Raw genomic sequence first — 70,935 nt, forward strand, 5'->3', positions numbered from 1 at the left:
TAGTATTTTTGTGGTGGTTGATCGTTTTTCTAAGATGGCACATTTTATTCCTTGTCATAAGAGCGACGATGCTGTTCATATTGCTGACCTTTTCTTTCAAGAAATCGTTCGCTTGCATGGTATGCCTTCTACTATTGTTTCAGATCGCGATGCAAAATTCTTGAGTCATTTTTGGCGCACGTTGTGGAATAAATTGGGGACCAAGCTGCTGTTTTCTACAACATGTCATCCCCAAACTGATGGGCAAACTGAGGTTGTGAATTGAACATTGTCCACCATGTTGAGAGCCATTTTGAAGCGCAATTTGAAGATGTGGGAAGAGTGTTTGCCGCATGTGGAGTTTGCATATAACAGGGCAAAACATTCCACCACCAAGGTAAGTCCTTTTCAGGTAGTGTATGGTTTTAACCCCCGTGCTCCTATTGATCTTTTGCCTTTACCTACCACTGAGAGAATACATAGTGATGCTAGAGAGCGTGCTGATTTTATTCGTAAGTTGCATGAAACAACTAAAGCAAATATTAAAAGCATGAATGAAAAGTATAGAATTGCTGGTAGTAAAGGTAGAAAAGAGATTAAACTTGAACCAGGTGATTTGGTTTGGTTACATTTAAGAAAAGATAGATTTCCTGAGCTATGTAAGTCTAAATTAATGCCAAGAGTAGCAGGTCCTTATAAGATCATTGAGAAAATAAATGATAATGCCTACAAACTTGAATTGCCACCCGAGTTCGGGGTTAGTCCCACTTTTAACATTGCAGATTTGAAACCTTATTTGGGAGAAGAAGATGAGCTTGAGTTGAGGATGACTCCAATTCAAGAGGGGGAGGATGATGAGGACATCACTTCTTCAGAGGTACCCGCTGATCCTCCAACCGTCATGCAAGGTCTAATGACCCGGGCTCGAAAGCGACAACTCAATTTAGAGGTGAGCTTGTTCTTAAGCAATACTTTTCATATTTTTGAGAATAGACTACTACCTAATGATGTTATCTTGCTTAGGAACATTGGAGAGGGTCATGAAGGACTTATATGAAGTGGTGGAGGTGATGATGACCAGCAAGGACGTCCAACACAAGCCGGAGGCCCAGTCCAACAAGAATTCGAGTTTGCCTCGACCTCTAGGACCAGTTTGCCTTAAACTGGTCACCCAGGATGCATCCAGACTCCGTTTTCGATGATCCACATATGGATGGAAAGCCAATTTGATAAGGAAGCCAATACGAGTGGTTTTACGTCAAAATCTGTTCGGAATCAACGGGAATCATCAAAACAAGTCAGCGTCCAGAATCTGCCAGGGTGCTGCGACACCGTTTTTTGGTCCATTAGACCATGTATCGAGTTTGGGCCCATTAGGGGCGCGTCCAGGGGTCTTGCACGACCCTAGAGTCTTCATAAACAGCCGTCACCCCTCCAATAGGGTTTGAGTTTTGCTTAGATTATTCTGTCAAGAAACAGTTTCACCGTTCTTCGGTTTGTGAGACCCCAACTCGTGAGATTAATCTTTCATCTGCAATTTGGTTGCGTTCTTTCTTGTTCTTGCTTGTGTTCTTCATTGCGCAGGCAGGGATTAGCCTTCTTGGGCGAGGTCAACCTGGTCCGTGACTTGGTTGATAACCAGAGGAGCTATGGTGCTAAGATTATAGGGTTCGATCTTTCGATCTGAAGCCGGATCGGTGTGTCATTCTCCGCCACAACAATAGTTACCATCACCTGACGGAAGATTGGGATCCCCATCTCCATTAAGGTGTGTAGAGGATGATGATGGTGGTGGCGGTGAAGATGATGAAGAGTCAATGACAATGGCGGCCACCTTCTTGTTGTCACTATCATCATCGGATGAGCCACTAGATGAATCAATGTCCGTGAGCCAATCAATGATGATGTATGCCTTTCCACTTTTCTTCTTCTTGTGAAAGTCCTTCTTCTTGCCATCTCTCTTCTTGTATGGCTTATTTTTCTTCTTCTCATCTTCTTCTTTATTGCTTGAGTCATCTTTCTTGCCCTTATACTTGTTCTTGAACTTGTCTTTCTTGGGCTTGGTGCATTGGTGTGCTAGATGACCAAGTTCTCCACAATTGTAGCAATCCATCTCGAAGATTGGCTTCCTTCTAGAGCCAGTGAAGAACTTCTTCTTCTTTCCATCAAACTTGATGCCACTCTTGTTGAGCTTCTTTAGCATTTTGGTGGTTCTTCTCACCATGAGAGCAAGGCTTGCATCATCAATTTTATCATCACTTGAGCTCTCATACTCAAGCCTTGCTTTGCCCTTCTCTTGGCTAGCTTTGAATGCTAAGTCTTTTTCTTTCTTCTTAGTAGAGGATGAGCCATCTTGTGGTGTGATGTGCATGTACATCTCATGAGCATTGATGTTTCCCAAGATTTGTGTTGGTGTAGCGGTGGAAAGATCACCTTGATGAAGCACGGTCACAATATGCCATATTTATCAATGGGGAGTACACTCAAGATTTTTCTTACAACATCGGATGGTTGCATTTGAGTGAGTCCAAGCCCATTGACTTCCTCTACAAGAACACTCAAACGTGAGTACATCTCATTAGCACATTCTTTAGGAAGCATCTCAAAAGAGTTAAGCTTTTTCATGATAAGATGATAGCATTCCTCACGCTCACTCTTTGTTCCCTCATGGAGTGCACAAACATCCGACCATAGTGCATGGGCGTCCTTGTGGTTCCTCACCCGATTAAACACATCTTTGCAAAGGCCTCTAAAGATGGTGTTTCAAGCCTTTGCATTCCATTTCTCGTAATTCACCTCATCGCCTTGTAGGTGTGTAGCATCCCGAGGTTTTGGGAAGCCTTGTGAGGCGGCTCTAAGTATTCTAACGTCTAGAACTTCTAAATACGCCTCCATGCAGATTTTCCAATAAGGAAAATCATCTCTCTCAAAGATAGGAGGAGGTCCATCCCCATGAGACATCTTTCTCTAGGCAGTTAAGCCTAAATACGTGAGCACGAGGCTTCGATACCAATTAAAAGGATCAAGATGCCTAAGAGGGAGGTGAATTGGGCTAATTCTAAATTTCTTTGTAATAATTAAGTACTACGGTTAGCCCAATTAATCCCTTGTGCCTAGAAAGTGTTTCTATTGATCTACCACACAAAAGTTTAGTAACCTATGTTTTAATCCTACTCTAGCATGGCAATTCTATGAATGTAAATAACAAGAATTGAATTGCTCAAAGTAAATGCTCAAAATAAAGAGAGGAGGAGGAACGCGGAGATGTTATGCCGAGGTATCGGAGAGTCACCACTCCCCACTAGTCCTCATTGGAGCACCCACGCAAGGGTGTAGCTCCCCCTTGATCCGTGCAAGGATCAAGTGCTCTCTACGGGTTGATTCTTTGACACTCCGTCACGGTGAATGACCCACAACCGCTCACAACTTGAGTTGGGTCATCCACAAGCTCCGCCAGATGATCACCAAGCTCCCAATTACCACCAAGCCATCTAGGTGATGGTGATCACCAAGGGTAATACGCACGAACTCTCACTTGACCACGACAAGCCTAATGAGAAGGGTGGATGCACACTTTGCTACTCTTGCTTTCACTAATGAGGGCTCTCTTTGGGATTCTCAAATCTCAATAACCTCACTAGGACCTTGCTCTTCTTGGCACTCTCAAAGGTGTTTCTCATCTATTGGAATGAGCAAAAGTACCTCCACACACAAATGGAGGAAGTCTTTATAACCATGGCTGAAAAATGAACCGTTATGTGCCTCTACGGGGTGATCGGACGCTCCGATCATGTTGACCGGACGCTCCGGTCAGTACTCCCCGATCTCTAGTGTTTAAGTTGTGACCAGACGCTGGACAGCGTCCGATCAGCACTGACTAGATGCGTCCGGTCACGATTTTCCCTCTCTAGAACCTTACTGGAGTCGACCGGATGCTAGGACCCAGCGTCCTGTCACTTCACCTCTCAGCGTCCGGTCGCACCAGACGATTTCACCTTGATCAAATGAACTGACCGGACTCTGCGCCAGCGTTCGGTCACTCCAGAACCAGCATCCAGTCAGTATTTGACCCTCCATTCACTTCCAACTCTCGATCATACGTGAATGAAGTTTGCTCCAATGGATCTAAGGGCTTTTTAGGAGCTACCTAGTGCTAGATTTAGCAAGTGTGCACTACACCTAACTCACTAGACTCACCTAGGTCAAGCTACCCATCCATACCCCCTTAATAGTACGGCTAAAGGAAAAACAAAGTCCTAAACTACTTTAAGTGTCTCCTCAACACCAAATGACACTTAGAACTAGTCCATCTTTAACCTTGTCGTCCATCCTTTGAAAACCAAAACGATTTCCATCGTAGGGGCATGACCACCATGATAACCCAATCGATCTCCATTACCGTGACCAAACTTAATTGCCTCTACAAAACACACGTTAGTCACAGTAATCATGTATTGTCATTAATCACCAAAACCCAACTAGGGGCCTAGATGCTTTCAACCGTACCCTTGCTCGTACTCCTGGCGGTGGCGTACTTCGTCTTCATGGCGACCAAAGCGGTGTTCATCGATACGTCGTCGTGCATCTCGGAGATTGTTGAGGTGCACCCGGACGTCCTAGTCGACCTCTTGGTCGTGTTGGAGATGATGTTCGGCGCGGTTGCCCCTAGCTCTGCCCTAGAGAGGTTGCCTATCATCGCGGTGCTGGTCGGTGAAGCGACTTTGTGAAGGGTCGAGATGGCGGACTAGAGGGGGGGTGAATAGTCTTTTCTAAAATTAATCGCGTCGGCTAACCGATATAAATGCGGAATAAAAACTATCGGTCTAGCCAAGACTACACCCCTCTATATATGTTTCCTAGCACCTTGCAAAGATACTAATTATGCCACTAAGGTGCCGGGCTAGCTAGAGCTCTCCTAAACAATTCTAGGAGCAAGGTCACACAAACCTATGCCACTAGTACTTTAAGCAACAAGGGAGCTCCTACACATGCTAGTAAGCAAAAGCACAAAGCCAACTAAGCTCACTAGCAAAGCTCAATAACAAGGCAACCAATGCCTAATTAGAGAGCACAAATACTTAGCTACACAAACTAAGCAATGTGACTAACAAGGTTACTAAAACCAAATTAGCCACTCAAGGGAGCTACTTCTATGCTACACAAGCTAGAAGGTAACTAGTGAGCTACACAAGCTAACTAATTACAAGAGCAACTACACAAGCACAATGTATGTGAAAGTAATTACAAGCTTGTGTAAGGGGGTTGCAAACCAACGGGAAGAACAAAGTTGACACGATGATTTTTCTCCCGAGGTTCACGTGTTTGCCAACACGCTAGTCCCCGTTGAGACAAGCTTCAAGGTTGCCGCCAGTCCTCTTGCTAGTGGTGACTCGCAAGTCACACTCTCCCACGTGGAGTGCTTACCACAAGCTCTAGCACTTGACCCGGCCGGACCACTTGTCGCCCTTCGCGTCTTGCTTTACTAGAGTTGCTCTTCGCGGCTCCCGCGGGGCGAGCACAATGCCCCTCACAAGCACTTCTCCGGAGCGCCGCACAAGCTTCTTGCGCGCTTCGACGGAGACCACCACCAAGCCGTCTAGGAGGTGGCAACCTCCAAGAGTAACAAGCACCACCGGCTTGCAACTCGATCACCTAGTGCCACTCGATGCAACCTCACGATGCAATCACACTAGAATCGCTCACTCACACAGTCGAAAGATCACTATCAAGTATATGTGTGATGGAGGGCTCCCAAGCACTCACAAGCATGGACACTAAGTCCCTTGAGGTGCTCTTCACCAGCCATGGCCGAAGGCCACTTCTATTTATAGCCCCAAGGGCTAAACTAGTCGTTACCCCTTCACTGGGCAACGGTCGGGCCGACCGGACGCTCCGGTCCGATCGACCGGACGCTGGACCTCAGCGTCCGATCACGCGATACTCGCCACGTGTCCCCTGCGTTCAACGGTCATCTTCCGATCCCAACGGTCATCTGCCAACCGGACGCAGCACTTCAACTGACCGGACGCTGGACCCTCAGCGTCCGGTCGTTTCCAGTAAGCTCCCGAGCATGACCGGACGCGTCCGGTCAACTCGACCGGACACAGCCCAGCGTCTGGTGCTTAACCCTAAGCACTGTGCTGACCGACAGCCTGACCGGACGCACCACTTCAGCGTCCGGTCGTTTCGGACTCAGCGTCCGGTCACTGTTAAACCGTGAGACCGAATTCCTTTCTCCTCTATCTTCTTCACCCTTGGTCCAAGTGTGCTAACCACAAGAATTTGCATCCGGCGCAATAGAAAATAGGCATTCCATTTTCCCGAAAGCGCCGAATTCCTTTCTCCTCTATCTTCTTAAACCGTGAGACCGAATTCCTTTCTCCTCTATCTTCTTCACCCTTGGTCCAAGTGTGCTAACCACAAGAATTTGCATCCGGCGCAATAGAGAGGGACCCAAACCCATCTCAGCCCTGCAAACACCACCGCCTTTGTAAATGTGCCAACACCACCAAGTGTACACCACCATGTGTATGTGTGTTAGCATTTTTACAATCATTTCCCAAAGGATGTTATCCACTCAACTTGCCACGCCACTCGATCCTAGCGACAATGCAAAGTTAGATCACTCGAGTGGCACTAGATGACCGATATGCAAACAAGTTTGCCCCTCTTGATAGTACGGCCATCTATCCTAAACCCGGTCATAAACTTCTCTACACACCTATGACCGATGAAATGAAATGCCCTAGGTTATACCTTTGCCTTGCGCATTCCATTCCATCTCCATCAATGTCGATGCAACACATGCACCAACACGATCAACAATGATATGATCCACTTCATATCATCACATGATCATATTGGTTCATCGATCTTGACTCTACTTACTCTTCACCGTTGCCATCGTCCATCGGCGCCAAGTCTTGCTCAAGCTTCACTGCCACGCGGTCCATCACTCCAAAGCCTTCGACTTGCCCTTCACGCTTGCAACCGGTCCATCAAGCCAAGTCTTGTCTTGATCTTCTCCATCTTGATCACATGACTCAATGTCATGTCTCATGTGCAATAAGCTCCTTCATCATCACATGTGTGAGCTTTGCAACATCTCCAAGCCATTTTCACCTTCATGGCATATGTTGCTCACACACATGTACCTGTGGACTAATCACCTGTGTATCTCACATAAACACAATTAGTCCACCTAGGTTGTCACTCAATTACCAAAACCAACAAGGACCTTTCACTTTGGCGGCGATCGGTTCTTTTGGCGACTGATCGGTGAATCGAAGTGGTGGAGTATGAAGGTCTCTGATCCTGGCGGATCTCATTGACCTGGCAGTGCGCCGCTTTAAGCATGGCGGCGACCTTGGCAAGCTCGGGCGTCTGCGGGAGGTAGGCGAGCTCGTTGGTAGCCACTGCTAGATTGGCGCTTGGAGTCTTGAAGATGTCGTGGCCGTCAACACGGAGAAACTCTTCATCGAGGTTGCGTTGGAGTGGTACTCCTTGTGAGTCGAGCTGTTGCTCGGCCCTCGCAAGGACATTCTCTTTTGCTCGGCGTTGTGCGCAGTTGACATTCCAGTTCTCACGAGCGGCGTGTTCCTCCTCGGTCTCGCCGTTCCAAGGGAGGCTGTCGACGCTAACGTTGAAGATCGTGCCACCCCAGAAAGGAGGGAGAGGAAGTTGCTTAGTGAAGGTTTCGGCGAGGGTCTCCGTAGAGCCTTAGGACTCAGAGTCTAGATTCTCCTCCGGGATGGTCTAGAGGGACACTCCAGAGCATCGGCTGACGTGGAGCATGTTGACGGCTGGCGGAGGCTGGTCGGTGATATGGTCAGCAAGAGGATAGATGTCTCCCACCTGGTCGACGAATTTGCCCCTTAGGGCGTCTTGGAAGGTGGCGACGACGTTGGCGAGCCTGAAGGGCAGAGCCGCAACTCCTGGAGTCTTCCGAGCAGCCTTCGGTAGATCTGGATCGGTGGGTGGTCGGCGTTGGACCAGAGTGTCCAGAGCCAATTCGGCAATGGAGAGGCAATCAGCGAGCTTCAAACCAACACGGTCGATAGATGCGATCAGATCGTCATTGTTAATCTGCCTCCTCTGGTAGCAAGGAAGCGAGCGGCGAGTCATCGATGAAGGCGACCTTGGAGGCGGTTCCGAGATCGGATCTGCTATCGCAGGTGTGGGGGTGATCAGCGTAGAATCGATCTAAGCCGGCTCAAGGAGCTCTCCGACTCCGTCGGCGTTGATGATCCACGAGATCGATCCAACTATGAAGATCTGGCCGAGCTGCGGAAGGGACGAAGAGCCTGTGGGAAAAGCCATCTTGTTCGATAGGAAAATAGCATGCAAGGCCCTACCTGTCGCGCTAACCGTCGACAGAATATCATCGGCAGTCCTCCGAGGGGTATCCCATGAAGATAGATTGATCGGCAGAGGAGCATGAGATCAAGAACAAGAAGGTAATAGAGACACACGAGTTACACATGTTCAGGCCGTCAGTATGACGTAATACCCTACTTATGTGGTCTGTTGGTTTGTATTAGCTATTGTATGATATTGCGTGAGTTTGGAGGGGGGTCCCTGCCCGCCTTATATAGTCCGGGGAGCAGAGTTACAAGTCGGTTAGATCTGAGAGATAACCGGAAAGTAATAACTAATTATAGGAATCTTGGAATCATACATATCCTAACAGATCTTGTAGTATCTTTAGGATATCTTCTAGATGTCTTACGGGAGGCGCTGAGCAGAGTCGTGCCCCGCAAGGTGTAACACCTCGGGTGTTTAAATATTAAAATCTGACATGTCATCATATGCATTGCAAAGCATTTGGCATTTGGTGGAAACTTTGAGATGCATACACTAATACAAGTTTATATTTATGTGGTGTGTGTTGCATTGTATTGTTTGACTCAAGTTCAAAGTTTGTTTGGGTTTTGAATTTTTCGAGAAAACCCCACTTTTCAGTATTTAAACCCTACCCTAAAAATCCATTTCAAAATCTAAGCATATTTTGGGGTTGGGCCCAAAAGCAAAAGTGTAGAGCTTAACAAGTTATACAAAGTTTATTTTTGGAGTTTTTCGAGTTGTTTAGAAAAATTTAGAGTAATTCAAAAAGGCGTAATTCGTTAAATATCCCCTATTTGAATTTAAAAGATCATTTCAAAATCTAGACCGAATTAGGAGATGGTTATAAAAGCAAAGTTGTAGAACTTTTGATTTTGAACAACTTTTGTTTTTGGATATTTTTGAGTTGTTATGAAAATTTGAGAGTAATTTGTGAATTTTGGCGAATGGCAAACTTGTAAATACTGTGAACAGTGTTCACCGCCGAAGCTACATGGCCGGCGACCTTCTTTGGCGTTCCAGGCGCGCCGTGGCCGTCCTTGGCATCGCGCTAGCACGGAAATGGCTCCGTCGTGGCTTCCTTGAGCTTCTGAGTCGCGCTATAAGTACCAAAACGCCGTCGTCGTCGTTTTTCTTCTTCCTCTGTTCTCACCGCCGCCGTCGTTGTCATCGCTCTGGCGAGCTCGCATCACCTCCCTAGCGCCGTTGTCATCTCAGTAAAGGTTGTTCCAGTTCTGTCTTTCTCTTGCACATCCACCTAGCCAACTGTGGTCGACTGATTTCGCCGAGAATCCGCTGTCCGCGTCCTTCTTCCTCGCGGCCGGCAACTTCACCACCGCGGGCGTGTCATCGTGGCCAGGGCTCTCCGGTGAGCCGTTGCCCGTGATTAGTGTACCTATGGCTTTGTCTCGATGCTGTAGTGCTTAATCCTGTGTTGCTTGCTCGTTTTGATCACTGCAGTCGCCGGTTCTTCCTCACCGACGATCTCTGCTCCGCCGTGATCACCGTGATCGTCGTCACGCCTCTCCGTTGTTTCTCCGACCTCGCTCCTTGCTCCAACGCGTTCGGGGTGAGCCACTGGTGCTTCCTGGATCCCTTGTTTGAGCTTTACCGGTCTGTAGTCGCCGGCGTAGTACCGCCGAGGCACCGTGTCTGCCATGGCCGACGTTGAGCTAGAATTGAGTCATAATCGGTACATCTAAGTACGTCTATAGGTGCGCCTAGTAGTGTAGAACATGTTAGTACCCTTGCTGTCGCCGGTGATCTCACCGTCGGCGAGGAATCGCTGGTCAGAGCCGTCGCTGCCATGGTCAACGTCGGAGGTTAGGGATGACAGGTGGGGTCGGGTTGTCAGTGACTCAGCGTTCAAATGGATTTTTCTATTTTCATATTTGAATGAATAGTGTCTATTTTTGTTATTTTTGTGTAGATTTATTTAGAGGTCCAAAAATTATGAAAATTTTTGTGTGACTTCTCTGTGATGTAAAGTATTTAAGAAAAATATGAAATAATGTTTTTTAGTACTTTTTGAATGTGATAAAAATTGCTCAATTTATTAATAAATGGATTTCCATGATTTTTCTAGGCTTATTTAATTGTCCAAAAATTATGAAATTTGTTTTGTCACTTACTTATCATGTAATGAACATGTACTAAAATTTTGAGTTCAATTAGAATAAGTTGATTTATTTCATAATTTTGAATTAAATAATTAATTCATAAAAGCAAATAGTAACCTTTAATGATTTATGTTTTGTTTGAAATTTTGGATTGAGTGATGACCTTGGGTCATTAGTTGATAATGATCCTTGGCAATTGATGTATGTGTTACAAAAAAGATTTAGTTGTTTGACTTGCAACTGTACCGCGAAGGAAAGTTGTATTCAAATTGTTAATTTTTGCATCCATCATCGAACATCATATTTCGTATTCCGCATCATGTTAAACATGGCATTGTTATTACGTGTAGTGAACGAAGGTGAAAACGTGGTAGTTAATCAAGCTGTTGAGGAGGTTAATCCGTCTGTTGAGGTCGGATCGAATACTTGTGTAACGTCGTAGAAACCGGACTTTTCCGTCAACGAAGGCAAGCCCCGGATGCATACAACCCTACCTTGTGTTTTACAAATTAATTTCGCTTTTGCTTTCCGTTATTGCATTAAGTGATTAGGAGTTAAGTAAAATCTTAATTGGTGCATTTCCACCCTTGTTATTCCATATTTACCATATTACCAGTTTTAAACTCGTATATGCCTAGTTTTGCTTAGCTATGCGTAGAACGATGAAGGTCGGGTGACTACCTGCCACCTGCGAGTTTTAAATGGAACATTGGTTAATTATGATAGCATATGATATGGGAATGTGGAGTAATAAATCTAGACCGGGCGGACTCGGTGTGTCGATTAAGGCATGGAGGTCTTGTGAGCGAGGTCTTTCCGCCTGTGTCGATTAAGGCACGTCCGTTGTTGAATTGCATGAGGTGAGAATTTGTAGTACTAACCACATACTCTGGTAAGCCTGAACTTGGCAATTCCATTACGAGAATGGCTACTCGCGCACTGGGAGTGGAGAGATGGTGGGAATAGCGTGTACCCACGTGGCCATGGGCTGGAATGATGGAGTACTGTATTCTTGGGTGGCGCAGACCCGTTCTTGTTTTAGAGGATCCGAGGGTAGGTTGGTATATGTAGGTCGGGGACCTGCATATGTCGTGTGGTCTAGAATCCCCAGATGGGTTGTTTAATCGGTTCGAATCGTCGTTGCTCCTCGGTTATGGAGACTCAACTCACTGTTCATCATCGTAGAATTAATAACTAGAACTTGAATAAGGCTTGTGAAGGTGTTGGATATGAAGTTTCATGATCTCAGTACGGATCGTGTCAGCTTCATATATAATTCTTAAGAAGTTTTCTTTATAAAGAATGTTGTTAAAAGAGCTTTTATGCAAAAAAACTTTGATCATTGTTAAAGCTATACCTTGAATCCCTGAGCCTGCATTCCTAAGTTATCAGTTAATATTTCGGTTAAGTCTTGTTGAGTACTTTTGTACTTAGGGTTCGTTGACCCTTGTTGCAGGTGAGCCTCATGAGCAGATCTGTTTTGGATCGTGCTGCATGACTATCGTTCGTTCTAACGATGAGAAGTAAATGTGTGATCCTTGGGTAGGATGTTTATTTTGTGTGTTATGTATATGTTAATGATGCCACTCCACTACTACTTTGGTTTGTAATAATTATCAAACTTAGTTTGTAAGGTTTGAAACAACTGGTTTGTAAACTATGTTATCGTAAGACTTCCGCTGTTTTTACTCTGGTGTCGATAATTGAATAAATGTTGTAATACTGCAATGACTCTGTAACGTGATCCTGCTCGAAAATCGTGGATGATTTGGGGTTCCCCGAGGACACCCAACAGACTTCTTAAGTTACCAGGAACATATGCATTGTTGTCAAAGGTCGTTGGACAGTGACAAGTGCATGTGGGTCCTATCATTTAGGAGGTTCTGCCACAGAATGGTATCAGAGCAATCATTACAAGGTTTTTGTTGTATTGTTTTACAAAAACTTCAAAATGATTTGGAATGACTAAATTTAACTTGCTAATTTAGTCCAAATTGCTTCTAACTTATCTTATTTCTTTCTCACCATTCCTTATTTGATTAAAAAGGTTTTGTGTGGTGGAGTAGTAATATTACTATGCCCTATATAAAAATAAATGTTATTTATGTGTATTATTAGCTTTGATGTTTTTGTTCATAAGAACGATTCATGCATCATGAATAATTCACTCGTTACTTCCTTCACCTCTTAGTCTGGAGTTGAGTAGTGAGTCTGGTTTGAGGAATGTAATCCATCTTAGCTACTTTTTGGATTTTGATCAAATGGTCTTATTTGGATTAAATTGGCTTCCTACAGTATGGCTCGTGCCAAGATGACGCCCCGTAAGTCCACTGGACCCAAAGGAGTTCCTCATCACCAACTTGCCCCTAGAAATGATGGTGCTAGCAGTAGCAGTACTAGGCCTGATCCCCAGGCAGAGATACTGAGGGTTTCTATAGAGTTAGCACAATCTACTAGAGATAGGGCTTTGGATGTTATACAAATAGGAGAATTACAGGGTCAATTGAGGCATCTCACCACCGCGCATAGGAACTACGAACGTATGTTGGTTCGTACGGTGGAGGGAAGAAATGAAGCTTGGCAGAGGGAAAATGTAGCTAGAGCTAGAACTCATGAGCTAGAATTTTATGTAGAAGATTTAGAAGAACATAATACTTATCTACATGAGGAAGTTCATAGGCTTAGCAATCTACTAAATCCGAATCATGAGCCTCAAGCTGATGCCATGGACCCTGGTGTCATCCTTGCCGATGATGATGAATCGGGAGAGGAAGGTGAAGAAGATCCTGAAGAATTAGTAATGATCGATGAAAGTGATGATGAAGGCGGTAATAATTCCGGAATGGATACCGAGCCTGAAGTTTGAAGAAATTGAGGAAAAGAGTAGAGTTGTATAATAGTAGCTCTAGTTAAGTTACGTAGTTTTGTTGTCGTACTCGTGGGTTTGTTTGTACATTAGTAAACTCTATGTAATGTGTCTAGAGTAAGCTTTGGTACAATTCAATAAAGACGTGTGAATAAAGTTTGGTTTGTTATGAGCAGATGCGTCGTACGCGGGGTTCGTATATTCCTGGAACTTCGCAAGATGAGGATGGTATTCCAGATCCACCACCAGTTCCAACAAATTTAGCTGATGCTATAACCGCACTTGTCAATGTGACGGCTGAAAATTCTCGTTTGCTTCATGAGATGGCTCAGAGTAATCAGAATCAGATGTACGGAAACCATGGACGCCACCATAACAGATAGGAGGCCACATATGTTGATTTCACAGACACAAGACCCCTGGTGTTCACCAAGGCAGATGAACCATTGGAGGCCGATGACTGGCTTCGAACCATGGAATAGAAATTTGACCTTATTCCATGCACGGAGTATCAGAAACCTGTGTTTGCCACCCAGCAACTTAGAGGAGCAGCAAGTGCTTGGTGGGCAAACTTAGTGGCTATGCAACCAGCTGGCATTCCAATAACTTGGGTTGAGTTCCGTACTGCCTTCAGAGCCCATTATATCCCTGAAGGAGTGATGGCTATGAAGCTAGATGAATTCCTTGCTTTAAAACAAGGAGATCAAACCGTGATGCAATATGTGGGAAGATTTAATCATCTGTCCCAATATGCATCCAAACATGTCAATACTGATGCCAAGAAGAAGAGGTGGTTTATGAGAGGCCTGAATACCAAGTTACAGACTATGATGACCACTTGCACCAATGTCACTTACCATGAGGCCGTAAATATTGCAATTGCTTCAGAGTCAAAGTATCGGCAGCATAAGGAGCTCAAAAAGAAAAAGAGTGTGCCGTCTAGATCTTTTGGGGGAAATCAGAAGAGGCAGAGGGTGATTTATCATCCAGTACATCATAATCGTCCTCCTTATCGTCCGCCGCAGTTCCAAGCTGGGCAACAGTCAAATGTCCGTCCTACTATAACCTATCTGAATTCACAGTCAACCAATGCTTCTGGTGGCAATGCTTCAACGTCCTAGGGTCACAACTATCTGTGCTACAATTGTGGAAGGACTGGTCATTTCTCCAGGGAATGTTCATATCCTAGGCAGGCTAATCAAAATTATCAGAAGACCCATGCCAATCAACAACAGGGTCAGGCACCAAACAAGAACCCCAATCAAAATGCTTAGAAGGGCAAAGATGAGAGGAAGATAGGACGGGTGTTCTATATTCAAGCTAGAGAAATTTCGGAAGGGGAGCCAGTGATGATGGGTATGTTTCCTGTTGCCAATCACCCTGCAGTTATACTTTTTGATTCTGGCGCATCGCATTCATTCATCAATAGAACATTTGTCGTGAAGCATGAAATTTCAATTGGGGCAACAAAGGAAAGTTTCTTTATACAGTCGCCCGAGGGACGTCTGTGTACTAAGGAAATGGTATACCAGGTACTCATAAACCTGGGTGGGCATATTTTTCCCACTACCATGATTATCCTTAAGGATCAGGATATAGATTTAATTTTGGGAATGAATTGGATGTATCAGCATAAGGCTGTTATAGATGCTTTGAATAGGACTTTAAGAGTGAGTTTGCCTGATAGTAATTCTCAACTTCTCATCCAACTTCCAACCTTAAGAAGATCAATGGACAAGATTTGTGCAACTGATGTCAAAGAGATTAAAGATATTCCGGTAGTGTGTGAATTTCCGGATGTGTTTCCTGAAGATTTACCTGGTCTACCACCTGATAGGGATGTACAGTTCAATATAGAGTTACAACCTGGAATAGCTCCGATTTCTCAGAGAGCTTATAGAATGCCACCTAAGAAATTGGCCGAATTGAAGACTCAGTTACAAGAATTGATTGAGAAAGGGTTTATTCAACCTAGTTCCTCACCTTGGGGATGTCCGGCAATTTTTGTGAAAAAGAAAGATGAGACCCTGAGGTTATGTGTTGACTATCGTCCATTGAATGAAGTGACCATCAAGAATAAGTATCCATTACCTCGGATAGATTTGCTTTTTGATCAATTGGCCGGAGCCAAAGTTTTCTCCAAGATAGATTTGAGATCAGGATATCACCAAATCAAGATAAAGCCTGAAGATATTCCCAAAATGGCATTTACCACAAGATATGGATTATATGAATACCTGGTAATGTCTTTTGGTTTGACAAATGCTCCAGCTCATTTCATGTATCTAATGAACTCAGTATTCATGCCTGAGCTAGACAAGTTTGTAGTGTTGTTTATTGATGACATTTTAGTATATTCCAAGACTAAGAAAGAACATGCGGAATATCTCAGAATTGTTCTGACCCGTTTGAGAGAACATCAACTATATGCCAAGTTCAGCAAGTGTGATTTTTGGCTTAAGGAGGTGCAATTTCTTGGACATGTCTTGTCAGCCAAAGGAGTTACAGTTGATCCTAGCAAAGTGAAGGATGTGCTTGATTGGAAACCGCCAGCCACAGTTCATCAAGTTCGGAGTTTTCTGGGATTGGCGGGGTATTACCGTCGGTTTATTCTAGATTTCTCAAAAATATCAAAGTCCATAACTGAATTGTTGAAGAACCATGTTAAGTTTGTCTGGTCATCAGATTGTGAGGAGGCTTTCCAGACTTTGAAGAGACTATTAACCACTGCACCAGTATTAGCCCAACCTGATATCGAGAAGCCGTTTGACGTCTACTGTGATGCTTCCGGTATTGGTATTGGATGTGTGTTGGTGCAAGAAGGCCGAGTCATTGCCTATGCGTCCAGGCAACTTAAGCAACATGAAGAACACTATCCAACTCATGACTTGGAGTTAGCAGCTGTGGTTCATGCTCTGAAGATTTGGCGGCATTACCTGCTTGGTAATACATGCCATATGTATACAGACCAGAAGAGCTTAAAGTGTATCTTTACTCAGTCAGAGTTGAACATGCGACAAAGAAGATGGTTAGAACTAATTAAGGATTATGATTTGGAAGTACATTATCACCCTGGTAAAGCAAATGTAGTTGCAGATGCCCTCAGTCGCAAAAGCTATTGCAATTGTCTGACAGTGAGAACAATGGGTTTGAATTTATGTCAAGAAATGGAAAAGTTGAATGTAGAAGTAATTCAACAAGGAAGTTTGACCAACATAATTGTAGAAGCAACTATTTGAGATCAAGTTATTGCTGCTCAGAAGGAAAACAAGGGTATAGCCCATATCAAGGAAAGAGTCAAGAATGGGAAAGCAGAATGCTTCAGCATAGATGATGAAGATGTGTTGTGGTTCAAGGATCGCCTGGTGGTACCAAAAGTTCCTGAGTTGCGGCAATCAATTCTAGATGAGGCACATGCTACTAGGTTATCTATCCATCCGGGAAGTAACAAGATGTACCATGACTTGAAGCAAAGATTCTGGTGGACTAAAATGAAAATAGATATTGCTAGATATATAGCAAAGTGTGATACTTATCAAAAGGTGAAAGCTATACATTTGAGGTCTGTTGGTGAATTACAACCATTACCTATTCCATCTTGGAAGTGCGAGGACATAAGTATGGATTTTATTGTTGGTCTACCCAAGACATCAAAGGGATTTGACTCAGTATGGGTTATTGTAGATCGACTCACTAAGTCAGCACATTTTCTTTCAGTCAAGACAATATATCCTACGATCCAATATGCCAAAATGTACTTAGCAAGAATCATGAGTTTGCATGGTGTACCAAAGACCATAGTGTCAGATAGGGGTACATAGTTTGTCTCCAATTTTTGGAAACAATTGCATTCTTCATTGGGTACTAAACTTCTGTACAGTACAGCTTATCATCCGCAGACTGATGGACAGACTGAAAGAGTTAATCAAGTACTTGAAGATATGTTAAGGAGTTGTGTCCTTAACTATTCCACTAAGTGGGATGAATGCTTACCTTTGGCCGAGTTCTCATACAACAATAGTTATCAGGAAAGCATTAGAATGGCTCCATTTGAAGCACTCTATGGTCGTAGATGCAGAACATCATTGAGTTGGTCTGAGCCTGGAGAAAGAAGATTCTTTGGAGTTGACCTTGTGAAAGAAACAGAAGACAAGGTTAGGCAAATACAGAATAATTTGAAGATAGCTCAGTCCCACCAAAAGAGTTATGTAGATAGAAGACGGAGGCCATTGGTATTTAACAAAGGAGATTTTGTATATCTGAAAGTATCACCAATGAAGGGAGTTACCCGTTTTGGTGTTAAAGGAAAGTTGGCACCTCGATATATTGGACTATATCAAATTTTGGAGAGATATGGAAAAGTGGCATATCGCTTGAAGTTACCTGAACATCTCGCAGCTGTGCATGATGTGTTCCATGTTTCTCAATTGAAGAAGTGTCTCCGAGTGCCTGAACAGAATGTTGAAGTTGAAGGAGTGGAACTAGAACCGGATTTAACTTATTCCGAATATCCTATCCGAGTGTTAGATCAGAAAGATCGTGTTACTCGAAGATGGACAATCAAGTTCTATAAAATACAATGGAATCAACATTCAGAAGAGGAAGCTACTTGGGAATCAGAAGATTACTTGTTAGAAAAGTTTCCAAAGTTTCTAGCGTCAATATAGAATAGAGTAGTATTAGTTGTGCTCGGTTGCTACAAGTTGTGTTTTGTAAAGGAACCTCAGATGTTTTATAGGCAAGTTTTGGATGTTTTTGGACTGACACATTTCCTTTTCCATTACTTACTCTATGGCTTTGAATCTCGGGGCGAGATTTCTTTTAGGGGGAAGGATTGTAACACCTCGGGTGTTTAAATATTAAAATCTGACATGTCATCATATGCATTGCAAAGCATTTGGCATTTGGTGGAAACTTTGAGATGCATACACTAATACAAGTTTATATTTATGTGGTGTGTGTTGCATTGTATTGTTTGACTCAAGTTCAAAGTTTGTTTGGGTTTTGAATTTTTCGAGAAAACCCCGCTTTTTAGTATTTAAACCCTACCCTAAAAATCCATTTCAAAATCTAAGCATATTTTGGGGTTGGGCCCAAAAGCAAAAGTGTAGAGCTTAACAAGTTATACAAAGTTTATTTTTGGAGTTTTTCAAGTTGTTTAGAAAAATTTGGAGTAATTCAAAAAGGCGTAATTCGTTAAATATCCTCTATTTGAATTTAAAAGATCATTTCAAAATCTAGACCGAATTAGGAGATGGTTATAAAAGCAAAGTTGTAGAACTTTTGATTTTGAACAACTTTTGTTTTTGGAGATTTTTGAGTTGTTATGAAAACTTGAGAGTAATTTGTGAATTTTGGCGAATGGCAAACTTGTAAATACTGTGAACAGTGTTCACCGCCAAAGCTACATGGCCGGCGACCTTCTTCGGCGTTCCAGGCGCGTCGTGGCCGTCCTTGGCGTCGCGCTGGCGCAGAAACAGCTCCGTTGTGGCTTCCTTGAGCTTCTGAGCCACGCTATAAGTATCAAAACGCCGTCGTCGTCGTTTTTCTTCTTCCTCTGTTTTCACCGCCGCCGTCATTGTCATCGCTCCGGCGAGCTCGCATCACCTCCCTAGCGCCATTGCCATCTCCGTAAAGGCTGTTCCAGTTCCGTCTTTCTCTTGCACATCCACCTAGCCAACTGTGGTCGACTGATTTCACCGAGAATCCGCTGTCCGCGTCCTTCCTCGCGGCCGGCAACTTCACCACCGTGGGCGTGTCATCGTGGCCAGGGCTCTCCGGTGAGCCGTTGCCCGTGATTAGTGTACCTACGGCTTCGTCTCGATGCTGTAGTGCTTAATCCTGTATTGCTTGCTCGTTTTGATCACTGCAGTCGCCGGTTCTTCCTCACCGACGATCTCTACTCCGCCGTGATCACCGTGATCGTCGTCACGCCTCTCCGTTGTTTCTCCGACCTCGCTCCTTGCTCCAACGCGTTCGGGGTGAGCCACTGGTGCTTCCTGGATCCCTTGTTTGAGCTTTACCGGTCTGTAGTCGCCGGCGTAGTACCGCCGAGGCGCCGTGTCTGCCATGGCCGACGTTGAGCTAGAATTGAGTCATAATCGGTACATCTAAGTACGTCTATAGGTGCGCCTAGTAGTGTAGAACATGTTAGTACCCTTGCTGTTGCCAGTGATCTCACCGTCGGCGAGGAATCGCTGGTCAGAGCCGTCGCTGCCATGGTCGACGTCGGAGGTTAGGGATGACAGGTGGGGTCGGGTTGTCAGTGACTCAGCGTTCAAATGGATTTTTCTATTTTCAGATTTGAATGAATAGTGTCTGTTTTTGTTATTTTTGTGTAGATTTATTTAGAGGTCCAAAAATTATGAAAATTTTTGTGTGACTTCTATGTGATGTAAAGTATTTAAGAAAAATATGAAATAATGTTTTTCAGTACTTTTTAAATGTGATAAAAATTGCTCAATTTATTAATAAATGGATTTCCATGATTTTTCTAGGCTTATTTAATTGTCCAAAAATTATGAAATTTGTTTTTTCACTTACTTATCATGTAATGAACATGTACTAAAATTTTGAGTTCAATTAGAATAAGTTGATTTATTTCATAATTTTGAATTAAATAATTAATTCATAAAAGCAAATAGTAACCTTTAATGATTTAGGTTTTGTTTGAAATTTTGGATTGAGTGATGACCTTGGGTCATTAGTTGATAATGATCCTTGGCAATTGATGTATGTGTTACGAAAAAGATTTAGTTGTTTGACTTGCAACTGTACCGCGAAGGAAAGTTGTATTCAAATTGTTAATTTTTGCATCCATCATCGAACATCATATTTCGTATTCCGCATCATGTTAAACATGGCATTGTTATTATGTGTAGTGAACGAAGGTGAAAACGTGGTAGTTAATCAAGCTGTTGAGGAGGTTAATCCGTCTGTTGAGGTCGGATCGAATATTTATGTAACGTCGCAGGAACCGGACTTTTCCGTCAACGAAGGCAAGCCCCGGATGCATACAACCCTACCTTGTGTTTTACAAATTAATTTCGCTTTTGCTTTCCGTTATTGCATTAAGTGATTAGGAGTTAAGTAAAATCCTAATTGGTGCATTACCACCCTTGTTATTCCATATTTACCATATTACCAGTTTTAAACTCGTATATGCCTAGTTTTACTTAGCTATGCGTAGAACGATGAAGGTCGGGTGACTACCTGCCACCTGCAAATTTTAAATGGAACATTGGTTAATTATGATAGCATGTGATATGGGAATGTGGAGTAATAAATCTAGACCGGGCGGACTCGGTGTGTGTGAGCCACAAGACATAGAGGTCTTGTGAGCGGGGTCTTTCCGCCTGTGTCGATTAAGGCACGTCCGTTGTTGAATTACATGAGGTGAGAATTTGTAGTACTAACCACATACTCCGGTAAGCCTGAACTTGGCAATTCCATTACGAGAATGGCTACTCGCGCACTGGGAGTGGAGAGATGGTGGGAATAGCGTGTACCCACGTGGCCATGGGCTGGAATGGTGAAGTACTGTATTCTCGGGTGGCGCGGACCCGTTCTTGTTTTAGAGGATCCGAGGGTAGGTTGGTATATGTAGGTCGGGGACCTGCATATGTCGTGTGGTCTGGAATCCCCAGCTGGGTTGTTTAATCGGTTCGAATCGTCATTGCTCCTCGGTTATGGAGACTCAACTCACTGTTCATCATCGTAGAATTAATAACTAGAACTTGAATAAGGCTTGTGAAGGTGTTGGATATGAAGTTTCATGATCTCAGTACGGATCGTGTCAGCTTCGTATATAATTCTTAAGAAGTTTTCTTTATAAAGAATGTTGTTAAAAGAGCTTTTATGCAAAAGAGCTTTGATCATTGTTAAAGCTATACCTTGAATCCCTGAGCCTGCATTCCTAAGTTATCAGTTAATATTTCGGTTAAGTCTTGTTGAGTACTTTTGTACTCAGGGTTCGTTGACCCTTGTTGCAGGTGAGCCTCATGAGCAGATCTGTTTTAGATCGTGCTGCATGACTATCGTTCGTTCTGATGATGAGAAGTAAATGTGTGATCCTTGGGCAGGATGTTTATTTTGTGTGTTATGTATATGTTAATGATGCCACTCCACTACTACTTTGGTTTGTAATAATTATCAAACTTAGTTTGTAAGGTTTGAAACAACTGGTTTGTAAACTATGTTATCGTAAGACTTCCGCTGTTTTTACTCTGGTGTCGATAATTGAATAAATGTTGTAATACTGCAATGACTCTGTAACGTGATCCTGCTCGGAAATCGTGGATGATTCGGGGTTCCCCGAGGACACCCGACAGACTTCTTAAGTTACCAGTAACATATGCATTGTTGTCAAAGGTCGTTGGACAGTGACAAGTGCATGTGGGTCCTATAATTTAGGATGTTCTGCCACACAAGGCTTCGTCCTGTGGGCTGGGCTGCCCCTGGGGGCGCAGCCCATGTGGTCTGCCGTGGGTATTCGGGGTCATACCCCCCACAATCCCGCTGGTTCTCATGCCTGGGATGGGACAACGCAAAGGTAACTGCAGAAACTACAATTGCCTTCCATACTGCAGCCTCTCCTGCAAGGTGAAAACCCTAAGCCATCTTCGAGCCATGAATCTCTATCTCTACAACTAAAACATACGGATTGTCAACGTTACCCGGCAGCACCAAAACCACCAACTTGGAAGACTCAAACCATATGAGTAAATTCCACCGTGTCAAATCTAGACATATGCTACCTTGTTGTTAGCGTTCATTTGTGTAAATTTAGTTCTAAGTCATACCAGGGCAATTCATACCTTTCTCGGCCTTTTGGTTAAGATCAAGTGTAGTATCAGTTTAATATCATATATGTGGGTGAGGGTCCACCACAGTGGCTTGCCACTGGGGCCCTCAAGCGTCTCACGACCGTTGCACTGCTGGCTGGGCCTGGCCCACCCCAACTAACATTAAAGCTAATTTGTTTCGTTTGCTCCAGTCTGATTCTGAACCATTTCGACCTGAGTTTGGATTGGGCTGTCCTTAATCTCAACTGAAAAGCTTCGGCTTGAGTTTACTGGGCTGCCTTGCCAAATCTGGGCTTGTGGAATTTGGGCTGATAATTGGTGTTCTAAATTGTTTCCTTAGTTAGGATGCATTTATGTTCTAGTCCAATTCTGGGCGAAATTTGGGCTGTCTTCAGACCAGTTTGATTGTCTTTGCCATGTTTAGCAAATTTCACTGTAGTTTCAAAAAGAAAAAAAAATTCACTGCTAGTTTGATTGACTTGCCTTGGTTAGCAAATTTAACTGCTATATAGTTAGGTGTTGCCAGCCTCTAACCACCCGACAGCCAGGATATGATAGTGTTGCTGAATTATGTCCACATGTTACTTTGTAAGTAGAGCCCTGCCAAAAGGGGTCTAAATTGATATACTTTTTGCAGGGTAAACCTTCTGTTGACATAATATAGATATAGTTTTTGCTTCTCATAAGCCAATTTCAAAAGTTGTCTTCCACCATAATCGAAATGAAAAATCTAAAACAAACAAGACCGTATTAGGATTCTCGATGAGATCGATCTTGCTAGCCATGGCCGCATACTCTATTATACGTACGTGATGAAGTATAATTTCATTTCGGAATGAGTAAATTCAGTAGCATTCTTTAAACTTTTCTAGAATTCTCACCTAACATCGACACTCTCAAATTGCAGTTTCGGCACCCTAAATTCGGTTTAGTCTGGCAATCTAGCTCTAACTCCACCTGTGTCTAGATGCTAATGTGGCATGCTAGCGTGGAATGTTTCATCACGTGAGTGGCACATGGCGTTGGAGGTTTTAGTCAAGGAGAGGATGGAGTATGCAAAGAATCCCCTTGAGGTTTTGTCCCCCTCGCTCCTCATTAGTCAATAATAAGAAAGGATATGCATTTTGAAAACAGACATAAAAAACTAAGAAATTTACTAATTCCATGTTTGTATTTAGAGAATAAGGAAATATAAATTGGTGGCATGATCAACGAAATAATCCCCTGCATACCAATACCAATGGCCACAAAAACTAAAAAGACAGGAAATCAACTGTATAAATAAATAAATAAACTATTCCAACAAAGACAAAAGAAAAACAGGGAGAAGTGGTGGGCAGTTCGTCCAATCCCAAGGCGATGCCGGACGGGTCTCTCCCTCCCCGCACACTCTTCTAATCCCCCACAGACAGTTGGGTCCCACTCCTCCGTGGACCCCACGCTCCATGTCTGAAGCGTGAACGGGTCCAGGTGCGGGTAGCGTCGCGCGTTGTTTTTCCGCCCGCAACGGCTACTAAAGCCTGGAGTGACCTAAAAGCTGGTTTGGGTCGGCGGCTCACTGAGACACTACCCGTTGGGCTCGGCTCGCGCGGCGCCGTCCTTCCCCACTCTCCCCTCTCACACGCACGCACGAACACAGCACGCGCCGCACCCCCGCGTTCTCCTGCGACCAAATCTGCGGCGGGGAATCAGCACACTGAGGGCGGTCTACTCCTCCACCTCCCCGTTCGCGAGCGGTTCGTGTCCCGAGCGATCCGGCAGCCATGAACATCTTCAAGAAGAAGGTCGATCCCAAAGGTGCGGTTACGGATTTCCTTTGTCGCCGGCGTTCGGGGATCCGCGAGAAATTTGGGGAATTTTCGCCGCCGTTCTCTTTGGTGCTCACTGCTGCTTAGCTTCCGATTATACGGGGTGTGGAAGTGCCGTTTCCGCCGCCCGGACTCCGGAGGCGAGGTTCTCCATGGATTTCTGCATCCGCGGACCGGGAGGGAGGGAGCCCTGCCTGGTTGGGGTTAGGGTTTTAGGGCAACTTGTGTGCGTTTTTGTGGGAGAAGGGGAGGAGTCAAGCCTTCCGTTACGCGTTGCGGGTTCTCCGCGGATTCGTTGGGGGCAAATGCGGATCACAAGCTTGGTGTGCTGAACCCACTGCTGATGAATTGCTGTTTGTTTGCCACTTGCAGAGGCTCTCAGGACCAGCAAACGTGAAATGGCGGTCGCCACGCGGGGTGAGCAACTGAGCACTGCTGATCAGTTTTTTTCCACTGCTGATGATTTACTGGTAGCAGCATATTAGTTCGCATTGCTACCCAGGCATTTCAGGAATTGCTGACACATTTGCTAGTCGAGCTGTGTTATATCGAATCAGACTAGCACATGTTCATGAATCTGGGATATAGGTGGATATTCCATAACTTCAATTGTTACAGATTTGGCATATCAACTTACAGTAGCTCTTCAATTTAAAGAATGGAGCATATGTAGCAGCCCTTTTAGCCTCTATTTCATATTGCTCTGTGGTGATGCTAAAAAATCCAGCAATTGCTACCACACTTGCTACTGGATCTTTGTTATATTGAATCAGATCAGCAAAATATCATACATTTGGTAAATCAGTGGGCATTTGATAGTTTCTCTTGTTATAAAGTTCAGAAATTAGATTACAGCAGCCCTTCAGTTTCAAATGAGGTTACATAATTTGCAACCGTGTGCTAATTTTCTGATATCAACTCTCTATTTTATATATTTTAGGAGTTGAGCGAGAGATTGGTTCCCTGCAAATGGAGGTATGCAGTATGCTGTCTGAAACATTTAACTAGAATTTGAGTGGAGGCATGAAGTGGTTGTATTAAATCCACCATTCTCTGTTATTTCAAGATGCAGTTTTTACTACAGTATCCTGTGTTCTTGCTGGTATTTGTGGTTTGAAATAAGGGTTAATTCGAACGCTGCCATTGTAACTCTTCGAGTTTAGAAATATACCATTGCAATTCGTGATATTGTAAATATGCCATTGTAATTCCCGTGAAACGTGATTCATGCCATTAAGTAGGCTTTCAGGCGTTCGTATACGGCAACATGTTTAGTATGGCCCGTATTGCCCCTGTCCAGTCGCCGCAGCACCTCCGCCGCACGTCACATTGCCTGCAGCATCCGCTCCTTGGGCGGTACCGTGCCCAGCTGTCCAGCTGACCTGTATGTTGCATTGGATTGCCCAGCTGACCCGTCTGAACAAAGCATATGCCATAAAAAGGTCACAGATAACTTGATAACAAGTTGAAAACTTCTGATAATTTGATAACAAGTTGAACACACTGAACAAAGCATATGCAATAAAAGGTCACAGATAAGTTGATAACAAGTTCACAGACTAGTGCCTGGACTTTAACTGACTACAAGTTCACAAGACTTTAACTGAATACAAAGTTCACATGACTTTAAATGGATACAAGTTCACAGGACTTTAACTGAACAAAGCACGGCCTGATTAATAAAATTCAAAAGCACGACCTGATTTCTAGTTCAAAAGCACGACCTGATTACAGGTTCACAATCACAACCTGATTACACACAGCAACCATCAAAAGCACTCGATATTAAGATTCAGGAATCAGTGACTTGAGCAGTGAGTTGGGTATTAAGGAACTGTGACAAGCTCGTGACAACTCTAGGCTGTGGTGCGGCGGTAGCCTTCTGTTGCTTTTTCTTCACTGGAGTCTTCTTCTTCTTGGGCGTCTTCTTCCTTTTGGGACTCTTTTTCTTCTTTTGTGCTGCCTTCTTCACCTCTGACGGCCCAGCAGTGTCATCATCTTGTTGCCGTTTCCTGCATAGTATAGTGGTTAGCACTAGGTTCAGTACAGAATGCACAAGAAATGCTTTGAGAATGAGTCACTAACCTCTTGTTCTGTGATCTGCCCCCAATTTCTCCATCGGAGTCAACCTCAGCAAATTTGCAAGCCTTGTGAACCCTGAGAAAGTATTCAGTTTCTACAATGAACTCCACTCGTATCTTGCATCTGCTGGGATCGATGGGGTCAAGGTAGATGTGCAGAACATCCTTGAGACGCTGGGTGCTGGCCATGGGGGAAGGGTACTGCTAGCTAGAAAGTACCAGCAGGCTCTAGAAGCTTCCGTCGCTAGGAACTTCCCTGACAATGGCATCATATATGCATGAGCCACAACACTGACAACCTATACAGGTAAATAGCTTATGCTGAAATATCTTGAAAGCTTTTTTTAGCAAAATATCTTGAAAGCTTTCTTTGGTAAATCAAAGATGTTTATAAAAATCATGTCAAACAAAAAGCAATGAGTCATAAAAGATGTTTATTGCAGAAAGATTATAAACACAATATCTCTTCAAGTCTACAACTAACATTTTTAAGGGACAGCGACGTGAGCCGACCGGCCCTGCAGCCGGCGCCTGGGAACTTGCAGGCGTCGTCGCTAGTGCTCCACCCGCTGAGGCCCGCGACGGCCTGGCTCGGCACGGCCTCCTTGAACTGCTCCAGCAGCTGAGCATCGTCGGCGGCGGAGGCGGCCGCGGCCGCCGCCACGATGACGAAGAGTGCCACTACAGCGACCAGCCCCGGAGATTCCATAAACTAGCTAGCGCGCTACCTTAAAACATCAGCTACTAGCTGCCTCTCTCATCTCGCAAAGCGTAGATGCTGCCCAATAGCCCAGCAGCGGTACCTCGCACGGCCCTCGTCTTCTTCGTATGTTCATGTACTTGCAAATACAGAGATTGGTAGATCCGCCCCTGATCCCCAACTACTCTAGTCATACCGAGGGAAGATTTTGCAAGAGTTAAGAGATTACCTGGCCTTGTTGCCAGCCATGGCCGACGAACTGCTCCCACACGGCTCGCCGGTCGCGGGGAAGTCTATCATCTTGCTCAAATCGATGTGCAGACTTGGGGAATCAAATCTCCTTCACCACCACCACCTGCTCCAGGCACGAATCGCCGCTTGCACAGGTTGCACAGCCTCCGTCGAGCCTGCACAGCCTGCGCCGCCGCCGCCGTCGAGCCGACTCGCCTGCGCCGCCGCCGACTCTGGTTGCTGGGTTAGGGTTCGGGGACGGGAAGAGAAGAGACGAGAGAAAGACCGAGAAAGAAAGCAAAGCGAGCCGCGAGCGACCTTGACTCCTCATGTAAGTCGGATGAGGCAAGGGCAATACGGCCATACGAAAAATGTTTCCGTATACGTACGCCTGCAAGGTGGGCCACAGGTCGTTGCAAACGTACTTAATGGCATGAATCACATTTCACGGGAATTACAATGGCATATTTACAATATCACGAATTGCAATGGTATATTTCTAAACTCGAAGAGTTACAATGGCAGCATTCGAATTAACCCCTGAAATAATACAATGGTTACCAAGCTCTAGCCACAATCTAGAAGCATTGTGCCTCTAGCTAGCCTCCTCATGTGGCGTGAGGTGTGAGTGCAAAACAAATCTCTCTGGTCTAGAGGAGTGTGATACATGTAGCTGTCTTGGGCAACTGTTATTAGTTTATTTGTTAACTTCCTCTACTCTAGCAAATTTGTTTATATGTTTAGAGGGTACATGGAGCTGCCTTTGATATTTGTCTATTGTTAATTCACTTCTATGACTTCCCTTACTAGAACTAGAGGCCACAGCGTGGCATGGCAGCTTATGGGCCCGGCAGGTGGCCATGCGACCTATCTATGTGCAAACTGTATTTTGGTAATTTCATAGTTGTAATTATGCAGGAGAAAAAGCTGGTCGCAGAGATAAAGAAGACTGCCAAGACTGGAAATGAGGTGAGTTTATTAGGAAGTTGAGGGAGATCCGTAGTCCCGAATTCTCTTCGTCCTATGTTCTGATAGATGATCTGTATTTCTCAAGGCCGCAACCAAAATATTAGCTCGGCAACTTGTCAGGCTGAGGCAACAAATCCTCAATTTGCAAGGCACACGGGCACAGATTCGTGGAGTAGCTACTCACACACAGGCATGGCCACCTTCCTGTTTGATTTTTTTCGGATTTTTGTTCTGATCGTGGAATAGACTAACTTGTGATTAATGCATCCATTCTTTATTCAGGCAATGTATGCCGGCACTTCAATCTCTGCTGGAATGAAAGGTGCAAGCAAAGCTATGGCAGCAATGAATAAGGTAAGATGGAAGACAACCATTTTAGCTGTTATTCGGTATCAACACATCCTCTTAAGAAATTTTTGCTTGTGAACACTTTTTGGACTATCTTCTAACTGTCTTCTATATTTCACTGCACATTTCAGCAAATGGAACCGGCGAAACAGATAAAGGTCATGAAAGAATTCCAGAAACAATCAACACAGTTGGACATGACGGTAATAACATTGACACTGTGCTGGCTTGTTTATTTTACTTCAAAGTTCGAAGCTGGTACTTTTCGTATAATTCATGCATTGCCCACTTAGTTACTAGCTTAGTTGCTGTAGAAATGAATCAATTAGAGCACTGTAAATGCATTATAAGACGTATTGAAGTCGAACACTGTGTATTGGGTTTCGATCCTGAGTCTTGACTGATGTCTCACACATTTCAATTTTTGAAGATTGTATCCCTGACGTAGAACAGTTACCATCCACAAGCTTGCAGAACCTCTTAGCATCCTAAAAATAGTCTTCTTCATGTAATTTACAATATTTGCAGCTTGCTAGTGTGCTAAACTATGAAATGTGATAGCAAGTTGTTAATCTTTTCTGAGGGATCAGAGTTCAATATCAGTCTAGGACTGTTGTATCAAAAGAATGTTGTTGTAGGCTTCTAAGCTGTCTCACATTGGAATGGCCGTTTCCATGCAGCTTGAGATGATGTCAGATGCCATTGATGAAACACTTGACAAAGATGAGGCGGAGGAGGAAACAGAAGAGCTTACAAACCAGGTAACCCAAAGTTCTCAGAATACCACCTTGTAAAGAATTCTGCTTTGATTTCTACCAGATCACGAAAAATTCATCCATGGTAAACTGGTTAACTGGCTATGTCGGGTATGCAGGTCCTTGACGAGATTGGTGTCGATGTGGCTTCTCAGGTATGCTTTCAACATGGCAGTTGTCTGTTGTGCAGTTTTTTTTTTGAATGAATCTTAATTCTGACTTACCGTTTGCTTTCGGCAAATGTAGCTTTCTTCGGCTCCTAAAGGGCGCATCGGAGCAACTAACAAGAAAGTCGATAACAGCCACGCTCGGTATGCAAATGATTTTTCAAATTTCAACTGACAACACCATGCCATTTAAATTTAGGTCTGGCGCACTGTCTCTGCATGTTGCCTTTGCTATCTGAGCAAATTGTGGTTTCTGCAGTAATACTGCGGCTCCTGCAAGGAACGTGGCGGCACCACCCGAATCCTCTGCTGAAGTTGACGATCTGGAGAGGCGACTGGCATCTCTGCGCCGTATCTGAGTCTGAGCCGCTAAAGAAAGAACTTGTTTGTAATGTACTAGTAGTTATTCATCTATATATGTAAAGTTGTTTATATGTGTAACGAAACAGCGAACTGCACATGATACGGTTTAATAACCTACCTAATGTTTTATTTATTTTGAGAAGTATAACTCCACAGTCAACCTAATCGCAAAAGCCAGGGCGGAATCATACGAAGGTCCGCAATTGCGTCACAGGCCGCCATAGCTGGCCGAGCCCACCCTTTGGGTTGGCCCAAGCAGCTCTGGCCAGCTCTCATTCAAACGCGCTCGTAATGCTAAAACGGTATTGCTGGGTATAGGCGTCCGTCCGGGCGGACGGTGCCGTTGGTGGGCCATGATATAGTCCAACGATCGCTCTCCACTCGCACTCGCCCTAGACCGTTCTTAAAAAAAAAAAAAAAGAACCTTTTTATCCCTTCCGCTCCATCATCTCTACCACAGCGTCTTGCGGCTGCCACTCTGTCTGACCCGTCCCGAACGCGGATGCTATTCTGCCTCACTGCTATCGCGTGCCCCATCCAGCGCCGCTCGCTGGCCCCTCTCGTCACGCGCGTTGGTGCTGGTGGTGCTCACTCCACTCGTTGCCCCCCCCCCCCGCCCCCCGGGGGGCCGAGCCAAGACTAGTGCTGGTGGCGCCGGTGCGCCCGCCCGGCCGAGCCAAGCCTAGTGCTGGTGGCGGTGGTGTCCGTGCGCCGCCGCTCGTTGTCCGCTCCGACCCCAGCGGCTGGAATCGACCGGCCCCGGCCTTTCCCTCCCCTATGTTGCATATGTACGACATTTTAGGTGTATGCTGCAATTGTTCCATTTTAATGTTACAAAAGTAGATCACGGATGTTGCACATGCTGCATATGTTGCAAATGTTGCAGATGCAAGTTGCAAGCGTTTGTTCAAAATGTTTCATCTATTTCTAAACGTATGATGCAATCGTTTTTTATTTGGATGTTGCATATGTTTCACACATGTTGCAATAATATGTTCCAAAATGTTTTGGTTGTTTCAGTCTTATGTCGCAGCAAGTGGTTTCATGTTGCAAGTGCTATATTTTGGATGTTTCATGTGTTCCACACACATGTTGCAAGTGCATTTTCCAAATGTTTCATCTGTTTTCAGACGTTTGTTGCATTCAAATGTTTTTTTATGTTGTAAGTGTTTTGGCCGAGGGCGAGCCGGAGGCGGACGGTGCGCGCGGCGTGCCAGGGTAGGCTGTAGACGGGGGCGATGGGGGCAGGCGGATGGGTGCTCCGGTCAGAGACGCGTCGGGTCCCGGCTCTCGAGTGCCGACATGCGGGGAGAGAGAGAGAGAGAGAGAGAGAGAGCCTGGAGAATAACCGACGACCTCAAATACAAGGGCGGAGTGTGCGGAGTGGGAAGAAGCCGAACGAGGGTGGGGTGATGGCGGACTGCACGGGCGTCTAGACACATGTCCGTCTGAACGTCTGGGCGCTAGCCACGCCGATGCTAAAAACTGGCAGTTGGAGATCCATTCATGCATCATGCATGCACATCAGCAGCACACCCAACAGAAAGTTCGACGACCCAGGTTACCTGCGGGCCCAGTCTGCTGGTAGATAACGGGCTAACGGCCTTACAAACTCCACTCGTTTAAACTTGGGATTAGCATGGAGCAGGTGCCCCGCATGCTCGTCGACGGCTTTTAAAAAAAAGGTTGATAAGGCAAGCATTTGTACCTGATATTTTCCTTTGTTGGAGAGGAATTTACAGCTCATTGTAATATTACAAATCTGCCCTCCACAGATCTCACAGTACCATTATCAAGTCAGGCTAACACCAAACTTAAATTTCACAACTCGCCCCGAAATTGTTGAACAGTTGACAGATGTGCAGATAAAGCTTAGCTTCATTAACTGGAAATATCAGTTCCTTGGTTATTACACTAAATACCCACGCAAATTAACGCCCTGTTCGTTTGGGCTTGTTTAGCTGATAATCCATGACTGAAAGTACCGTTGGCTGATTTGGTGTGAGAGAAAAATACTGTTCGTTGGCTGAAAAGGTACGGCTTATAAGCCAAACAAGCCCAAGCGAACAGGGCGTAAATCATTCTCAGTGGTGGCACGCCTACAACACACCAGTCAAACTCCCCTCCAACAGCGCCCACACGACTGCATATTGGTTGATTACCTCTGATCTTTCCTGTTCTCTCTAAGACAAGCCCAGAATTGTGGTGCTTGACGGCTTCACAAGTGTTCATCTTTGGAACCTCGTGTGCCATTATTGCTCATCATACACCTGTTCATCTTCAGTTGATGATGACTGCCCGAAAGCTAGCAAGCTCATATGTCTGGATCCTTCTGGTATCATAGCGCGAACCACCTGCATGTTCATCAAGCATATCTAAGGAACAGGATATGTAGAAAGACACTAGTGCCCACAAGTATAGAAAGAAAACCAACGGTTCATCAGATGATTGATCTCTATAAATAATGTTTCATATATGTAATTATATTTATATCAAGGAAACAAGTGAGCATGGCTCTAGTGTTGAATCCAAGAAGTCCTGATAAAAATCTATGGCATGCTTGGCACATAACAGATCATGACATCAATTTATAACATATTTTCATGACAAGCCGGTAAAAGACAAATATGTGCTTGAAAGAGATTGTTTCATCAGATCACATAAAAAACATATACATGTAAGCCTTTAGTTTGAAGCTTTAAAGCAGCGAAAAATGGATTCGAATCTTGTCAACTGTAGCAGGTTCGTGCAGAAAGCCCAGGCAGAATCCAGCAAACCTTTTCTATCTCATCGCAGATGGTTGGGCTCTCTCGGAGATACTGCAGTGCCTTTTCTCTGCCTTGGCCCAATCTGAGCAATTGTTCAAGCAAAAAAAGGCACATATCAAGGGTACGTCAATACATGGAGATAATCTTTTGACCAAAACATGAAGATAATTGCACTGTAACACCGATCTCCTACCAACCTAAGTACCTAACCAAGGAGGGCAAAAAGTAAAGCAGAATGATACTGACAAGGACAAAGTTACTCCCCAGTTTGAATCGAAGTAATATAATAATTTGTTGTTTAAATAATGGTATCAATTTCTAAATATTTGGATTTGATTCTGATATAGTATGATCAGAACGACTGTTAATGATGAACTAGAAGCTCTTCATCTAATTATCAGGACAGATTGACAACAGAAGGTCACTACTTTTGTCCTGCAAAGGATGAAAAAAAAACTCACATATGCATTTAATTTTTAAACTTGATTTCCTTTAATTGGAAAACTACATATCAAGAAGGCTCAGATCTTAGAGTTATCTTATTATTAAGCACAAAAAAACAGAACAGTATTTAAAAGACAAGGACCCATATTGAGGCCTTTCCAAGGGACTCGTATAATTAACCCAAATATGTGAAAAAACACATGAAATGAAACTAAGAAAGATTTGTCAAAGTAATATTGCTTTCAAAACCAAATAACATGTAAAGATAGCGCCCATAAGAAATATATTTTTAAATCTCAATTATTCACCGAAGATTAAACTCTTCTAAAGCTCCCGGCATACCTTATATCTTTGTAGCTGTACCATGAACCCTTCTTTGCAACTACATCCATCAGCTCAGCACAATCAAGAACGCACCCCTGTCCAATATTTTGTTTAGTGTATGATACAATGACAAAAGGCTAAAAAATTATAAACTTACCAATTTACTAACACCCTCCCCAAAAATGATTTCAAATTCAGCTTGCTTGTAGGGCCTAGATACCTTGTAAAGAAGGGGGAAAATGATATCAAGCCTACTGTAGAAGTGTCAATCATACAGAGCAAGAACTGCACAAAATTTGGACATACTTTACTCTTTTGCACTCTGACACGAACCTTCACACCAACATCTTCATCTCCTTTGGGCTTAGAAAAAGAAAAACAAGCATAACAATCATTCCCACCTCAACTTTCAGGATAGATGAAATTTACTTTATTGATCTCACAGATTTTATCTTCCCAATGGACCGTATCTCGAGGCGGACAGATGCAAAGAATTTCAAGGCTATCCCTCCACTAGTGACTTCAGGATTTCCATAGAATACTCCAATCTGTTGAATACCAATTCCATCAAATGAATTAATAAAATGAAAATAAGCAATTAGCTGGGAGTCAATGTAACTGTTTCAGTATTACACCTTGTATCTTATTTGATTCAAGAACATAAGAGTACAGCCAGCCTTTGAGGCATTCCCTGACATCTTTCTCAATGCTTGACTCATCAGACGAGCTTGTAGACCCATCTGTTGCATCCCTATCTCACCCTGAAAAACAGATAAATTACATGGCCAATGCAGCATTTCATACAGAATTAGCGCAAAAGAAAAATGGGAGAGGGAAGCATACTTCAATTTCTGCACGTGGAGTGAGTGCTGACACCGAATCGATACAGATAAGATCTATTGCTCCAGATCTGCACATGCGGTCCGCAACTGATACACAGTAAGAATATATAAGCAATTTTTCATGTAAACAAAGATCTAAATATATAGTGATATTCAAGGTTAACAAATAAAGGAAGAAAATTGTACTGACATACAAGCCCACAAACAAAATAAAACAACACAGCCATGTAGAGGCTTATACTTCTCAAAATCCAGCATGTGGTATCATTTTATTCGAGAAGAAATACCTATTGCTGGCTAAATTTCAACACTACAAGTAGGTTTGTAAATGAGTACAAAATGGTAAATTAATTGTGAAAATACAAAAGCATGTCCAGATCACTGGACATATCCCAGCCTAGAAAATAAATATTAATATGTATGCATATCGCCAAAGGGCCTCTAGTCCAACTGGTTAGAGCGTCCCGGCGACACTCCTCAGGTCCTGGGTTCGACTCCCTGTGGGAGCGAATTTCAGGCTGGGGTTAAAAAAATCCCCTCGTCTGTCCCACGCCAAAGCACAGATCTAAGGACCGGCCCGTTCTCACATGGCGACGGTGCCGCTGTGTAAGGGTGAGGCAGGGGTTCGGGGGTTTTCTGGGCCTGCGTGAGAAGGTCTTCTTCTTAATGCAATGCCTGGGGATGGTCATACCGTCGCAGGTCCAGTTTTTTTTTTTTTTTTTTTTTTTTTTTGCATATCAGATTATACTCACTAAATTTGTAGTTTTTTTTTTAAATCTACGCCCTCCATCCCAAAAAAGAGTTCAATTCTAGCTTTTCCCTAAGTCAATCAATCTCAAGTTTGACTAAATCTATACAAAAAATACTAATATGTATGGTACCGAATAAGTATCATTAGATTAACCATGGAATATATTTTCATAATAAACCTATTTGGAAAATAAATGTTCATACTACTTTCTATAAACTTAGTTGAACTTAAATTTTTTTGACTTAGTCCAAACCTAGAATTGCAATATTTTTTTAGGGCAGAGGCTGCAAGTAACAGTTCTGTACCATCTCAAAATGACAAAGTAAACTTCCATGATAGACATCTGAAGTTTATACAAAACTCAATCGAAAGAGACTTATTTAGAAAAAAAAACAAATTATTGCGCTATCAAACCATCTCTGCAGGATTTTCATATGTTAAATTTAGATATAGGATCCTAGAGGATGAATATCAAACCCGAGTGGAACAATATATGAATTGAGACAAAAACTAAAAAGGATGAATATGACTATATGAGTCCTTTACTAGATAAAAGCTGTAGAGGAATACTAAAGTAGAGGGAGGATCAATATTATGTAAAGAAGCATTGAGCCCTATATGTGTGAAATGGATTACTTTCTAGTGCCATCTCTCCGTTGTCAGGCTGGCAGACAATCAGATTTTCAATATCTACCCCAAGAGCTTTTGAATAAGATGGATCAAAAGCATGCTCTGCATCGACAAGCATGGCATTTCCTCCAAGCTTCTGCACATTGGACATTGAACAACTTTTATTGCCATAATAACTGTTTAATGCTAGATCATAAAAAGTAGTCATTACTATAATATCACAAACCTGTACTTCAGCAATTGCATGCAAAGCTAGGGTAGTCTTTCCACTGCTTTCAGGACCATATACCTGCAAGGTTTTACAAATGAAATCATTTAAAGATAGGAGATCAAAATCCAAAATACAGGTAAGACCACTAAAGTGTTTTGTAAAATCATGGTTTGACTTGAATGTTCTTAGATCAAAGAAAGAATGAACTACACTAGCTGTATTAGTGCAGAAAGCATAAAATAAGAAATTACCTCCACTACTCTTCCTTTTGGAAGGCCACCACCCAGAGCAAAATCTAGTGTTAGACAACCACTTGGGAATGTCTCACTGGGTTGGAGAGTAATAATCAGTATAATAGAAATACAGAACAATGTGATTGCTAATGAACTTTTCAGTGAAGGAATCAAGAAACTACAAACATACACAAAAGCACCACCAGCACTGCCTAATCTTGTAACACTTCCTTTTCCAAAAGAGCTGTTTATGTCATTCATAGCTGCATCAAGAGCTTTTTGCTGCAGATGAAATTGTGAATAAATATCTCTTAATGACAAACCAAAGCAACAAGCCAACAATGTAATACATCAGTGTTCAAAAGGTACAATACTATTTCACAAAGATAAGTCATCCATTAAAAAAAAGGTGAAGATTTCCAATTCAAGATAGCAGTGCTCAAGAAAAGCAGGAACAAATATCAAAACAAAATTAAACCAAATGACACCAACGCAAGTATAGACTGCAGTATTGTCAACTTTTCAACTTAAGTGAATCGAGGTAAAGAGTTGCCTTATTTACGACAAAGACTACTAATGTTCCTGATCAGATCAAAACCTATGGGTTGCATCATCTCACTTGATTCACATTATGTCATCACAGCTCCAGTAGGTCTGTGACTAGCAATAGTACAGCAATTGATTTTGTCCACTTTTGAGTACATAGCAGTTAAACAGACTCGACCAAAAAAATGGGGGTCACGATGTTGATACGGATTTAATTTAGCTTCTCCTACTCCAATGTGGGACTCATCTCATAATGAAAATCCAAAACCCCTCCCTCCTTTGTATCTGCACAGTGCTCTATCACCTCTCCTTCCTCTTACATGTCAGATAAGATCAAAGATGTGCGTTGTATTAATATGCAAGGTAGGTAGTAGGTATCATGGCTTTTTGTTTCACCTGGACTGCTGCAGTTCACAGAAGTCCTTGCATCGACTTGAGATATTAAATTCCTCTGTAGTAGTTTATTAAATGAATGGCGTGTGGTATAACGGAATGCTTCTCCCAATCACACTGAGGACGTTCTTACATGTTTGTATCTATTTGAAACTTTTGAAGTTCATATCTCATAAAATTGTTAGTTCAATTGGTCAATGGCATAACAACAGAACCAACTAATCCGATAGATTACTAGGATAGATTAAATGCCTAACAGCTTATGCAAACTTTGAAGCACGTGCAGTAGGGGTCAAGCTAATTAATTTTCCAACAAACGCGCTTCATTTGATATACAAGCACAGCGCTATAAAGCGTAGCACTGTGATGCCTTTCGTTCCTATTGACAAGCGTAGCAACAGAAGTTCACTGTAGCTGTAGCAATGCCACTTCGCACACCATGTGCTAGATGCAATGCAGTGACAAGACAACTCAAGGGATAAGAACACTAACAATACTCCACCGCAGCAAACACCGTGCCCTTACTGTTCCACATCGCCGCGCCGCACTCTGAGTTCTGGACCTCATGCGTCGGCATGAAGACGATACAGAGCTGTTCCCGCGGACTGCGCCTCACTCGTTCGACGAAATGGCACCAACAGAAAACAAGAAGAAAGGGAGGACAAGCCGACGAGGGGAGCAATAGAGAAGAGGAGATATTCTTACGCGGTCGACGAGGCGAGGATCGTCCTCTCCGGAGAGCGCCCCGTTCCCACCGCCGGCGACGAACTCGCAGCGCAGCCGCCGCGCGCGCGCCGTTAGGCCGCCTGCGGCAGCGCGGGGCGCGGCGCGTCTCCGGCGACTACGGGATGGAAAAGAGGGAGCGAGATGGGTGGCGGTAACAGTGGCGACGGCCATTGGCAGGCGTGGCTCCGCTCCGAGCTCGAAGGCGGCGGCGAGCGCGCGGTGTCCCCGCGGTGAGTGGAAAGGGAGAAGAAGAGCCGAGCGAAGAAGCAAGAGAACGTGAGATAGTGGTGGCCGAACACCTCGCCTCGAGATTCGTGAGACGGTCGGATTCCGCGATTCGCGTCGGATGGGAGCATTGCGCGATCGTGATCCTTGAATCCGTGACCGATTCCTCTTTGGTTTGAATATACCTAAATAATTCCTCTTTTGTATTTTTTTTGACAGAATTCCTCTTTTGTATTGAAAATCCCCAGGCATAATCACTCTGTTCGCTTGTTGGTTTTAGCCAGCCTAAACTAGCTAGTCAACAGTATTTTTCTCTCACAACAAACCAACACCAGCCAACCCAAACCAGCCCAGAAACCAACCAGCCCATAACTTATACTAGATGAGACACGAGTTGAACGCCTAGCATGTTTAGAAACTTTATGTGTTTTAAATTATATAGCTCACTTTAGTTTCGTTTCAAATTAAATTTAACTAGCTTTAACCATATTTTTAGAATATATTGTTATCTACCCGTTCAATATCATATGAAAGAATCTAATGAAACAAATTTAGTCCATTTGAATGTGAGAATTAGTTCCGTTTCTCTACAGAATCACTAGAAACTCTACCAATCAGTCAAAGACAATATTGATTCTAGGTATAAATGTTTCTAGTGATTCTTTTTTATACTAGAGATCAAAATCACCTCCTAAATTGTTTCTCCTTATTTTGATTCTGATTCTTCCTTTTCCTACTTCCTCTCTAATTTCGAAAAATTTGTACTGGCGCTCTTCAAAGAGATACCAATTAAGTTGCTTTTTTGAATAGTTCTTTGCCATAAAAAAATACCATTTTTTGTTGTAAAATTTATATATTTTTAGGATTTTTTATGCAAGACAATGGTTTTCACCACCCTTTATAAATCAGATGCGCCAGCCAACTAGCCAAATGATTTGAGAAAGCAATTTTGATTCACAAAAAACGTTTCTAAGAAAAAACCGAATCTAAAGTGTTTTTGAGAGAATTTAGATCTTTACCAAACGTGTCCTTAATGTCAAATGTTATTGGATTTTTCTCAAACTTGATTTAAAAAAGTTTGATTATGATACTTGTGGATTTGGATATTTGGTATTCTCAATAAGATGATCCGTAGAAAATAGTTCAAAATTGAACTCGAGTACAGGTCCTAAGCAATCTTTTTTCTAACAGATTCGTGGCATTATTTCTACGACCGCAGAACAATGGCATTTCGTGGCGGCAAAGAGGCAAGGTCAAAGGTATATTCGGATCGGATTAACTTGGAATCCTGGCCCATCTTTTACTTGCTCCTCAAGGGTATGACAACCTATTATTTATTAGTATATATATGTCAACACTGGTCTGGTCGTATGTGTGGCTATACGAGTCTCGACGTCTCTCCAACGTATTCTAGAACGCTAGAACCGTAGAACGGTAGAATCACACCGTCAGTGATTACGTAGAAGGCTTGTATGAAAAGGTCCGTCTTCACTTATATGTAACATAGTTTTGCACCTAATTAAAACCAGTGGTATGTTTCCTTTACTTCTGTTGTGAAAACCTTATTATATTATCACTTAAAAGGACCATATTCTGGGCCGTTTGATTGCAGCGCTTGACTAGGGCAGCTTTTCTAGGTTCTTAACCAAATAGACTCTCAGTGTTGCTATTGCATTAAGTAACAAACTAAAAATAGCTCAATTGGTTTCCTGTGTGCATCAAGGTGTGAACTAGCTCATGAAAGTAACATAGTCATAAGTTTCTTGCGGTGGAATTTACTCATTTAAGTGCTTATACTCAGTGGCGGATCCATGTTTAACTCAGCATCTAAGAAGCTAAGGCCATGTTTAGTTCCACCAAAATCCAATCTTTGACACTACACAAAAAGAAGATTCCCCGTCATATCAAACTTGTGGTACATGCATGGAGTACTAAATGTTGACGAAATAAAAAACTAATTGCACAGTTTGGTTGTACTTTGCGAGACGAACGTTTTGAACCTAATTAGTCAATGTTTGGACAATTATTACAAAATACAAACGAAATGCTACAGGGCGCTACATTGCGCTACAGTATTTTGGCGGCGCTGAATTGGGCGAACTAAACATGGCGTAAGAATGTTGTACGATACACATGAATACACGATGAGATGAAAATAAACGCATGAATCCAATTGAAATATTGAAACCTAAAAGAAATTCATTACCGACTTTGTACAGAAACTAACCAGTGGGCAAGCGGATAGCCGGTCGACGGATAAGCCAGCTGAAGCTGTTTTTATTGTAAGAGAATTATAGCTGATAAACCGGCTGATAAGTTCAAGCGAATAGACCTCGCCAGGGGCTGGGCGAGGAGGGGCCTGGAGCTGGAGGGCAGGGGTGGCCTGCGGCGGCGCGGTGCCCTGCTGGCTGCGCGGCATGGGCAGGATGCCGGGATGGGCGGCGCCGCGGCGGGATGGCCTAAGCCCGGATGGGCAGCTTGGGCGGCCCAACCTCTAGTGGCGTGCGGCGCATCGGCGGTCAGCTAGGTGGCGCCGGCAGCCGGCAGGCACGGTATCTTTTTCTAGTTGCGGTTAGACAAAAGAACAACATCTGAAAAAGGTTCTAGAGACGAACCTGCCTCCGTTATCCCTTTTTTCTTTCTAATCAACCGGCTTAACATATTCTTTATCACCAAAGCTGCTCAACTCCAAATGTTTTTGCATTACATCACTATTTCTAAAGTTGTTGTCTCATAAAAATATAAGTGAGGCCTTATTTAGTTTCTCCCCTAAAGTTTACTCCTTGTCACATCGAATGTTTTGACATATACATAGAGTATTAAATATAGACTAAAAAATAATTAATCGCACAGATTGTGACTAATTTGCGAGACAAAATTTTTAAGCCTAATTAGTCCATGATTTGACAATGTGGTGCTACAGTAAACATATGCTAATGACGGATTAATTAGGCTTAATAAATTCGTCTCGCGGATTACCGAGGACTTCTGTAATTTATTTTATTATTACTATCCGAACACTCTCATGTGACATCCCGATATGACACTCGATGTGATATCCCTAAACTTTACTCCCTGAATTTAAACACCACCTAACTATCGTATGGATAGTAGTGTTTCTTATGAATCAAGTGAACTAATTGTTACAAATGTTCCATATATAACAGTGGTCCAAAATTCAGGTGTGGTTTTCTAGTCTTGGACATAAGTCCAAGCTACATGTATACATGTGTCACACAAATTTTCTGCCGTTCTATCTCATATATACTCATTTTATGCCGAACTAGAATAACCTCATACCTACAATATTAGAGCCCTGTCCTAAATTTCCATGTGCTCCGGTCACTCCACCACTACTTTCTCCAAATCAATTTTATAGTTATCTTAAGTCAAGCATTTTTAAATTAGAGATGTCTACCTGGTTGTTTTAGCCTCTCTCATCTACCAAATTTTTTCCATACACTTACACTGTCTTATAGCTATATTTACACCGCCTTACTACTATATTTACAATGTGTCGGTACAGAAAGTGACCAACTAGTAAATATTTATAGTTTTGCTGTACGTTGTGATCGGAGGTGGCCTAGCACTCAATGACACAGGATTTATACTGGTTCAGGCAACGTGCCCTACGTCCAGTCGGGGTCGGTCGGTGACTTTATTCCTGAGCCCAGGTGCTCGAAGTCTGTAGCGGGGGTACAAACGAGAAGGAAAAAGAAGGGGGTGTACGAGAGGTTCGGTTGACTCCAACCGGAAGGGTTGCGGTCGGAACTTGGTAGTCCTGCGGTTGTAAGGTGTTGATGTTGATCTAGTGAGTCTGAGCTTAAAAAAGTCGACTTGGGTTAACTTGCCTGTTTGGAGGGAGCACATCCCCTTTTATAGAAGAAGGGGATAGCTTTACAAGTGAAAGGGAGAGAGAGTACGGACGTTTTTAAGCCTTGTTGCCCACGCCGACGGGGACAGGATAATGGTGGGCGTCCGCAATACTGTTGATGTCACTGTAGAATGTCAGGTATACGTGGGAGGTTGAGCTGCTTTCTTCAAGACTGGAGGACATCGGTACCTGCAAAAAATGCTGTCTTGCCGACCGGAGGCATGGCTTTACCACGTTCACCTGGTACGGTGAATTCCGGCGCCCACAATATTGTTGGTGCCCAGAGGCACATGGGGGGTCTTACCGTACGGGTGTTTTGACCGACGCTTACAATACTGTAGAGGTAATTGTTGGCGCCTACAATACTGTTTGTGGCAGGGCGGCTGCAAAGTACTGTTTCCGCAGGGTATGGTCCCTGGTGCCGTGGTTTGACTTGCGAGCCCTGTATTGCCTTCCTTCGTACGTCTTCTGGTTCTTTCCGAGCGGGCGTCCTCGGTCGGATGTCCCCAGTCAGTGGCGTGCCAGTCGGAGAATAGCGATGGGCATGATTTTCTATGAACTCCGGTCGGAGACACGGGGTTGGAGTCGTAGGTGGTCCTCGGGTCAGGCTTTCCGAGTGGAGGCCGTGCTAAGGCAGCCGGGGCTTGACACTAGCGCTCCGATCGGAGAGGCCGTTCGGAGTTGGCCTGAGCTAGTGCTCCGGTCGGAAAGATGGGCCGAAGGCGGCCAGGACCTGAAGCGGGTGCTCTGTCTGTTGAGTTTAGACTCTTGGGCCGGTCCAGAAGAAGAAAAGTCCGTTCTCCTGGGGCGAGCCCTGGCGTGGAAGCCGGTCCCCGAGGGACTCTGGGTTTATGAACCCGACACAATGCTTTTTTCATTGTAATTTATTGAACAGAGTGATATAATTTAGGAATAACATAAATATATACTAAATTTGACAAAAAAAAGTTTATAAATTATTTCTTTGAATTCTAGACATCAGAGAAATATATGTCAAATTATTTATAAATTCTCTTGAAATTTCAAAAGAAAAAATCCACACAAGAGGTGAGAAAGGAGAGATTGATACGGTGGGGACCCGACCTGGAACCGCAAGCCAGAGTCACGAGTCACGAGGCCTGTACAAGCTGGAGCCAAGGGACGTGCAAGCTATCACGCGCCCTGCCTACTTCACCAGCGAGAGGTGGCCTTGCCTCTTCGCCAGGAAGGAAAACTGCCCACGTACGCGTGCCATGCAGCAACTGCATCCGTGTGGCTAAAAAAACGTTTAATAACAACCGGCAAATCAACCGATCGATCATTAATATTACTGTTTAAATTTGACTAAATTTATAGAAATAGTATCAAGATTTATGACATGAAATTAATACCATTAGATACATTATAAAATATAATTTTATAATATTTATTTGATATCATAAATATTTATACTCTTTTTCTACAGATTCGATGAAACATAAAAAAAACGAGTTAAGATAACTTTAGGACCTTGCTATTGCTATACGGAACGATCTCATCTTTGGACCCACAGCATCGAAGGAAGGGTCTGTGGAAAACAAGCCGAAAATTCAAGGAGGCGCGTGGTTTATTGCTTTTGTTTTAAAACTCGTGACATAATCCATATTGCTATAATCTAGCGACGCCCTTGGCCTGGTCGGCTGGCACCCCCAGCACACGCGCGGAGGAAAAGGCCGCGAGAACGGAGAGGCGTCCCACACGGCCACACCCCATCCGAACCGCGTGCGCCGTGCGCGTCAGCGCGTGATAATAAACTGGTAATAAAGCCAAGTTGTGCTGCCTTCCTGACAAACGCAGAGCGCCACGCCACCGAATCGTCTCGTCCCCTCGCTCCTCTCCTCTTCCTCTCCCAATCCCAGACAAATCCAATCCGAAATCATCTCCCCCGTCGCCTCGCTTCGCTTCGCCGAGGAAGAACAGAGAGAAGCGACGACGCCGCGTCCCTCCCCGCCTCCCTTCCTCCCGCGTCGAGCTCTTCCCGGAGCCACCGGAGGCGCAGACGTTGGGACAGCCTCGCGCGCGCGTCCCACGCCGGTGAGTCGCCTCGTGCTCCCCTCCTCCTCCTCCTCCTCTTCTCACGCTTGGTGGGGTCCCGATCGAGCTCGGATCGGTGCGAGGATAAATGGCACGCGTTTGGCTCCTCGGCTAATGGTAGGTACGCGTCGGGTGGTTGATCGAACGATCGCGCTGTCGTCCCCAATCGAATTCAGTGCTGGGCCCCCCGGAGGTCGTCGCTCGACTCATCCGATGGTCGGGTTGCTTCGTTGATTACGATCTGGTTACGGTTGGGTGCTCATTCCGTGCGTGCTGTTTTTCCCTCCTTCGATTCCAGGTATGCAGAGCCAGATCGTGTGCCATGCTTGCCGGACCGTTCTGCTCTACCCGCGAGGCGCGTCCAGCGTCTGCTGCGCAGTTTGCCAGGCCATCACCACCGTGCCGCCACCAGGTACGTACTGGATGCTTGGTTTCCCTTTCGACTGCTTGGTCCTCTGGAATAGGGACGCGGTAATAATCGTCTCTGTTTCTCTCAACTTGTACCCGTGATCTGGCACAGCGAATTAGCTACTGGTGCAAGAGAAACGAACATTTGAGTTTCACATTATATACCATAATTATAAATAATAATAATGTTTTAATAGTAATAGACTACAGAGTTTCGTGGTGTTTGGCAGGTATTGTGAGTCTGTTCGTGAAAAAAAATGGAATGTACATTAATTTACATGTCACAAGTAACTTATCCATCCTGCATACATGTTGTTCAGTTTGTTTGGAAAAGTCGGTTGTTACTAAAGTTCAAGCTTAACCATACCTAGTTTTACTGTATGCATCTCTTTGTTTAACATCTGGGTATCATCTAGGATTCATGCTAGTCTAATACTCTGATTAGGTTGCACTTGCATTTGGTTTTCTCTTGCTGTGGCCTTCTGGATGGAAAATGGAGAAGTTGGAACTTTGCTAAAATAATGGACAAAACAGTTTTTAAGTTTACACGTCAGGGCACTGATAATTCTCCTGTCTCTGTCTGCTCTGTATAATGTGACTGATGCTGGTACACCACAGTGGGTATTTTTCTGTATATGTGTTCATCCAATTGCATGTGTTGTGATCCTAGCATCAAAGCACAAATAGGAACCCAAAGTTGCCCGTTTATCCACTACCAGAGGTTCTCACCACGTTTCAAGCCTCTCTTATTCTTAAAAAACATGTGTTACCTATAGTGTTCCACTTGCTATATCTTCGGCCCTCTTTTGTAGTTTTCTCAATAGCATCCTAAAAATTTGGTGAGCCCATATGATCATCACAAAAATAAGCATGTTAGCTCACTGGTCATGGCATTTTTTTATTGCTTTCACCAGCTTGTTTCTATCGCTGCCTTAGAATGTGGTGTAATTAAAACAACTACATCATTTGTGTTTATATAACATTAGAAGCTAATCCCTCGCGGCTTGGGTAACAAGCTCTATCTTTCTATCAAGCTACAGATTCTATATCCTTTCCTTCTGTCCCTTTTTGTTCGCAATTTGTTTATGTGCTCACCTCTATGTTCCAGTCATCTTCTACCACCATGCATCCTGTTCACTATTTGTTTTGAAATGAGGCAAATCCTAAAATATGATATAGTATGTCTTATCTTCTCTGTTTCCAGTGGAGTTTTTCCCCCCTGCTTTGCATGAAAAGAAAAGATTTACAAAGGGCTTCCGTATACCATTATGAGATTTACAGTTGGTTCATAGTCCTTCACACACTAGTTTGATGTTCTTTTAACTTGATTATTGCAGGACTGGAGATGGCTCAGCTTATATGTGGTTGTTGTCGAACTTTGCTGATGTATACTCGCAGTGCAGACACTGTAAGGTGTTCATGTTGCAACACAGTCAATCTTGTTAGACCAGGTACTATTGATTTTTCCCCCCTATCCTTCCCTCTCTGAGCTTTTTACATAACTACTTTCAAACATTCATCCTCTCCTTACGTAGAAGGGTTAACAAGGAATTACTCTGTTTGACCATTGTCACTCACAATGAAAATGAGTAAAACCTATGCATAACGTCATAGCTTTATGTAAAAATATTATTGTACTAAATTAAGTTATGATATCTTCACATGGTAATCAGGACATGTGGCACACATTTCTTTCCGCAACTTGTTTTAGCATGACCTATAAACCAGGCATAGTTTGATGCTCCATTTAGTTGGGCAAGAGGACATTCAACTACGGCAGTGTGCTTTTTAAACCTGTAATTGTGGGCCTCTGTGTGTAGCTTGTTCTGTTTTTTGGTGGCTTGTCCTTTTTAAGCGGCTGGGGATGTTTTGTAGCCTGCTGAGGCGTTTCTGCCATTGAGGCAAAACTGTGTTTTCTTTCTTTCCTTTAATTCAAGGCAGAGCTCCTGCCACTTCTCTTTCAAAAAAAATTTAGTTGGGCATGGAGCTTAGGTTGCATGTCCATTTGCGTGGGTATCCCTTATGATGAGCAATTTCTCCTTTGTGCAGTGAATAATATAGCTCATGTGAACTGCGGCCAGTGCCGGACAACTTTGATGTATCCATATGGCGCACCTTCAGTAAAATGTGCCATATGCAATTATGTCACGACTACTGGAGTATGTCAAGCCTCATTCTTTGCCTACTTGCCATGCAAATGCAATCAGTGTATTATGCAGAGTTTACTGAGCTTTGTTCTGAATCTCAGGTAAATACTGTGGCACCCACTCCATCTGCGAGGCCAACATCAAATGACTCTTCATATAGTGGCTCATCTACTTCTGCTGTAAGTCCTTATCAATGAAATTCAATGGTTTAACTGGTCATTCTTGAAATGTGGAGCGATTTATCACCTTTTTGTTTTCCTGCAGCCTAAATCTCAACCTCAGAATGTAACTGTTGTTGTTGAGAACCCTATGACAGTTGATGACAAGGGAAAACTTGTAAGCTCTTTTTGACCTATGGAGTTGCATATTTTGCATTGTTGACTGAACCATCGTTTGATTTGATTAACTTTGTTTTGTTGGCTTCACACAGGTCAGCAGCGTTGTAGTTGGAGTCACAGCTGGGAAAGTGTGACTTTATTGACACTTCGTACATTATTGCTGCGTGTTCTATATACAAAAGTTGGAAATACCATGCAGCATCCAATGATTGGTTGCTTGGACATCCTTGAAGACCAGAGATACACCACGAAGTATTTTTAGGACCTTGCTAATGAAACCATGGTCAGACGCTGTGTATTGATTCTTTTGTGTGTATAATATGGGCTCTGTTAGACTTCTGTAATCAGATAGTTAAGGGGAATTACAGCATAGTTTCATTATACGTGCATTGTTACACGATTTGTTTGTTAGTTTGTGCTGTCTTGGTTGTTCATAGTGTGTTACTGTTATACTTGTATACCGTATTCATTTTAAATCTGGCTTACCTTAAATCCGGCTTGTTCGGTTTCTTTTTCATCCGGAACCGTGTTTTTCTCTCATAATATTTCAGCCAGAACAGTATTTTTTTAGCCAATTTCAGTCAAGTTACCAAAAGGGAAAGCTGCAATTGTTGTTAACGGTTGACTAGGAGCTGTGATACGACAGAGCGATTGATGACATGTGCGGTTACCTCTGGCTTCAGCATATGCTTCATTGTTTTGTTGTCTGGATTGATTAAGAAACCGAAGCTGCATTTGTCGTGTTCGTTTGCTGATTTGAGCAGGACTGAGTTCTCGAGCCATCCGGTTTTGACTTGGCTTTCTGCTTTTCGGCACTTCAGATCTGCATATCAGTCTAGAATTCCGAAACTACTTGGGCACCGTCTGGTTCTCACAATTGAACCAGGAATAAGGGAGTCTTTTCATTTCGGGGCTGTTTGGATGTAATGGTGAATTAGAAACGGGATTACAGTTCGATTTCCATATATTCATATTTGGGAAATGCTTCTTATAGGGCGTCCGTGCGTCCGACGGACCCTGCACCCGCCCATGCCGTTCTTGCCTGCTTGCTCTACTCGCGGGATGGACCCCGCCCTCACCCGCGCCGCCCCGCCACCCGCCTGCACTGCGCACGGTGCTCGATAGCTCGCTCCTAGACTCGCGCCTCCTGTCGTGACCGCGGTCCATCCGCCTGCCCTTGCTGAGGTCCGTGCCACCGCCGAGCTCCACACCGGCTACCTCCGCACCGGCGTCGAGCTCCGCGTCGACGAGCCTCCATTCATCTACGTAGCAAGTAGATGCTACGCTAAAAGCGCATGTTGCAATAGTAAGTGTTTCTGATATTTCAGAGCAATATTGCAAGTGTTGTATTTCAATGTTGCAAAAGTAGATCAGGATGCTGCACATGTTATAATGGCTATACACGTATGTTTCAAGTGTATGTTTCCAAATATTTCATCTGTTCCAAACGAATGTTACAAGTGTTTTGTCTGGATATTGCAAAAGTAGATCTGGAGGTTGCATATACATGCATGTTGCAAGCATATGTAAGTGTTTTCAGGTGTTTCATACGTATGTTTGCAAGTGTTTTATTTGGATGTTGCATATGTTTACAATGGTTTTCAAATATTTTTAAGCGTTTTTGCAAGTGTTTTAGACACTTGTTTCAAGTGTTCCATCTGTCTTTTTTTATATGTTATAACTATTGCATCTGGATGTTTTAAAAGTCGATCTAGTGTTGCACATTGGATGCGCGTGGGAAGCGGCCGGCGGCGCGGACGACGTCCAGGGCAGCGTGGGCTCATTGGGGGTGCGCTCCCTCGCGAGCCCGACGCGCTAGGCGCTTGTTCGCGTTCTGCGGGCTAGGTTCGACCGCTAGCGCCCTGAATCGGACGTCCGGTACTAGATCCGGGCGCTAGTATAACACCCTCGGTGTTACGTCCTAAACAAATTACCAAATCATATCATGAGCATCATGTTTACGTGAGAATGCATGCGATGGAAGATGCAGATAACATTTTTGTAACTTCAGATGATCAATAAAAATGTTAAATGAAAAGCTATTCCATAACTCATATGTATCAAGTAGGTTTAAAACTAATCTTTATTGAACAAAAATACTATAGAACATATATGTGGCGCTTAAATAAAGTTGGAGTATGGACTTTGTAGATGACAATGAAATCCTTGCTGTTGAAAATAACATTGCTAGCCAACATTTCTAATATCCTAGAAATACATCTTGGAATCAAATTCAGCTTATAGACTTAGAAGATTTTTAAGTATATAGATAGCTAGACAATGTCATGTTTGGCAATTTAGTTTGCAAAATCGGGTTAAAAAATGTGTTATGTTTTAGCTCGGTTTGGTAGCCTCATATGCCATATTGAGCATGGTAAAGATGGTTTAGGTCCAGAAGCAATTGTTTAGTTGTTATAGGTGCTTTAAAACGTGTGCACGACACGTTCTTGGGTTGGTTGGCCAGGTGGACGCGGTCACCATGCTCGGGCGCACGTCGTCGCCGCGCGTGGCCGGTCGCGGCTGCCTCTGGCCTGGTCGCCACTGTCCTCTACCGCGCGGAGCCGCCGCCGCTGCTTGCGTGGCCGTATGACACTGCTGGCTGTCCCACCACACTGCCGCACTGTCGACCCGTCCCGCGCCACTACGCAATCGCTGCCAGTGCCGTCGCCTCACCGTCACGTCCGCGCTTCTCTCTGCACCTCTGCACCGCTGCTGGCCCTGTTCGAGGCCACCACTGCCGTGCGCACGTGGCCGTGCTCGCTGTCGCCTTGCCATTTATGGCGCTGCGCCGCGTGGGCCATGGCCGGTCGGGGACACGCGTGCTTGTCCTTTGCGTCTGCACGCATGCCTTCCTAGTGGCGCCAAGCACGTCCCGCCAAGGCGAGGCCGTGCTATGCCACCTACCGGCCCGTCTCTCTCTCTCTCTCTCTGCTGCCACTGTCGGAGTCGTGCCCCACGCAATTGACCAGTGAGTGGTCATCTTCTTTTGATTTCGCGTGCATGTGTCTCCGCCATCAAGTCCTCTTACTGCCTGACCCCACCCCGCCTTGAATGGCGCCCGGTCGAGCTTCAATTTGGCGTTTTCCCGCCGCCGTGCTGATAAGGCCGTGTCCGGCTGTGGACGAGGGCATCCCTCCTACCGTTCCTCTCGAGCCAATTCACCTGCACCACTAATTTTGCCTTGCCTCCCTCTCCACCTTGTGCACACCAGTGGAACCGCTACTGCCTCCCCGTCGTTGCTGATGCGACCGCGCCACCGCGGTGCACTGCCGCACGGCTCGGCCGCACGTGGCCACACCTCCTCTGCCATCCTCCACCCTAACCGTCACCTCGGCTAGGTCCACAGTAGTCTACTGATGATCCCTCTCTAGCCAGTTAGGTTCTTAGGTGCTTTGGATCACCGGGTCAGCTGCGCCACCGTCGCGGACGGCCACGCGTCGCTGCAGCTCGCTCCAGCGCATCCCGCTGCCTAGCGTTGCTGCTTGGTGTAGGTGGTTGAACCGTAGTTGAAGGTCGGCCCAACCGACGGGCCAACGCGAGCCTCTGGTGGCCGGCACGGTCGCGCCGTGTCATCACCCTCTGTATCGCCGTGCGCTGAGTCGCTAGGGTGCGTGTGGGTGAATTAGGGAAAAGTCAGGGGGTTAAGTGAGAAGGTCTGAGAGACGAGAAAATAGTGTTAGTACTTAGTTGTAAATTGGGAGGAGTTTGAGGTCTGTTTTGCAAAATCACCAACGCGCGCGGGACTCCCCCGCCGCGGGCCGGCCTCACGTGGGCCGTGCGAGTGGGCCGCTGCGCGCGCACTGTGTCGCCCGGGCCGTGCGTGTGGGCCGCGCGGGAGATTTAGTTTTCTTTTTTATGAGGAATTAGCAATGGTTTTCTAATTTAATTTTTTAGCTGATCTTTGGTAAACCATATAAAATCATATATGTGTTCAAAAATTATGAAACAAATTTTGTTAGGTTCCTAAAATTATGCTCTATCGGTTGGTGTATTTAGTTCATATTTATACGTGTTGACATTAAGATCTATTAGATCATTTGAGGATGCTTAATAATATTAAGTTAATTATTGTATAAATTTTTATGGTAAATTGATGATAGCTTTAGTCATAGAATTTTTATAGTAGCTTCATTGTATTATTATGTGCTCACTGTAATTTTTGTAACCTTAGAATAGACTAAGCATTAGGTTAGTTAAATGCTCTTCGTTTTAGTATACATTAAATCATTAGTAGAAATAAAGATATACCCTTAAATTGCAAAACTGAGTGTTTGTTAGTTGAATCCAACACCTTGTTTGATGAAGATGATAGTTAGCTTAGTATCTTAGTCATTAGAGCTAGTTTAGTAGCTTGGTATGTGCATTCTTAGTTTAAGAGTTGCTGTTATCTGAATACTAAGTGTTGCATCATCATCGCATGCATGTGGAGAACGAGTTGACAGAGATCGTGACCACCGACGATCACGAGTTTGAGGAGATCGTCTAGGAGTACGAGGAGGAGATTCTCGTACAGGAGGAGGTCCTGGAGCCAGCACTGACTGACTCAGCTGACACCGCGCCTGCCTAAGACAAGCCCCGGTTCATAACCTCTATTTTATAATTCACCGTATATATATGTGTTGTGCATTTACGTTACAGGAATTTTATGAAAACCACATGCATAGATACACCTGTCCTAAGAGTCTTATTAGTGTAGGTTCAAGTATATGCTATGCTTAGGTCATCGATAGCATGAGTAACCTATCGTTGCTCACGATAGGGGATTATTATTACTCTCATAATAAAATAATGAAAGAAAAAATGAAGACGGGGCAGGGATATGGTATGGGTATTAGTGGGTGTAACAGGTTGTGTCTCGCGGCCAATGGGGCTTAGCTTGGGTTACACTATTTTCCCTGTTCGTGTCGATTAAGGACCGTCCGTTGTTGTGGATGGTAGTCAGGTCATAGACTTATTATTCTGAGCACATACTTGCTTATGGGAGCGGGAAGTCTTGTTATGCTCTTGTCGTGGGTTTCGGCTCTTTCCGGACCGACTGATTGAAGGCGGGGAAAGATGGAGGTCTAAGCACCATACTGAGACCAGGTCTCAAGTGTGAGGGCTTGGAGTCCAAGTTTGGACGGTGACCTAGACCCCGTGACAATAGTAGAATGGGTTGGTCTTGTTTGTGTCTGGGGTACAAACAGAGCGTGTGTTTCGGGATACCTAGTTGAGATACATTGGTTCGTGAATCGTCGTGTTCGTAAGACAGTACGACTTGGCTATGGTCTAGCACCGTAGTAAGAACTGGAAGATGAAAGATAGTGAAATAGTTCTGATTGCTTAACCCTTGCTTGAAAGTAGAACATCTGCTTACCTAGAATGGTTAGCTAGTGAAGTAATTATGACTGCTAATTAAATTTGATCTTAAGGATGCACTTCTAGTAATGCTTTTTTCGTAAACAAAAAGAAAACAGCAAACCCATATTGCCTATCATGTCCTTGAGAGTCGGAAAACTATTCCCACTAGTCGGGTAAGTCTTGCGGGTATATTATATACTCAGGGTTTATTTTACCCCTGTTCTAGGTGCAGTTTGAGGAGTAACTCTTGTGTGGAGGATTCTTCTGGTGGGTATAGACGGATCTCTGTATTGTTTTCGCTAGATGTTTATTTTCATTTCGTTGTTTAATTATCGTACTCTAAATTCTGGTATTGTAATAAATAATTTTCAAGAACCCTTGCTGTATGAAATGAACTAAGTATTATAAGCTCGTACTAATTATTGGATTCTGGATGTAAAACGAGGATTGTTCCAGTTTTCTCTTACGGTGTACTCGACGGAACTGTCCGATGTAGCTCACTTTTCGAGGTGCTTGGTGTCTAGTGGAAGACGAGCGCCTCCAAAAATATGTTATTTCGGTCGATGCCACAGCTAGCAAGTTGGTTTTATTTTTTTTTGTAACCGTGACGTATCTCTTGTTTAGGAGAAAAGTCAAGTAAAAAAAGCCGTATGGTAAAGGCTGGGTTACCGTGGTAAGCAGCAGAGATCACCTAAAAGATGTATAGAGTATTATTACCTCCGTTACATTTTAGAAATCACACGTGTATATCAAGATTTAAACTTTAAAAATTTTAACCAATAATTTGACAAATAATTTTAACTATTGCTCCGTTTAATACAAACTTGTTATGGTTAGATTTATAAACAATAATACTATCCAATAATCATAATTTTATAAACATAAATAATATAATATAGAATAAATGAATGATCAAAGTGTTATTCCTTCCGTCCTGAAATGTAGTGCATTGTGGCCATTCTAGGACAAAATGACGCCGTTCGCTGGTCTGGTAAAACCAGACCAGCCGGCTGGTTGCTCTCACAAAACACTGTTTATGTTACCCGCCGCTACAGTGTTTCTCTCTCACAAAACCAGCCAGTTTCAGCTAAGTTTTAGACCAGCGAACGGGGCCAATAAAAGAGAGTGCAATAGATACATGTTGTATTGAAATCTGATTCTATTCCGCAAGATTAAAGGGTGAACTCTTAGTCTCCTTGTACAAAATATGGCAAGCACATGAGTTATTTTCCTTATACAAAATAATCATGTATTTTTATTTAAGTTACATTACCTTCTTGTTCTCGAATGCACTATATTTGAAGATAAATTTCAAATACCAGAATGCACTATATTTCAGGATGGATGGAGTATTTAGGAGACCATGCTGCTTTATAAAACAGTACGGAGGTAGTATTACACAAGATGAATGGGTGACCAATACTCTAACAAGCGGACTGACCAAGCACACCACATGTATATTGGCCCCGTTCGACTTGCTAAATTTTGGCTTAAACCGGCTGAAAAATACTATTTTGGCTGAATTGTTGTGAGAGAAAAACACTGTTCCGGCTGAAAAACAAGCTGGCTTCTGGGTAAGCTGAACTGGACGAAAAGACAAACCATATTCAGAGCAAAATCGTTACAAACTATATTCATAGCAGAATCGTTGGTGACCGCAACATTTTTTTTCTCGAATACACAGAAGATTTGCGTATCATTGTAATTAAGAAGAAGAGTTTAACCATACACATGACACGCTTCTAATGAGCGGCCTAGGAGGTCTTACAGTTGTGACTGGGCCTTCCTAGCAGACTGTTTTAAACTTCGATATTACATAAAATTAAAAACCGAACTAAGAGCAGCGCAGTAACCTACGGAGCTGTGCGTCTTCGCTACTGGCCGTGCGACCCCACTCCGTCATCCGAGAAGAGTCTTCTACCAGTCCTAGCATTGGTCATCGGGAACAACATGTTCAGTGCTTTCACTTCGCTCGACGTCAAGGTCCTTGCGAATAAGTCGTCGTATGCTCGCTTGGACGCGGATGAGATTGGAGCTGCCGGCGGTGCAAAGCCCATCCTCCGCATGAGGAGCGCCTCACCCCGCTTGGAGGTCAGAATATGCGCCAGCAGCTGAGCGGCAATCCGTCTGCTCCGTTTTGGCAGGGGTTGCCTTTTGGTTGCCACCTTCTGCCTTGGTGGGCTGGTGATTAATGGCGACATTCGCTTGAGCTGCACCTCCTCAGTGAACCGTGCTAGACGCCGGGTAGCTTCGCGTGGTGTGGACGCCGCGTCGCTGGGGTGGTGCATCCATGTACGACGCCGGGTGCTCCTGCTCATGGTGGCGTGAGCTGTGGTGGCCCCTGCACTAGCGACATCAGAGACAAGTCTGTCGTCCACTGAACAGCCGTCGCCGAGGAACAGGTGTCCGCCACTGGTGCTTCAACCTCCTGAGGGGCTGTCGTAGCAGGCAGAAACTCAGGTGTTGCTGCTCTCAACGACGAGCGAGGCGGCAAGCTCCTCCAACATCGGGTCGAACGAGACGACCCATGTGGGAGGTCCCACGCTCGCACACAACGCAAACCCCAGTGGATCTAGCTCAAGAAAGCAAAGTGTAGTAGTAGAAGAAGCGGCGTTGTCGACAAGCGCGCCCCTGCTGATGTCCCTCTCCGGCTTACTCCGGCGGCGTCGGCGTCGGCAGGTGCTGTCGGCGCCCTCCATGGCCCTATGCCCGGCCCCATCCAAGCTCGGTGGACCACCGTGTGGCGCCTGGGAGGCCCGAGGGTCGCCACGAGCAGAGTGTAATGGCAGGTTGGCACCCGCGGTCGCCCGACTTCGTAGACCTGTGCCGCTTGCAGTCCCTGGCGAGGTGGCGGTAGCCGTGGCAGAGTAGGCAACGTCGTGGCAACCGGCAAGTTGCGACGCGGTGCGAGTAGGAGAGACAGTTAAAGCATCTGTCGCGAAGCTCTGCGGGGATCCTCCATGCCTGCAGGAGCTGCTTTTGGTGATGCTCAACTAAGGTAGTCACATGTTGCGTCTCCTGCTGTGGGAGGATCTCCCGCCACCCATCAGTGTTGGGGGCGGAGATCCTTCCGTGGCGACGAAGGCATTGGCGGGCAGGGATACGACCATCCAATGGCCAAGCAGGCAGGCCGTGCACCAGCTGTGGGCGCGGCCGGCTGTGTCTCCTCCGTCTTCGTCCAGGTCCCTGTCGTCCAGCGTCCACCATGTCACGGCCTCGAGTCATGATCGGACGAGTCTGGGCGCGCAGGGGGACGCATCTACCGGCTTTGCCGGGCGATGAACGGCGTCGAGGTAGGTTGTAGGGTTGTCGTCGTCGGACTCCTCGCCGTCGTCATCCGCCCATCGACGGCTCTTCGTGCGCCCACCAGAGAAGCAACTCGGGTGGAACAGAGCCGCGTCTGGTGAGAGAGGGGAGGGGCTGTGGGAGGCATGAGGTGTCAGTGGCCGGCAGGATGCGCTCGGTGCTGTGCTCGCTCCCCCACTCCCTATCATGGGTGACGGACTGCCGTCAGGCGCGGCCGGCGCCTCGGCTGCCGGTGACCTAGGTGAGGTGGCCACAGTGGCGACAACCAGCTTAGGCGACAGAGGGGGCGGGGGATCGCTGGTGGAGGACTGCGCCAACCGCCGCGGCGCGCCGCTGACCCTAGAGGACGCGGACCCAGATGAGGGTCGCGCGGCTCGAGATCCGTCCCCACTGGGGCTTCCCGACGTCGGCGGCTGCTGCTGTGGGTGGGGCGCCGAGGTGGCTTCCACGGCCTTCTGCGTGACGCGTCGTCCTCCTGGCTGCCGGCTGCAACCTTTCAGGGGCACTGCTCGGATCCAAGAGAGCAACAGACTGTGTGTCGCTTGACGATGGAAATTCTTGCCGTTTCTTTTAGGCAAAGAAACCAGCGGCACAAACCCTACGGGAAGTCACGGGCAGTCGGGCACCCGCTCACCAGCCGTCGATCAACGTATAGCCCAAGGGAGAGGGGCGCGAGATCAACAATACAAGACGAAGGATACGTGATATCAAAGGGGCGCCAACGGTGCATGTTCTCCTTGACTACATTCACGTCTGGGAGGTGGTGAAAGAAATCGTATTTCGTGAAGACACACCGGACGTGCTGCTATCACTACAGGAAACTGGCTCTTTGCCGACTGCAATTTTCTTTGCCAACTATTTTTTTCGACACTCGGCAAAGAGGTCCCTTTGCCAACTAGAATTTCCTGCAGTCGGCAAAGGCAGGCCATGGTTGACGCCATCCACACCGTCACCTTTGCCGACTGCCACTCCGTCAGCAGTCGGCAAAGGTGCAGGCTTTGCCAACTGCCATCCTCCCTGGCAGTCGGCAAAGAATTTTTATTTTTTTTGATTTTCGATCCCAGTTTTTTGTGTTGCCTTGATACAGTAAGTACATGATATATTCCAAGTTTGGGATCATTTTGATTTATTTTGCTATATTTCGTAGATTTTTTTTTCTTTGATTTTTTCCGGCAGCTCCAGATTTGAACTGCAGGTACATGAAATAATGGAATCCGGTCATTCAGAAAATGATATTCATGATGTTTGGAGCATGTTGAGGCCATGTGCGGGGCCTCGCGTGAAATTTCGACCGTGTTGGTGTCGGAACACGCCGAGCCACGCGCGTGAAAAGTGTTTTTAAATTTTATAAAATCGAAACGGAGTTCGAAAATGACGAAACTTGACGACGTGTCTTGTCATCGCATGCGGAGGCTGTGGTAAAAATTTGAGAAAGTTTCGAGCAAGTGGCGACGTCGGGTGGCTAAAACCTGGACATCTCCACATGTGACACTGTAGCAAGGCAACACAAAAAAACTGGGATCGAAAATCGAAAAAAAAAATTAATTCTTTGCCGACTGCCATCAGTGGCAGTTGGCAAAGAGCCTTTGCCGACTGCCAGGGAGGATGGCAGTCGGCAAAGAATTTCTGAGAAAAAAATCAAAAATAACCTTTGCCGACTGCCAGGGAGCAGAGCAGTCGGCAAAGTATTTTTAAAAAAAATTAAAAAAAATAATTTTTTGAAAAAAAAAATAATAGACCTTTGCCGACTATGTCACATGCTGGCAGTCGGCAAAGGGAAAAAAATAAAAAAAAAGAAAAACGTCGCCTTATCCGCTCGGCCCGCCCTCCCCTCCCCAAAATCCCGCCCGCATGCCCCAAATAACCCGCTCGCCCGCCGCCGCCACCCAGGCCGCCCCCGCCGTCGACGCCGTCGCCCGACCGGCCGCCGGCGCATCCCCCCCGCGCCCTCCCCCTCCCCCGCGCCCCTCCCCTCCCTCTCTCCCGCGCCGGCGGATCCCCTCCTCCTCTCCCTCGGCCGCGCGCGCCCTCCCCGGGGCCGCGCGCCACCCTCCCAAGGCGGCGCGGCCCTCCCCGGCGGCGCCCCCCCCCCCTGCGCTGGTCCCTCCCGGCGGCGAGGCCATCCCCGGCGGTGCCCCCCCTCCCCCCGCGCTCCCCCCCATGCTGGTGCCACCCCCGCGGGCGTCCTCCCCCCCACGCTGGCCCCCCCCCCGCCGCGTTGCACCTCCCCTCGGCCTCCCCGCCCAGCCCCTCACCGGCGCTTGCCCCGCCCCGATCCGGCCCCGGCCAGGCGCGCCGCCGCGTGCAGCTCCGGCGTCGGCCCCGCAGCGGCCGTGGCCTTGCCCCGACCTGCCCCGGCGCCGTCGCTGCCCCGCCCCGATCCGGCGTGCCCCGCTCCGTCCGCCGTCCGCTGTCCGCGCGCCGTCCGCTGTCCGCGCGCCGTCCGCTGTCCGCGCGCCGTTCGCCGTCCGCCGGCCCTGCGTCGCCGTCCTCGCCGTGCCGTCCTCGCCTCGCTGTCCTCGCCTCGCCACGCCGTCCTCGCCTTGCCGCACCGTCCCCGCCTCGCCGTCCTCGCGCACGCCTCTGCTCCACGCACCGGTGACGCCGTCCGTGACGACGAGGTAGTAGTACTACTAGTAGTAGTAGTTTACTTTGTTAATACCTGCTTATATTCTTCTGCATGGATTGGAAATACATTTGTGTTTGTCGGCCATCGTGCCTGACATGTATATGTGTTTGTCGGCCATCGTGCCGTCTTTTCTTGCAGGTTTGGTAACCTTCCCGTACAGGGGAGGTGCTGCCAAAATTTTTCGTTCTCACTAATTGTTTTTCTTTTTCAGGAGGGCTCCCATTGGAGGCTAGCCGGAGGAGCACGACTCGGCACTGCCCCGCTAGCCTTTCTTCACCGGCACCTGCGGTATGACCCCTCTTTCCGCCACATGCAGTCGTAGGTCGCGTTACCCAGTTAGGCGTCTCCTGTCCGAAACGGATACGGTTGGAAGTATGCGTTCTTCGCATATGTATAACCGTATCCGTTTCGGATTGTCCACGTTATTTGGACAGCCCGAGGATGTGCAGACGAGGTTAGCTCCCATGTTCCGCTCCCGTCCGAGTCGGAGTTTCGGCAGGACCTCCCCGTTGTTCTCTGGATACACACTCTCCCCGCCGGGATGTGTATCGGGAGAACAGCGGGGAGGTGCTGCCGAAATTCCGTCTCGGACGGGAGCGGAGCATGGAAGCTAACCTCGTCTGCGCATGCTCGGGTGGGATTAGGACCTATCCTTCACCTATTAGATGGTAGGAGCGCGTTGTAGATGCACTTACTGGTTTTATCACATGTTAACATTGCCGCATGACAGAGCATGGGTGACCGTGAGTGGATGTACTCGGGCTTCGCAAGTAAGAGCCACGAATGGATCAGGGGGACGACTGAGTTCCTAGAGCATGCATTTGTCCCAGCTGCTAAAGGGTCGATTCGGATGCCGTGTCCCTGCAGCGAGTGCAGGAACAAGAAGAAGAAAGTAAAGGCTCAGGTGTTGAGAGATCTGTTCAAGCACAGGTTCGTTCCAAACTATACCCGTTGGCGCCACCATGGTGAATACCATCCTATTAGGGACGAGGTGGTGCGACCCGTCCTCGAGGAGTATGATGGCGATGCTGGGATGGCAGACATGATGGCAGACTTCCACGAAGCACGGTTTGGCGAAGGAATGGATGTGGAGGAAGATCCGGAGGAAATCACGAAGGCCTTCTACGACATGATGGAGTCGGCACAGAAGCCCCTTCACGAGAAGACAAAGCTTACGCAACTAGATGCCGTCTCACGCCTGATAGGGTTGAAGTCGCAGCTGGGCATTAGTCGAGACGGCTTCGATCTCGTGTTGAGCATTGTTGGGGGACTACTTCTGGCAGATCATGTCCTGCCGATGAACACCTATGCTACACAGAAGCTCCTTCGTGCACTTAAGATGCCGTATGAGGGGATCCATGCTTGTCCGAAGGGGTGCGTCCTGTTCAGGGGAGACCTCGAGGAAGCAAAAACCTGTCCGAAGTGCGATGCCTCTAGGTTCGTGTTGGTAGAAGGCTCTGATGGCAGCATGAAACAGTCTAAGGTCCTCGAGAAGGTTGTACGGCACCTTCCTTTCCTACCGAGGCTGCAACGGCTGTATATGACGGAGGAGTCCGCGAAACAGATGACGTGGCACAAGAATGGCAAAAGATACCATCCTGACAAGATGGTACACCCGGCGGACGGTGATGCATGGAAGCACTTCGATAACATGAATCCTGTCAAGGCTATGGAGGCTCGGAATGTATGCGTAGCGCTGGCAACAGATGGGTTCAACCCGTTTGGAATGATGGCGGCCCCGTACACTTGCTGGCCCGTGTTTGTGATCCTCCTCAATCTCCCCCCCGGCGTCATGTTTGAACCTAAGAACGTGCTCTTGACGCTGATAATACCTGGACACCCGGGCGACAATATGGGTGTGTTCATGCAGCCGGTGTGGGATGAATTGGAACTTGCTTGGAAAGAGGGGGTACTCACGTACGACCGGGCTACGAAGAGGAACTTCAGAATGCATGTGTGGTACCAGTATTCAATGCATGACTTCCTGGCGTATGGCTTATTCAGCGGGTGGTGTGTTCACGGGAAGTTCCCTTGCCCGACATGCAAGGCAGATGTGATGTTCACCTGGCTGGCCAAGGGCGGCAAGTTTTCTTCTTTCGACAAGCATCGCCAATTCCTGCCTGAGAACCATGAATTCAGGCTAGATGTAAAGCACTTCACGAAAGACGTTCAAGTCACCGGCCCCATTCCGTAGGTTAAGAGCCCTGCCGCCGTCCTTGCCGACATACAGGCTCTCGAACCTAAGGAAACAGGTGGGTTTAAGGGATATGCTCGGGACCACATGTGGACTCATATATCGGGCTTGACTAGGCTCCCCTACTTCAAGGACCTTCTTCTTCCACACAACATCGATGTAATGCACACAGAAAAGAATGTGGCCGAGGCACTCTGGGCAACACTCATGGACGTTGGCAAAAAGTCGAAGGACACCGTCGCGGCTCGCCAGCGCTACAGGGAGACGTTCGACCCCACCGCCGAGCCCCTGGACACAGACCTCCTGCAGAGGTTGGGACCAGGGAAGCAGCACGGCTGCTACTACATGGCCCACAGCGCCCTCGACCTGTCCCAGGTTCCTATGCTGACCCAGGTTCGATCCACGCCCACGAGCTCCAGCGACATCCCCGTAGCGCCCCGGCGGTAGTCAGCGTCACAGGTAAGTGCCGTTTCGTTCGTCGTTCACTCGTTTCGCACCTGTACATACAATCAACACTGCGGATGTAATATTGCAGGCCCAGATGGAGGCCAAGATGGAGGAGAGGATCGCCACGTTGCACGCGCAGATGATGGCGCAACAGATGGCTTACCAGCAAAGCCTGCAGCAGCACTACAACACTCAGATGCAGAACATGGCCAGCTTCTTCCAGTCCATGCAGACGCCCGGGGCGTCTACACCGCCTCCTCTTCCAATGTTCGCTCCACCGCCTCCTCCTCCAGAGTTTTTTCCTGTGCCTGCTCCTGTCGCTCCTGGAGGGACCCCGGTGAGTATATTGACTCTTGCTTTAACTTGTGCGTCCATGCTGCAGATACTAATGACATCACTTGGCGTTTAACTTGTGCAGGTACAGTCGGCGGGTTCGAACCCGTCTCCTGGAGGTCCCGGCCATCAGATGATGTCGTATCCACCACCTGCACCCTATCCACCGTATCCACCTCCGCGTGGCCCTCCTCCGACGTACTCGTGGCCGCCGGTGCGCGGAGGGTGGCAGTACGCGCAGGCGCCTCAGTTTGGTCCAAGGGGGTTTCCGTGGGCAAACCCTGGGGGCTCTGGGGGCGGAGCGGACGACGAGACCAGGGACGGCGCGACGAGCTAGGTACTTGTCGATTCTGTTATCATGTATCCACCGTATCGTCGAAGTTGTTGTCATGTATTTCTTTTCTTCGTTATGGACCTAGACTTGTTATGTTGAACTTCGTGTGATGGACGTCGACTTGTGGTGTTCGACGTGTTGGACTTCATGTGATGGTTGTAATGCACTTGTGTGGTTGTTATTGTGACATATATGTGAGATATATGTGATGTTGTGCGTTATTGTGATATATGTGGTGATGTTGGCGACAAATGTGATGAAATTGTGATATAAATGGTGCTACCGGTGCTTCTGGTGAAATTGGATTATAATTTGTGATTTTGCAGGGTTTTGATGCGAGAAAACAGAAAACAAAAGCAAAAAAAAAATTCCAGCTTTGCCGACTGTTTACAGTCGGCAAAGCTGGGCAAAAAAACCCAGGACAGAGTCTTTGCCGACTGCAATGGGAGGCAGTCGGCAAAGAGGTCAAACCTTTGCCGACTGCAACTCCGAAAGCAGTCGGCAAAGAACATTTCAAAAAAAATATTTTCTTTCTTTGCCGACTACCGAGCTGGCGGCCAGTCGGCAAATAATTTTTGAAAAAAAAATTCTTTGCCGACTGCCGAGGAACCAGCAGTCGGCAAAGCCTGCCGTCAGGGCTGACGGCGCCACGTGGCTATGCCGACTGCTGGCGTGGCAGTTGGCAAAGGCTTTGCCTACTGTGTGCCACGTGGCAGTCGGCAAATCCGCCTTTGCCGACCCAGGCTTTGCCGACTGCTCTTTGCCGACTGCCACGTGGCTTTGCGGTCGGCAAAGCCTTTGCCGATTGGGTTTATGCCTTTGCCGACCGGGGCAAGCAGTCGGCAAAGAGGCGTTTTCCTATGGCGCTGCATTGTTTTTTAAGGGATCAGGAGGGACCGAGAAGGCCAGTAGTCCCTACTGAAATGCATTAACTAATTAAAACAAAACAAACCAATACAAGGCCAAAGAGACAGGGAAGAAAACAGAAAGTCCTCAAGAGACGAAGAAGGAAATAAAAAAAAAGACATATTACACGAGCTGCTCTAGCCATAAAAAAATACAAAGGAAAGTGCCTCTACTTCACGAGGAGAAACCAAGCCGAAGACTTCTTTGTAGATAAACCTGCAACTGCAACTGTCTCTGGAAGCAGCCTCTCCTTTGAAAATGAGGTGGTTTCTCACAGTCCAAATACTTCACACATCAGGATAATAGTTTCCATAAAAAATGGCACATTGAGCTGGGACTTGAAGTGTTGAAGCACCAACAAAGTTGTCACAAAAAGACCAACAAAGCTACAGCGGGTCCGGACAAACTGGCAATGTAACAACAAATGATCCACCGTTTTCTTTACAGGAATCATCGCAAAGAACACAAGTTCCAATATCTTCTTGTTATTTTTTCCACACTTCCTTTAGTTTTTTATTTTTCGTCTTACCATTATAGGATTATTTTTTTTAAGATTAAGAAAGAGCCAAAAAAACTTGAAATAAATAATTATTGTTCAGATGGAACCTTCTACTCATAATTGACCATTGATACATGGTATAAACATAGCCTCAATGAATTAACTGGCTTATTTTACTTATTAGATGAATACAATTAAAATTAAAATACAAAATAAAAAATCGTCATAAGACCAAAGATGCACGTTCGTTCTCCTCAAATGTTCCTGGTGCTGTCAAGACAGGCTCAGCACCCGGAACATTTAGGAGAACAAACATGCATCTTCAATCTTATGACGTATTTTGATTTTGTATTTTGATTTTAATTGTATTCTAATAAGTAAAAGAAGTCAGCTAATTTAAATTGAGCGAGGAGCTGCGTGGGCCGCCGACGAGAAAGAAAAAGATATTCGTGCACAGATTAAATTTGTAAAATGATCATGAAACCCCTTTACTCGAAGAGCTTGAATCACAAAAGATCATTCAATTCTATCAAAAGCTTCGTCCAAATCTTATTCTGACATAAAAACATGCTGATTAAAAAAACACACTTTCCAAGGAAATTATGATATTAACATTAATTCTCCTACCTTGAATGAAAAGCATATTGTGAGTGATGTCTGTAATTAGGCAATTCTTCTTTACCAGTTTGCCAAAGGTTTTTGCAATAAGACGATAGGCTACGTTTGTGAGGCTAATGGCTTTGTAGTCTTGGTTGGAAGATGTCTTTTTTGGTATAAGCACAATATCAGTGCAATTCAAGGTTTTGGAGATGCTAACGAAAAATATGGAGCTGAAAGAGAAAAGGCGTGCGTGAGGGCATATTCCAACGCTTGCGCGCGTGAGGGCATGTGCCCTTAGAGGCAAAATTTCTGCGTCCCAGAACACACACCGTAATCTGCTGATCCACATGACGACGAAGCTCGAATTTTTCCTTCTGCTGCCAGTCGTAGCTAGAGATTGCAGTCCAGTCCATATTGTGCCAAAGTAACCATGCATGCAGGCGTTGGGGCATGCTGCACCGGAGTAGGCAGAGATGGCCCTGCAGCAGGGACAGGAAGTAGCCGCTGTCGACGCCGTCGTCGCCAAGGATGGCAGCGGCGACTTCACGACGATCACCTCCGCCGTCGACGCAGCTCCGCGGAACAGCATGTCGAGGCACGTCATCCGAGTGGCCAAGGGCATGTACGACGAGATCGTTCGCGTTCCCGAGGACCTGTGGAACGTGACTCTGCTCGACGACGGAATCGGCGTCACGGTCGTCACTGGCAGCCGCGCGCATGCCGTTGGATGCGCATATGCGTGGAGATGCGCGCATGGGGGCATGTGCCCTTAGGAGCAAAAAATTCTGCGTCCCAAAATACACACCACGATCTGCCGATCCACATGACGGCGAAGCTCGAATTTTTCCTCTTGCTGAAGATTGCAGTCCAGACCATTTCATGTGCTAAAGTAACCATGCATGCAGGCGTCGGGGCATGCTGCACCGGAGTGGGCAGAGATGGCCCTGCAGCAGGGACAGGGAGTAGCCGGTCGACGCCGTACCTTGTGTCCTTAATCCAGTGCTAATACTTTTCGACATGGTTGCTGGTAGCTAGAAGCAAACTAAGATTTGGATAGAAGAGGTCATTTAAGCCGACAATAATCATACATGATAAAATATATACACGACAATATCATAGATAACAACCAAATAAACATTTATTTTCCGAATACAATAGAAAGTTAAAATACTAAAAAAAGAACGTTGAATATTACAAAGAGAAAAAAACAACAAAATTTAATTAGCCATAGGTCTTTCTTTAACGGTTTAACTTCCACCTCCGATCAATCCAACTGACCAAACAGGAGCTGACCTGAGTACGCAGTAATAATAATGGAAAGTAAATCATGGTGTCGTGGTGTAGTTGGTTAATTATCACGTCAGTCTAACACAGCCCGGGCGACACCAATTTTTAGTGGTCTCAATTTTTTTTTACTTATTATTCCTTATTAGTAGTTAATACAAATTGGGCTGGGCCAAACAACATTACTGCCCACGCCTTGTGGGCTTTTTTTGGGTCTGCCGAGCCCGCAGAGGCGCAGACGAGTGAATTTTTAGTTTTTATATAAATGGATTAACAGTAGCCATCCAGGGGCTACTCAGCAAATGCACAGTTCGGCAAAAGAAAAGAGCAACAATTATAAGACATTAATCCTGTTTTTTTGTGAAAGAAAACATACAATAGAACAGAGATGCACCATGGAGTATTTTTAGGACCTTGCTAATGAAACCACGGTCGGACGCTGTGTATTGATTCTTTTGTGTGTAATAATATGTTAGACTTCTGTAATCAGATAGTTGAGGGGAATTACAGCATAGTTTCATTATACGTGCATTGTTACACAATTTGTTTGTTAGTTTGTGCTGTCTTGGTTGTTCCTAGTGTGTTACTGTTATACTTGTATACCGTATTCATTTTAAAAGTAAATCATGTTGTTAACGGTTGACTAGGATATGTGATGCGACAGACATCGATTGATGATTTGTGCGGTTACCTCTGGCTTCAGGATATGTTTCATTGTTTTGATCTCTGGATTGGTTAAGAAACCGAAGCTGCATTTGTCGAGTTTGTTCGCTGATTTTGAGCACGACGAAGTTAGCAACAGCAACCTGCCAGGAGCCCAGATTCCACTGCTCGGATTCCTCGAGAATACTCGGACCCAAGAGAGCAACAGGCTGTGACGCATGACAATCGAAAGTCGTAACGTTTCTTTCAGGCAAGAAACCAGCAGCACAAAAACCCTGCGGGACGTCTTGGGCACCCGCTTCCTGTGGAAACTGGAAAGTATATATTCGACATCAACTATCCAAGACGAAGTAGGATACGTGACCAAATCTCCCTTCGGAAAACATAACCGACCATCGAGTCTGAAGATTACCCTTCCGTCTGCCTGCACTTCTACATGGCAAAGCGACAACGGATTAGGATGGCTTTCAGGCTTCAGCTCAGGGGAAAAACAAATCGTATGGCTCACCCACTGATTCGGCGAGCGTTGCGCTTTACTCGTAAGCTAGCTGCTAGAGTGCTAGGCGCTAGCATTGCAATTGCAATTTCCTAGCGTCACCGGTGCTAGAGTCTAAGGATTTGCCGAAGGAAAATGTTCGGGCACTCAGCAAAGAGTCTTTGCCGAGGGTCTGATCCTCGGCAAAGAACAACCCTCGGTAAAGACAGACCCTCGGCAAAGACAAGCACACGGCAACAATAATTATTTGCCGAGGGCTAAGGGGCTTAGCCCTTGGCAACACCGTCTGACACGACGTCCAGCCCCTGCCGTCAATCTTTGCCGAGGGCATCACCGTTAGGCCCTCGGCAAAGACTTTTTAACCGTTTTTGAAAATTTTCTTTTAAAAAAAATCTTTGCCGAGTGCCCCTGGATCAGCACTCGGCAAAGACAGTCTTTGCCGAGTGCCAAGCTGGCACTCGGCAAATTTTAAATTTTTTTTATTTTTTTGACCCCAAATTTTTTGTTGGGCCCGCCTACATTGTTTACAACTTCATGTTCAAATTTGGTGCTTTTTCTAGTTTTTTTTGTTATATTTGGTTGATTAATTTGATTATGTTGAATTTTTATATATAATTCAAATTTGAACTGCAAGTGCATGGAATATTGTAATCTAGTGCTTCGAAAAATGTTATTCATGGTATTTGGTGTATGTTGAGTCTCTATCCACGAACTCGCATCAAATTTCGCGCATCTTCTTCACGTAACATGACGAGCCACTTGCCGAAAAAGTGTTTTAAAATTATATAAAGTCCATACGAAGTCCGAAAATCACGAAACTTGTCGAGGTGTCATGTTATCGCATGTGTAGGCTGTGGTAAAAAATTGAGAATGTTTCGAGCAAGTTGCGATGTCAGATCCATAAAACCCAGACATCGGCTTTTAGGCATCCGACGTCACAACTTGCTCCAAGCTTTCTCAATTTTTTACCACGGCCTGCACATGCGATAACAAGACACCTTGACAAGTTTCGTGATTTTCGGACTTCGTTTAGATTTTATATAATTTAAATACACTTTTTCCGCAAGTACATCGTCATGTTATGACAACAAGATGCTCGTAATTTCATGCGAGTTCCTGGATACGGCCTCAACATACGCCAAACATCATGAATACCATTTTTTGAATGACCAAATTCCATTAGTAGTTGTTAGTAGTAGTTAGTAGTGTTAGTTGTAGGCTTAGTAGTAGTAGTAGTTAGTAAATAGTAGTAGTTAGTAAGTAGTAGTGGTTGTTAGTAGTTGTTAGTAGTAGTTAGTAGTGTTAGTTGTAGGCTTAGTAGTAGTAGTAGTTAGTAAATAGTAGTAGTTAGTAAGTAGTAGTGGTTGTTAGTAGTAGTTAGTAGTGTTAGTTGTAGGCTTAGTAGTAGTAGTAGTTAGTAAATAGTAGTAGTTAGTAAGTAGTAGTGGTTAGTAGTAGTAGTTGTTAATAGTTAAGTAGTTCTTAGTATTAGTACTGTTAGTAGTTAAGTAGTTGTTAGTAGTAGTGTTAGTAGTAGTTGTAGGGTTAGTAGTAATTGTTGTTGTACTAATTCAATACTTTCATCTGCATGGAAAGAGAACTAAAGTACATGGCTCCTCTTGATATATTGGTGGTTGTTGGCCTTCGTGCCCATGTTTGGTATATATGTGGTTGTTGGCCTTTGTGCCATGTTTTTTGCAGGTTTTGGGAACCTCCCCGTGCAGGGGAGGTGCTGCCAAAATTTTGAGTCGACACTAACCATTTTTGCCCTTTTTTGCAGGAGGACCTGTGGGAGGGACTCGGCGACCCCGATCGTCTTCGTCGGCGCTGCGGGTCAAGTACCTTGAGGTAGACGAAAAACATTAATAATGATTCGTTTTGAGATTAAGTCGGTTTAATTTTATCTTTTTCTATGTCAAATAATCGATGACTTGTAGGTGATTTCCTGGTGGTGCCGATCCCACTCCGTGTGCTGGGAGATGATCGTGGACAGGTGGTTGTCCAACGACTTTGCTGAGAACCACGCGAGGTAGCGGGACCAGCGTCTACTAAGGCGAGGTGCTACTCACCATCAAGGCAGCCGCAGCCTCCCCGCCTACAAACAAGCATATATAAGTGATTTCTTTTATCTTATTTGACGCTGAGTTCTGCCTTATTTCTCACCATCTTGCCATCTTACTCGCAGGAGGCTGCACACCCAGGCGTGGAGGTCTCGGAGTTCTCTGCGTGGCTATGTCCCACATGGGCAGGGCGTCTTCCTCTGTCTCCTTCGACCCGTCTGCCCCGCGCGAGGTGTACCCCGACCCGACCGTGCACACTAAGGTCCAAGAGTACACCTCAAAGGTGATGGAGGTCCATGGGAAAGATTACAATGTGCGCACTGAGCCCATTGATGCAGAGACCATCATGAGGCTAGGAGGAGGCAAGAAGCATGGGCGACTGTGGATTGCAGACGGCGCCATCGACTCCACCACTGTTCCCTCTCTCAACGTGCTCCGAGCACGGAGCACGAGCTCTAGCCAGCCCATACGCCCACGGCCTACTCCGTCACTGCAGCGGGTCGACGCTCTTGAGGTACGTCCTGTTTTACTCGTCGTACGTTCATCTTTGCACACCTAAGTTACATTTGCATTACTAAAACATTGAAGTTTGTATTACAGGCCGAGCTGCAGGCCCAGAAGCTCATGGTCGAGGCTCAGAGCGCGCAACTGTAGGCCCAGAGAGAAGCGTTCGCGGCCCAGGAGAGGAGGATGCAAGAAATGGAGGCCTTCATGCGGAGTGTCCAGCAAAGGGGTGTACCTTTGCCGTTGGCAGCTCCTCCACCGCCTACTCCTACAACCACTCCTGTAAGTATGAAAGTTCACTCTTACTAGATGCTTTCTTGACATACAACCATGGTTGACATACAAACTTACTAGATGCTTGACATAGAAACTTACTAGATGCTTGACATAAAAACTTACTACATGCTTGCACTAGCTATGACATACAACCATGCTTGACATTCTCAATTTACTAGATGCTTGACATAGAAACTTACTAGATGCTTGCACTAGCTATGACATACACCAATGCTTCACATAGAAACTTACTAGATGAATCTCACACATGCAATCTCTTATCCTTTTTGCAGCTTCCGTCGGCGGGTTTGAATAACCCCGCTCATGTGTCACCGAATGATGGAGCCTTTGCTTCACCATCGTGTCATAGGCCGCTTTTTTGAGGAGTTGTGCTTCGTCATGTGCTTGGACTTGAGCTTCACTTGTGGTTGTGACTTGTGCTTGGACTTGATGGACTGTGGTTGTGAATTTGTGACTTGTGGTTGTGATATTTGACTTGTGGTTGCGATATGTTGTTATTTGAGTTTTCGTTGTGGTATATATGTGATTATTGTGATGTTTGTGATATATATGTGACATGTGATATATATTTGAACTGTTTGTGTCAGTGGAATGCAAAAAACAAAAAAAATTGCAATTTCGGTTGATTTTGCCGAGTGCAATGGTCATGGCACTCGGCAAAGTTGGGAAACTTTGCCGAGTGCCAGGACATTGCACTCGGCAAAGATTTTTTTTTTAAAAAAGCAAAAAATCTTTGCCGAGTGCCAAGCTGGGGAGGCACTCGGCAAAGAGCTTTTTAAAAAATTAAAAAATGACTTTGCCGAGTGCGCGCCGCCGTGGCACTCGGGAAAGAGTTAAAAAAAATAAAAAATGTCTTTGCCGAGTGCCTTGCCGCCGCGGCACTGGGGAAAGAGTTTTTGAAAAAAAATAAAAAATGTCTTTGCCGAGTGCCCTAACTGTCGGCACTCGGCAAAGGCGCCGTCAACGGAGCAGCGCCGTTGACGGCTGCTTTTCTTTGCCGAGTGTCGCCGTTGGCCCTCGGAAAAGGCTTTGCCGAGTGCCTGACAAATGGCCCTCGGCAAAGAGCTTCTTTGCCGTTAAATTTTTTTCCGAGGGCTCTTTGCCGAGGGCGGCGCTCGGCAAAGCCTTTGCCAAGGGCTTTTGGGCCTTTGCCGAGTGCCCTGGGCCCTTGGCAAAGAGGGCGCCTCCAGTAGTGATTTACCTGCTTGCCTTTTCATGTGAGCTGGCAGTTTTTTTTTACTTCAAGCTGGAATTGACCCGGGCACAAAAAAAAACGCCTCATGGTACCAGTTTGTGACTTTTTGGAAACGTTTGTTGCTCTATAGAGTCAGGTTACATATCAAACCATTTAGAAAAACTCACATATTTAAGAAACCTTTATTTGAGATCAATCCAAAATGTTTTCAATGGAAGTAACTTTACATTTATATCTTAAAAATTTCAAATCACAAATAGAAAGGGTTTGGCACCTTCTGTCAGGATAACTAGTTGAATTCGTCGCGCGCTGCCGCGGAAATTAAAGATAATATTTTAGATAAAATAAAAGAATAAATAAATGATATAAAATATGATGTAAACAAATTTATTTTACATCGTTGTGAAAAATGAAGTGAAACTATCTAAAAGAACAACAGTAAGATTTTGCTACAGCCGGTGTTTCTTAAATACTAAGAATAAGAATGGAGAGAAGGCAGCAAGAGCCATTTGGCCAAACACATGTACAACGTACACAGCAAAGGGAAGCATTTCTAGCCATCGCCGAGGGGCTGACAGGTGCAAACCTCGTCTCCTCGATTGAAGAAAGCGTTTACGCCTGTACGAGTACGATGCTCCTTGGCGAGGAGCTGCGGCCGCTCCTGGAAGACGTCGGCGAGGGTGTAGCTACTGGCCGCAGAGTACTATGGAATCATCCTTGCCTCCTTGATATACGGTCATAGACTGAGCTGTTACAGGATACGTGCTACCTGGCGGCAACAGTTTCCAGTCGTTGGGGGGGGGGGGCGGGGGGGGGGGGGGGGGGGGGGGGGGGGGGGGGGGGGAGCTGGAGACGATTGGACAGCAGAGCAGCAGTAACCAGTGAGCGGTGCAAACCTCGTCGCTCTGCTGGGCTCGGAGGGCTCTTTTGCATGAGCTCAGCCTGTCCCGGCGGCACATCCGGTCAACCAAACACGCTCGACCTGCGTGCGACGGGACTGGCCGGAGGGCATGCGGGCAACTAAACGCGCCCTAAAGGATGACGTGGCTAGCCAAGAGTTGAGAGTAGCAGGAGTTAATGGTAGTTAGTGGGTTCCATCTATATAGATTATATAGACATAGATACTCTTGAAGAGTTGCCATGTGGTTAATTAGGAAGCACCACTCCGACGATTGATTTTGGAAAGTTAGGAGTAATGATGATCTAAAAACTTTAATTTGTTTGTAGCTCTGCTGGGCAATTTGATTTACTTTAAATTCTAAAATGCATACATGTTTTTTTCATAATTTTGGTAGGCAAGGTGATCGTTTCTGTAGTATTATATGTGCTATAAAAGGAAAGAAATGCATGACTTTTCTTTGCTTCAATTAGTGAGGGAGAGAAATGCATGACCAGGAAGCCATGT

General features: G+C 45.4%; 3 protein-coding genes and 1 pseudogene across 5 annotated transcripts; 3 read left to right on the forward strand and 1 right to left on the reverse strand.

Annotated features, from left to right (window-relative positions):
• The first annotated feature begins 22,117 nt into the window (after positions 1-22,117).
• On the forward strand, positions 22,118-22,265 carry LOC136541089 (U2 spliceosomal RNA; annotated as a pseudogene).
• Positions 22,266-23,666: 1,401 nt separating this feature from the next.
• LOC136522507 (vacuolar protein sorting-associated protein 2 homolog 2-like) lies at positions 23,667-29,667 on the forward strand. 2 transcript variants are annotated; one of them, XM_066516320.1, is made up of 11 exons: positions 23,667-23,906; positions 24,290-24,334; positions 24,858-24,892; positions 27,848-27,898; positions 27,984-28,088; positions 28,181-28,252; positions 28,378-28,449; positions 28,927-29,007; positions 29,121-29,156; positions 29,248-29,312; positions 29,428-29,667. In XM_066516320.1, the coding sequence occupies exons 1-11, from the start codon at positions 23,873-23,875 to the stop codon at positions 29,525-29,527; spliced, it is 696 nt and encodes a 231-aa protein (XP_066372417.1). In that variant the 5' UTR covers positions 23,667-23,872; the 3' UTR covers positions 29,528-29,667. The 2 variants fall into 2 exon arrangements, with proteins under 2 accessions (XP_066372417.1, XP_066372424.1); XM_066516327.1 differs by lacking the exon at positions 27,984-28,088.
• Positions 29,668-31,391: 1,724 nt separating this feature from the next.
• LOC136522495 (DNA repair protein recA homolog 1, chloroplastic-like) lies at positions 31,392-37,725 on the reverse strand. The gene is made up of 13 exons (XM_066516309.1): positions 37,379-37,725; positions 35,925-36,016; positions 35,753-35,828; positions 35,517-35,579; positions 35,297-35,426; positions 33,911-33,996; positions 33,703-33,828; positions 33,511-33,615; positions 33,374-33,430; positions 33,225-33,287; positions 33,086-33,162; positions 32,309-32,381; positions 31,392-31,885 (listed from the first exon to the last, which is right to left on the reverse strand). The coding sequence occupies exons 1-13, from the start codon at positions 37,568-37,570 to the stop codon at positions 31,784-31,786; spliced, it is 1,242 nt and encodes a 413-aa protein (XP_066372406.1). The 5' UTR covers positions 37,571-37,725; the 3' UTR covers positions 31,392-31,783.
• A 5,563-nt stretch (positions 37,726-43,288) lies between these two features.
• LOC136522521 (protein LOL3-like) lies at positions 43,289-46,854 on the forward strand. 2 transcript variants are annotated; one of them, XM_066516343.1, is made up of 7 exons: positions 43,289-43,550; positions 43,727-43,962; positions 45,296-45,409; positions 46,008-46,117; positions 46,207-46,284; positions 46,370-46,441; positions 46,536-46,854. In XM_066516343.1, exons 2-7 carry the CDS (start codon positions 43,851-43,853, stop codon positions 46,575-46,577), a joined length of 528 nt encoding a protein of 175 aa, XP_066372440.1. In that variant the 5' UTR covers positions 43,289-43,550; positions 43,727-43,850; the 3' UTR covers positions 46,578-46,854. The 2 variants fall into 2 exon arrangements, with proteins under 2 accessions (XP_066372440.1, XP_066372433.1); XM_066516336.1 differs by having other exon boundaries at positions 43,849-43,962.
• The last annotated feature ends 24,081 nt before the right edge of the window (positions 46,855-70,935 follow it).

Source organism: Miscanthus floridulus, chromosome 2, assembly GCF_019320115.1.
Source record: "Miscanthus floridulus cultivar M001 chromosome 2, ASM1932011v1, whole genome shotgun sequence".
Taxonomy (NCBI): Eukaryota; Viridiplantae; Streptophyta; class Magnoliopsida; order Poales; family Poaceae; genus Miscanthus; species Miscanthus floridulus.

Excerpts from the sequence above, each read along its gene's own strand:
- LOC136522507 (XM_066516320.1), top strand. The coding sequence starts at position 23,873 with ATGAACATCTTCAAGAAGAAGGTCGATCCCAAAG. Across the intron at positions 24,335-24,857 it reads AATGGCGGTCGCCACGCGGG|GAGTTGAGCGAGAGATTGGT; the intron begins GTGAGCAACTGA and ends TATATATTTTAG. Across the intron at positions 29,008-29,120 it reads CAGAAGAGCTTACAAACCAG|GTCCTTGACGAGATTGGTGT; the intron begins GTAACCCAAAGT and ends TCGGGTATGCAG.
- LOC136522495 (XM_066516309.1), bottom strand. The coding sequence starts at position 37,570 with ATGGCCGTCGCCACTGTTACCGCCACCCATCTCGCTCCCTCTTTTCCA. Across the intron at positions 35,427-35,516 it reads ATGCAATTGCTGAAGTACAG|AAGCTTGGAGGAAATGCCAT; the intron begins GTTTGTGATATT and ends TCCAATGTGCAG. Across the intron at positions 33,997-35,296 it reads CGGAGAGATGGCACTAGAAA|TTGCGGACCGCATGTGCAGA; the intron begins GTAATCCATTTC and ends ACTGTGTATCAG.
- LOC136522521 (XM_066516343.1), top strand. The coding sequence starts at position 43,851 with ATGCAGAGCCAGATCGTGTGCCATGCTTGCCGGACCGTTCTGCTCTAC. Across the intron at positions 43,963-45,295 it reads CACCACCGTGCCGCCACCAG|GACTGGAGATGGCTCAGCTT; the intron begins GTACGTACTGGA and ends TGATTATTGCAG. Across the intron at positions 45,410-46,007 it reads AGTCAATCTTGTTAGACCAG|TGAATAATATAGCTCATGTG; the intron begins GTACTATTGATT and ends TCCTTTGTGCAG.